The sequence below is a fragment of the Melozone crissalis genome, unplaced genomic scaffold (assembly GCF_028551555.1).
Source record: "Melozone crissalis strain CALT ecotype California unplaced genomic scaffold, PUWL_Pcris_2 ptg000083l_1, whole genome shotgun sequence".
Classification (NCBI taxonomy): Eukaryota; Metazoa; Chordata; class Aves; order Passeriformes; family Passerellidae; genus Melozone; species Melozone crissalis.
Window position 1 is genome coordinate 2,200,165 of NW_026535860.1, and position 72,089 is coordinate 2,272,253.

The window sequence follows — 72,089 nt, forward strand, 5'->3', positions numbered from 1 at the left end:
CTCTGGCCAGCTCCACTGTGCTTATGCACTTTCCGAACATCTTCCTGGGGGCTTGTCAGGAGGTTCTCTTTGTGGTCAGCCTTGCTGTGAACTCTGTCCAAATCTGGATCTTCAGTTCTTCAGCTCCTGGCTAGAATCCACCTCTGTGGTCACTTGTGAAGAAACCATCAATGTCACACATTCAGGGTTTACCCAGTGCAGCAATTGCTCCTCTGGGGTCACCAATTGATGGTTTTGTCCTCCTCATTCACTTGGGGTTCACCAATTGTCACAGGGCTTGCAAGGGTTGCAGGGTGAGAGAGAGGCGAGAATGTTGACCTCATGTTCAGAAGGCTTGATTTATTATTTTATGATATATATTACATTATGACTATACTAATAGGAATAGAAGGAAAAGTTCTCAGAAGACTAGCTAAGCTAAGAATAGAAAAGGAATTAATAACAAGGGGCTGTGTCTCAGCAGGGGGTGAGACCCAGCTCTGCTGTGAGTGGTCAGTAAATCCAAACATCCACATGAGACCAATCACGGATCCACCTGTTGCATTCCACAGCAGCAGATAACCATTGTTTACATTTTGTTGCGAAGGCCACAGCTTCTCAGAAGGGAAAAAAATCCTAAAGAAAGCATTTTTATGAAAAGATGTCGGTGACACATTTAAACCAGCTGAGTTAGATAAACTGAATTAAATTACATAAATTAGAGAAATCAATTAGACAATTCAGCCAGTTAAACCAGTTACCCCAGCTAAAGGTTCCAGGCCCTGGGGGACTTTGCCCCAGATTCACCACCAGGAAGTTGGTTCTATTTAACCACCAGCAAGTTGTAATTTAGGATTTTTCCAGACAGGGGAGGGATTTGCCTGCCCCAGGACATTCCCAGCACCAGTGGAGACCCAGAAGGTGCTCAGAGGGGGAGACCACAGGGAAATTTGGGGGCTGAGCTGGAGATGCTGGATCCAGGGTCTACATGGATCAAAGGAGACCAAGGTGAAGATTCGGGATGCAAGGAGTACTGAGGAGAGCCTGGGACTGAGGAAATCCCAGAGCTGAGGAGAAGATTTCAGTGCTGAGGAGACCTGGATCCAAAGAGACACCGAATCTGAGAGGAATCCAAATCCAATAAATTTCCAGAGACAGGAGCAAGATTGCAGAGCTGAGAAGATTCTGAATTCAAGGAGACCCCAGAGCTGAGGAAAAGATCCTGGATTGAAGAAGAAGATTCTGGAACAAAGAGACTCAGGAGCTGAGGAGGAGACCTTGGAGTGAGAAGATCACGGATTCAAGGAGACTCCAGAGCTGAGAAAATTCTGTCTCCAAGGCCAAGATCCCAGAGCTGAGGAAACCCCAGACTGGAGGAGTAGATTCTGTCCCCCTGGAGCAGCCAATCGCGTGCCAAGCTGTGGAATTTCCTGGAGAGGACCGTGGAGATCCAGATATCCAACAGCATCTGGAATGTCACCCTGGAGAACCCCAGGTGAGGGGAAGGTGCAGGAGGACCCCTGGGGTGCAGGGTGTGTGGTGGTTTTAGTTTGAAATTGGGTGGAAACACCAATTTTGTGTTGTGGTTTAGGTTTGCTAATTTAAGATTTTTTTAATTTGAATTTTTTTTTTTTTGCTGATGTACTAAAGAATGTGGTAAGTTTGGTGTTGGCTGATTCCTGATACACTTACTTTTTGTTGTGAGATAGGATTAGCAGAAAGGTAAAGCAGGTTTAAAACTTCAAGAGGGTATAAAGAAAATGTTATTAAAAGTAATTAGAAGGAAAAAAGTAGTAAGAACTAAAACAAACCTTTTAGAACACTTTTCTTCTTCTCACAACTTTTCTTCCTCACTGATAATGTAAAGAAATTACACTGAAGATTTTTAGTTAGTTTATAATTTTTAAAATAGTTTTTCTTTAGTTTATTGAGGGAGAGAAGTCTTTTTTGTTAAGATTATGGAGATTTTTTTATAAGAGACAAAGTAAACAGGTTTTTTGTGGTTCTTAATTTGTTACAAACAGCAGTTGTTTGGGGAATTTTGCTATGATGAAGTTTTTCTTATTGTTATAAGCATTTTTATAGCTTGTTGATGGGTTATGTTGATTTAGGGGGTATTGTTTTAAAGATGTGTTGTTTCAAGGTGAAAATTCTCTTTATTGTCTATTTTTAAAATTATTTTTGTTTTTAGGAATAGAGATTTTCTTTTTTTTCCCCCCAAAGCATAGGAATATGCTTTTTTTCTGTTTAACTTTTTCTAGGATTACAGCTATTTTAGCATTTGTTTATTTTAGTATGGAGGCTTTTGTTTGCTATCAACTTTATACACTTTTATTTCTTTATAGCTTTGTGTGCTGTAAGGAAAAATAGTCTTTTCTCTATAGCTTATAAGAGGATTTTAGCTCGTAAAAGCCAATAGTTTCTTTTTCTTTCTTATTTGGGACTTCTTCTACACCAACTTTGATGTCTTAATGCTGTTCTTTTACATGTTTGTATTTCGGGGTTTTTTTCTCACTTGAGAGAGGACTGAGGCACTGGAAGGGTTAACATTACATTGAATTTGACTCCATGTCCTCAGAAGGCTGATTTATTATTTTATGATATTATATGATATTATAATATCTCAGAATCTCTGCTGATCACAGTGACCCTAAGATGTGTCAGAAAGTCTCTTTTCCCAGACCGGCATTAGAAGAAGGAGTCAGAACTCTTCTATTCTTATTCTTAGGGTTGTTTATTAGTTTTTTATCTATAATTTTTTTTTTTACTCACGAGGTCTGTCTGGCAGGTCGGGTCGAGGCACATTGCCTGTCCTTGAGGTGGTGTTATCTTTTTATACTAAAAACTACGTGTACAATATTTACAATAACTTCTAAATGCTTATCACCTATGTTAGACAGTGAGTTTTTACTCTAAACTAATCTAAATATGCCAACAACACTTAAAAGATGGAGGAAGAAGGAAAGGAAGGAAAGCAAGGAAAGGAAGGAAAGGAAGGACAAGGCATGCTTAAATTCTTCTATCTTGGGACTTCAAGCCCTCATTCTAAAAATCTCAAAAATCTATTTTTAGCCCCATGACAAACTAACTATTATTCTACCTAAACTCTCTTGACTTGTAATCCTTCCTATAAAGGCTGGTAATTGTTTTTTCTAAGGGCTAAATCAAAGGCACAGGGGTCTTGGGCTCTGTGCCAAGGTCTCTGAGCCCCCCATGCAGGGGCTGGAGCCCTCCAGGGCAGCCAGAGGAATTTCCTGGGTTCCTTCAATATTATATTAAAAGAAATTATATACTAAAACTACACTAAAGAAAGAGAAAGGAGATATCAGAAGGCTGTAAAAGAATGAATAATTAAAACCCGTGACTGACCAGAGTCCCGACCCAGCTGGACTGGGATTGGTCATTAATTAAAAACAATTCATATGCTGGGTAAACAATTCTCCAAATCACATCCCAAATCAGCAAAACAGGGAGAAGCTGAGGCTTCCCAGCTTCCCAGGAGAAGAAATCCTGGCAAAGGGATTTTCCATAAAATATCACAGTGACACTGTTTGGCTTGGTTTGACTGAGATGGGGGTTGAGGTTGGGGGTTGCTGCTTTTTTGTTGATTGGAAATGAAAGAGAGAGTTTTGGAGGTTTTTGGTTTTTAACATGTGTGCTTCACAGAGTTGTGCCCAGCTTCTCAGTGGTTCAGCAGTCCGTCAGTTACACAAAAAGCTTTGCATCACTTCCATGAATTTTCCTCCCATTCCAAACCAGGACAGGGTGGTGTCGCAGACATATTTTATGAAAAATCTTTTCATTAAGATTTTTTCTCTTGAGAAGTTGAGAGACTTCAAAAACTAAATGTAAACAATAATTATTTGCTGCTGTAGAATGCAGCAAGTGCATCTTTGTTTGGTTTCATGTAGTTGTTTTTAATTATTAGCTAATCACAGTCCAGCTGTCTCAGACTCTCTAGTCAGTCACAAGATTTTATTATCATTCTATCCTTTTCTATTCTTTGCTAGCTTTCTGATTAAATCTTTTCTCCTTTTATTTTAGTAAGTTTTAATATATAATTTTCTTTTTATATAATATATATAATAAAATAATAAATTTGCTACTGTAGAATGCAACAAGTGCATCTTTGATTGGTCTCATGTAGTTGTTTTAAATTAATGGCTAATCACAGTCCAGCTATCTCAGACAAGATTTTATTATCATTCTATTCTTTTCTATTTTCTGTCAACTTTCTGATAAAATCTTTTCTCCTATCATTTTAGTAAGTTTTAATATACAATTTTCTTTTAATAAATATCACAAAATAATAAATCAGCCTTCTGAAATATAAAGTCAACATTCTCATGTCTTCCCTTGTCCTGAGACCCCTGTAAACATCACCACAGGGTGGGGTCATCATTCCACGATGGGAGCATCTCCTAGGGCTTGGTCCATCTCCTACTTGTCCACCAGTGCTCCCATCACCTCCCAGTGCTCCCAGCGCCTCCCAGCAGTGCTCCCATCACCTCCCAGTGCTCCCAGCACTTCCCAGTAATGCCCCCATCACCTCCCAGTGCTCCCAGCACCTCCCAGCAGTGCCCCCATCACCTCCCAGTGGCCCCAGCACCTCCCAGCAGTGCCCCCATCACCTCCCAGTGCTCCCAGCACCTCCCAGCAGTGCCCCCATCACCTCCCAGTGGTGGTGAGACTGTCTTCTGCTGGTTCCACCACCCGCCACTTGCTCCACGATGATCTCCTGGTGTGTGACCGTGTTCACAGGGGCCCGAGAATGAGGGAAGAGATGAGGATCTGACTCCATGTTTCACAAGGCTTGATTTATTATTTTATGATATATAATATATTAAAACTATACTAAAAGAATAGAAGAAAGGATTTCATTAGAAGGCTAGCTAAGAATAGAAAAAGAAAGAATGAATAACAAAAGGTTCTGTCTCAGAAAGAGAGTCCGAGCCAGCTGACTGTGATTGGCCATTAATTAGGAACAACCACATGAGACCAATCACAGATGCACCTATTGCATCCCACAGCAGCAGATAACCATTGTTTACATTTTGTTCCTGAGGCCTCTCAGGAACATTTTACATTTTGTTCATTCTCAAGAGGAAAAATCCTAAAGAAAGCGTTTTTCATTTAAAAATGTCTGTGGCACTGGTGGTCTCACCATGCTCCCCTGATGGCACAGCCCTGTTTCTCCTTCCCAGGACCTACTTCTACAGCAGGCACAGCTCCGTCCCCCCCAGCCCTTCTGTGCCCCCAGGCTCCTCTGACACCTGCCAGTTCTCCAGCCCCCTGTTCTGCGGCTGTTGTGGAGTCCTGGTCTATGAGGCCACCACCTTCACCATGGCCATCTTCTTCTCCAACCCCCTGGACTACAACCGCTTTGCCATGGAGCTGGGCCTGGAGCTGTCCCTGGTCAAAGCTCACCTGGGCAGCTTGGAGGACACCTACAGCCGCATGTTCCAGATGAGGACGTCTTTCACCACCAACGGGAGCACTGCGTGCTGCCACGTCACCCTGGACACCTGCCAGGAGCCCGTCCAGGTGAGTATTGGCCACGCCAAGGTGAGGCCACCATGTCCAACACACGGAGGTCCATTATCAGGGTGGTTCTGCAGGAGCAGGAGGGCTCAGGGAAGGAAGCTGGAGAGAGGCTTCCATGCTATGTGACAGCAAAGGAATTAATTTCGTTTTTACTGGGCTTGTGAACAGAGAAACCAGGCACACAAAAACTGCTTTTCCCAGCAAGAACAGTTGGAAGAGAAGAAGAAAACATCTGGCTCAAGAATGTAGGAATAGACAAAACAAACAAAACAAGGACTGATTCTGGGCTTTATGGTAATGGATAAATTGTAATATGTAAATTGCTTACTTGTAAAATCATGTGTACACAAATGGTTAGGAGTTTCCTTTATGTGACTTCAGGCCTGAATAAATTATGCCTTTTTAAAGCAAATCAGTGTTAAGGAGGCTTGTTCCAACAATATGGAGTTTTTGTGGCAGCCAGAAGATCAGCCTAGAGCTTCAATGAATCTACAGCTCTCCAGCCAGCACTGAAGAATTTTCAGGGAGAACCTCAACTTTAGACCTTCAGGGACTCTAGGCAACATCCCTGGTGTAAGTGAAGGCATCATTTAAATTATTTTCCTTTGGGTTATTGACAAGGGATGCAAATCCCCACACAGAGTTACTGCTAAGTGTCAGAACCCAGGAAATTCCTCTGGCTGTCTTGGATGGCTCCAGCCCCTGCCCAGGGGGCTCAGAGACCTTGGCACAGAGTCCAAGACCCCTGTGCCTTTGATTTTGATCCATGGAAAAAAAACTTTTCAACCTTATATGAGGATCTGCAAGCCACGAAATTCTAAGTAGAATAATAGTTTGTCATGGGGTGAAAAATAGATTTTTGGGGTTTTTAGAATGGGGGTTCGGGAGGCAAGATGGAGGAATCTGGGTGTGTCCAGTCTTTCTCCTTCTTCTTCTTCTTCTTGGCCTCCATCTTCTGCTGTGATGATGGCACTTTTGGATTGGTTTAGAGTAGAAGCTCACTGTCTAACATAGGTGATAGGTATTGGGAAGTTCTGACACTGGGGACGCTCCTAGGGCCTCTCCCCAGTGTGGATGCTGTTGGTGCCTGATGAGGGCGGAGTTGTCACTGAAACCCTTCCCACATTTCCCACACACATAGGGCCATTCCCCAGTGTGGATCATCTGGTGCTTGATCAGGGTGCTGCTCTGCCTGAAGCTCTTCCCACACTGCAAGCACTTGTGGGGCTTCTCCCCATCATGAAGCTGCTCATGGACCACCAGCTCCGAGCACTGGAAGGAGCTCTCTCCACCTTCCTGGCACGAGGTGGTTCTTTCTTCCTCAGAGCACACTGGGCTGGGTTTGCAGCCCCTCCTCCTGTGGGATCTCTGGGGATTTTCCTCCCCATTAGAATTCTGCACTGTGGAGGCACTCAAAATGGCCTTTTCCATGAGGTTCTGCCATGGAGGTTTTTCCTCCATGGTCTCCATTCTCAGCTCCTTCTCTGGGGAAGGAAGGACAAGGAGAGGATGGGATTTGCCTCCGTGCCAGAGGGAAGGGGAAGGAGATCCCCCCAGTGCATCCCCAGCAGGACGGCGTTGGCAGCAGTGTTGTCCTGCAGCCAGGGGCCGTGCTGGGCTGGGAGATGGAGCAGGAGAGAGGGGGAAAGGGGCACTGACTTCCTCCCCACCTGACTAGGTGTCCCAGGGCTGCTTCTTGTTCCTCGCAGTCTCCTCCTCCATCCAATCAAGATTTGGGAATGGGAAATCCTGTTCTGGGAAGAAAACAAAGGGTGTGCACATTCTCTTTTGTTCCGGGGGCTGTGCTGGGCTGGGAGAAGGAGCAGCAGAGAGGGGAAAAGGGGCAATGGCTTCCTCCTCACCTGCCTGGGTATGCAAGGGCTCCTTCCTCTTCCTCACAGCCTCCTCCCCCATCCAATCAAGTTTTGGGAATAGGAAATCCTGGTTTGGGAAGAAGACAAGCGGTGAGTACATTGTCTTTTGTACTGGTTTGAAGGCAAACCTGGGGGAGTGTCTTAAGCACGAATTACAATTTAATAAGAAAATGAAGATCAAGGCAATGATACAGAAACACTGCCTTAAACTGACAGAGTCAGGATATAACCTGACACCCTGTATGTAAGGGTGGTGGCTGAAGTCCCATTAAATGGTGGCTGCAGTCCTGTTGGAGTGATGAACGTGATTCTGTCAAAGCAGTGATCCTGTAGAAGGGTCTGGCCTTCCTCTGGAGGTCCAGTGGTGGTTAGGGAGCTCTTGTCCTCTGGGAATCCAGTAGGCAAGCTGCTCCTGGTTGTAGCAAGGCTCAGCTTATATCCAGGCAGGAATGCTTGGTTCCTCCCCCTGGGCAGAGCATCCCACAAAGGGATAATGGAATTTTATCAGTCCTGCAGTGACACTCAATGGCCCATTAGCCCAAGATATCTCCCCTGGAGGGCGTTGTCAGGGCTGAGTCATGGAAGAGATAAAGAACACTGCCCCACCTGTTTCTAACAGTTTATGGAGATGGTGATTGAAAACATGCATTTGGTTACATCTTGCATTGCAACCTGAAACAGTGGGGTAATCCCTGCTCAGGGGGGTGAACACCACCCCCCTTACCCAAACTGGCTCAGGTGTAAAACCCCCACACACAGGGGACAATATCACACTTGCCCTGCTCCAGGGGAGGTCTCTGTCCCTTGTCACTCATCTTTTCTCTTTCTTTCCATCTCTCTACCTCACATTTACTGTTCAATAAAAACCATTTTGGATTTGGTGTCGTTAGCACCTTAATTGGGGCTGAGGAATCTCTCTAACAATTTGCATAACCAGACTGTGACATTATTTTTGCACAGTGTGTTTAGGCGCTGTTCTCTGAATCCAAGTGCCTTTGACAACACCATGGCTCCCTCCACTGACGAGGTTGTGGTTCTCTCTGGAAGAACTCTTGGAAACTTGGACACAGTCTCTCCTTCCTCCTACGGAGCTTATGGAGCTTATAAAAGTTTTTTTTCTTTATGGGAGAAATGATGAGGAAAATGGCTTTTATGGCTGGCCAGTGTAAAGAAAATAATTTGCTGCCTTTCCTTATCAAGTTGTTAAAATCACTGGAGGAAACGGAGCAAATCTTACCAGTGAGACTGACAAGGTTCAGTCACCCCATGGTGAGGAATGCAAGGCAGCTAAAAGTCCCAGAAGAAGCCCAGCTCAAGTAGATAAATTTCCGAATAAGTCCTGAATTCCCAGGCTTGGGGGCTTTACCAAATGTGACAATCATTTTTCTCTTTATCCCTATCACCTTTGTTACTGCTACACACAGCTTTCCATTCCTTTTAATAATCTGTATTGGGCCAAATTTCCACTTTCCTTTTATTGAAACCTGCCAGCAGCTTAGCTGGAGCTGTGCAGGAAGCAATGAATATTGGAATTGCCACTTCACTGCTTGGATTGTCAGTTTATTCATGTTTGGGATTTGTTTGCACTTTCATCACAAGTTACTTGTGGGAAGACTATATATTCTTCACAGTGATTTTGCAGAGTCAAATTTGATCTCTGCCAAGTTTATTTTGTCCAGTGCCCAGAGGATGCTCAAGGGGTCTCTGTGCCTCTCGCACTGGGGGATGCTTGGGAGGGGTTTGGCGGGGGGGGGGGGGGGGTGGTTTCCTCTCCCTGTCAGCCCAGACTGTTCCCCAGGGGGTTTCCCTGTCCCTGTCACCCCAGGCCATTCCCCGGGGGGTCTCCGTAATTTTCACCCAGGAAATGCCTGGGGGTCTCCCTCCCTCTCACCCCTGTGCCAGGGGGTGCTCGGTGCAGTCTCTGTCTCTCTCAGCCCAGGGGATGCTCAGGGGTCTCTGTCCCTTTCAGCCCAGGGGATACTCGGGGGGTCCCCATCCCTCTGGCCCCAGGCAATGCCCGTGCAGGGCTGGGGACCAGGGGCTCTGTGTCCCTCTCACCGCTGAGGGTGCTCGGGGCTGGGGGGGCTCTCCGACCTTCTCACCCCTGGGGAGGCCGGGGGGGTCTCTGTCCCTCTCAGCCTTGGTGTGACCCCACCCAAACATCATCGGGGTCACAGGAACAGAGACACCCCCAAACCCCCAGAAGGGCTGAACCTGGGATTTGGTTTGGGGCTGAGGATTTTGGAAGGGGCTGGAATTGGGGCTGGGCTTGGAGTTGGGGCTGAGATTGGATTAGAGCTTAGATGGGGGTTAAAGCTAGACATGGGATTAACTTTAGGGCTGGGGCTGGGATTGGGTCTGGGGATAGATGAGTTTGGGACTGGGATGAGAATAAATACAAAACTGTGAGTGTGTCTAAACATGGAGTGAGACTGAGACCAGGATCAGGGTCAGGTTTGGGATTGAGCTCACCCAGAGCGGGACAGGGGGGATGTCACAGTTGGAAGGTTTGGGGAAAATCCTGGTTTGGGGAAAAACAAGGTGTGAATGCCTTGGGCTGCAGACTCCTCCAACCCATGTCCATTTCTAGAAGTCACCTGATGTCCAAAAATCAAGAGTGAATAAAAAAAAGCCACCAGGAGTTTCCCATTTCCAGTCTCATCCCTCTTGGGTTATGGTTGCTCCCCCATCTCAGGGCTGCTGGGGATTCCATCGGTCCTGGGGATCCCTCCTCTCCAGGGTCCTGCTTTTGGATTCTGGAAGGTTCTGGGGTCCCAAGGTCCCCCTCTCCAGCCTCCCCTCAGTCCAGCCACTTGGGGTTCCTCTTTCTTTCCACCACCCTGTTCTAGTTTAAGGCAAAATCGGTTGAAACCCTCCAAAAGGAGTTTCCTCTAGAATGCCGATTCAGCAGCCCCACCCTCAGCCAGTCCGGGAAAATATTTCCGGGGAGAAAAGTGGAAAAAAACTTTATTCTACAGGCAAAGCATTCACCAGCACAAAAATTGAACAATATTAAGCAATGAAAACTCCTGCTGCTCCAAAATAGATGACAAACTCTGAAAGTCCCTCCTTGAGTTGTAGCTCTGTGCACTCAGTGTCTTATCAGTGCCTTATCAGTCTCTTATCAGTCTATTACCAGCCTCTTATCAGTCCATCCAGCGCTGGAAATGCCTCAGCCCAGCCCCGTCCCAGTGGGCTTCACGGAGGAGCTGCCGGTGGTGTTCTGGGTGTTCAATCCAGGGCAGATTTAAACAGCTCCAAAGAAAAAGAAAAACCACAGTCCAGGGAACTTCTCTGCCTCAGCGAGCTAAAAACTAACTAAAAGCAAAGGAGAGCTCTGTCCTGCTCTCTGTCCATCCAGCAGCCGGAATGTAGAGGAGTGAGTACAGTTTCTGAAAACAAACTGCTGCTTCTTCCTCCTCCCCTTCGCTCTCAGAACCAGCCTTAAAGGTGCAGAACTCATTTCTGGGCTAAACAGACCGATGGGGGTACGAGCATCATGAAGTCACCCCAGGACACGCCCCTGTCAGGGTCAGGGGGTCCCGTCCCCGCCTCATCTCCGGGCTGCCGGGGGTGCCCCAGCTCCGGTATCGCCCCTTCCCCTCTCTCCGCCCCGGGGGTCCCCCGTTCCACAGCCCCGGCTCGCACGGGGATCCCCAAAGCCAATGTCCCGCCCCGTCGGTACCGGGCCATCCCCACGTGGACCCCCCGGGACCCTCCCGAGGGGCGATCGCAGCTCCTCTCCCCCCGAAAAAGCTCCTCTTGGGGAGCCCGGAGATACCCGGGGCTCGAGTCCGGGATCTGCCGGCTCCGAACACTCTCCAAAAAATCCTCCTGGAGACCCCTGGCTGGAGCCGGGTCGAGCTCGGCCTCCGCCCTCACCTGCGGCTCGGGGCTGGGGGCGATGCTCCCGGGGCAGGGGGCGCTGCAGGCTCGGCGTGCGGGCGCTGCGAGCGCCGCGATTCTCCCGCTCCCGCTTCTGCTCCTCCTCTCCCTCCTCTTCCTCCCGCATTTCCTCCGCTACCAGCCCGGACCCCCCTTTCCCACCGCTCTGCCCCGCGGCCCCGCAGCACCGGCTGCTGGGTGGGGGAGCCCCCGATCGGCCCCAGGGCTGGGCAGGGAGCTCGGGGACCCCCCCGGGGCGGATCCGTCCCCCCGGCCCGAGCCCCAAATTCCGCTCCGCGGCCGCCGGGCTCTGCGGATCCGCCTGGCAACCGGTGAGTCATCGGCAGGAAAAGCTCTGGTTGGCTGGAAATTGTTTACCGCGTCCTCTGATTGGCTGGAATTGTAAAAGGCGCTACGCCCGGCGGGTGTCCCTGGGAGCTGCGGAATCCAGGCGGGAACCTTTTCCCATTTCTTTCTGTTCTCTGAGACCTCTTCCGGATTTCTTTCTCTCCCTTTCTCCTCCCCATTTCTTGTTCCGTTCAGTCCACGTTCAATAATCGTCGGTTGCGTTCCCACGCTCTCATTCGCTCCTTCACTGGGGCAGAGGCGTCTGTCCCTCGCGGGGTCGTAATCCATGGACAGGGTCCCTTCCCACCCCAGTCCCTGGAAAATTTCCATCAAAGCCACCTTTGCTGTGTGCTCTGGGAGCCCACAGAGCTGCTGGATCTTCTCCCCTTGGGAGAGAAGCTCCTTGGGAGGAGCAGCACCCTGGGAGCCTCGGGAATGCCCCTCTGGGATCCACGGCACACACTGCCAGGGTCTGGAATTCCAGTTCTCAGCTATGAAAAGATGTTCCTGCCCTTGAGGGCAAAGCTGTCAAAAAGGAGCCAAAAGCCAAGTGGAGCAAGATCTTACAGTGGCATTTCACTGCGAGCCTTCATAACTTCCCCCATGGTTGTTGTAGCTTCTGAATTGGGAATTAAATCCGGGCACGGTCTTTGGTGTGAGCTGCCCTGGGTCAAGGGAGACACTGAGAGAGAAACAGAGCAGACAAAGAGAGGCAGGAGAGAAAGGAGGGCACAAACACAATCAGCTGAGAAGGTGGCACTCTGAAAACAGACCAGAACTGACTGAAAAGGAATATAACAGAAAGGAATAATTTTGCACCTTTTATTTACTATCAAAATACAATTTCTTCCCCTTCTCACAAACCTCTTGCCAGTGTCATTCAGCAGGGCTGTCAGAAAGTCCTTCATTCTGGGTGGATGTTCCAGGCTGCAGCCACAAGGAAAGAGGGAATGGGGATTTTCCTGCTCCTGGAGAGTTTGACATCCTCAGCTGAGGAGAGGAGGAGGCACCAGAAGAAAAGTGCAGCTGGACTTCACCCTTCCACAGGAAAAACGGGGCGAGTGAATGTCTCATCCTGTCTGCCGCTGCTCCCACAGGGATGTGAGGGCTGATCCCAGAGCCCCAAGGGTCACAGTCAGGTCTGCCCTCAGGGAATGCTCGCCTGGTATTGAGGGGCAGCGTGGGAGCACCTGGATCTTGGGGCACCCAGCTGCTCCTCATGTTTGGAGGTGCCTGAGGAGGGCTGGGATGATGCCAGGGACATCCTGCAGTGACATCCTCCCTGTCCTGCTCTGGGTGAGCTCAGTCCCAAACCTCACCCTGATCCTGGTCTCAGTCTCACTCCATGTTTAGACACACTCACAGTTCTGTATTTAATCACATCCCAATTCCAAACATGTCTAGCCCCAGACCCAATCCCAACCCCAGCCCTAAAGCCAATCCCATGTCTAGCATTTACCCCAATCCCAGCTCTAATCCAAATCTCTGCCCCAATACCAACCCCAGCCCCAATTCCAGCCCCTCCCTAAATCCTCAGCCCCAAACCAAATCCCAGGTTCAGCCCTTCTGGGGGTTTGGGGGTGTCTCTGTCCCTCTGACCCCGATGATGTTTGGGTGGGGTCACAGCAGGGCTGAGAGGGACAGAGATCCCCCCGGCCTCCCCAGGTGTGAGAAGGTCGGAGAGCCCCCCCAGCCCTGAGCACCCTCAGCGGTGAGAGGGACACAGAGCCCCTGGTCCCCAGCCCTGCACAGGCATTGCCTGAGGCCAGAGGGATGGAGACCCCCCGAGCATCCCCCAGGGTGAGGGGACAGAGACCCCTGAGCATCCCCAGGGAACTGGGCAAAATAAACTAGGCAGAAATCAAACTTAATCCTACATAAAATACTTTGATGAATATTTGATTTTCCTGAGAGTCACATGTGATGGAAATGCAAATAAATCCCAAACAGGAATAAACTGACAATAGAAGAAATTCTGTGGCAATTCCAAGTTTCATTGGTTCCAGCACAGCTCCAGCTCAGCTGCTGGCAGGTTCCAATAAAAGAAAAGTGGAAATTAGGCCCAATACAGATTATTAAAAGGAAGGGGAAACTCTGTGTAGCTGTCACAAAGGTGACAGGGATGAAGAGAATAATGATTCTCACATTTGGCAAAGAACCCAAGCCTGTGAATTCCAGAGTTATTTGGGAATTTAGCTACTTGAATTGTGCTTTTTGTTGGACTTTTAGGAGCCTTGTGTTCCTCACCATGGGGTGAATGAATCTTGTCAGTCTTGCTGGTAACATTTGCTCCCTTTCCTCCAGTGATTTTAACAAACTTTTCAAGGAAGGACAACAAAATATTTTCTTTTTCACTGGCCACCTCTAACAGCCATTTTCCTCATCAGTTCTCCCATAAGGTGCTCAGAGGAAGCTGTGTCCAAGTTTCCAAGAGTTCCTCCAGAGAGAACCACAACCTCCTCAGAGGAGGGAACCATGCTGTTGTCAAAGGCACTTGGGGTCAGACAACGGTGCCCTGAACCCACTATGGCAAAATAATGTTGCAATCTGCTTAAGAAAATTGTTGGAGAGATTCCTCTGCCCCAATTAAGATACTAACAAGACCAAATTCAAGGTGGATTGTACTGAACAGTAAATGTGAGGTAGAGAGAGAGTTGGAAAGAAAGAGAAAAGCGGGGAGAGTAAGGGCATGACAAGGGACAGAGACCTCACCTGGGGCAGGGCAAGTGTGACATTGTCCCCTGTGTGTGTGTGGCCTTCCCGGGGTGCGGGTTTTACCCCTGAGCCAGTTTGGGTAAGGGGGGTGGTGTTCACCCCCTGAGCAGGGATTACCCCGCTGTTTCAGGTTGCAATGCAAGATGTAACCAAATGCATGTTTTCAATCCCCACCTTCAGCAACTGCTATAAACAGCTGGGGCAGTGTTCTTTATCTCTTCCATGACTCAGCGCTGATAACGCCCTCCAGGGGAGATATCTTCTGCTAATGGGCCATTGAGTGTCCCTGAAGGACTGATAAAATTCCATCATCCCATTGTGGGGTGCTCCGCCCAGGGGGAGGAGCCAAGAATTCCTACCTGGATATAAGCTGAGGCTGGCAACACCAGCAGCACCTTGCGTACTGTGTTCCCAGAGGACAAGAGCTCCCTAACCACCAGTGGACCTTAAGAGGAAGACCAGACCCTTCTACAGCATCACTTCTTGGACAGAATCACATTGATCACTCCAACAGGACTGCAGCCACCATTTAATGGGACTGCAGCCACCACCCTGACCAACATGGTGTCAGGTTATATCCTGACTCTGTCAGTTTAAGGCAGTTTTTCTGTATCATTGCCTTGATCTTCATTTTCCTCTTAAATTGTGATTCTGGCTTAGACCCTTTCCCAGGTTTGCCTTCAAACCAGTAAAAAAACCAATGTCCTCATCTGTTGTTTTCTGCCGAAAACAGGATTTCCCATTCCCAAACATTTGCCAGATGGAAGAGGAGGCTGTGAGGAAGATGAGGATGCCCCAGGACACCCAGGAGTGAGGAGGAAGTCAGTGCCCCTTTCCTCCTCTATCCTGCTCCATCTCCCAGCCCAGCATGGCCCCCAGCTGCAGGACAACCCTGTTGCCAACACCATCCTACCGGGGATGCACTGGGGGGATCTCCTTCCCCTTCCCTCTGGCACAGAGGCAAATCCCATCCTCTCCTTGTCCTTCCTCCCCCAGACAAGAAGCTGAGGATGGAGACCAGGGAGAAAAAATCCCTGCGGAATAACCTGGAGGAAGAGGCTGTCATGAGTGACTCCAGGGCACAGGAATTCAACGGGGAGGAAAATCCCCAGAGATCCCACAGGAGGAGGGGCTGCAAACCAAGCCCAGTGTGCTCTGAGTAGGAAAGATCCTCCCTTAGCCAGGAAGGTGGACAGAGCTTCAGCCAGAGCTCAGAGCTGGTGGTCCATGAGCAGCTTAATGATGGGGAGAAGCACTACAAGTACTTGGAGTGTGGGAAGAGCTTCAGGCACAGCAGCACCCTGATCAGCCACCAGATGATCCACACCGGGGAATGGGCCTGTGAGTGTGGGGAATGTGGGAAGGGCTTCAGCTATAGGTCAGAACTCATCAGGCACCAACACATCCACACTGGGGAGAGGCCCTACGAGCGTCCCCAGTGTCAGAAGAGGTTTTGGACCAGCTCCAGTCTCCTCCAGCACCAGCAGATTCACACAGAGCAGAGGCCCTTCCGCTGCCCCGACTGTGGGAAGGGCTTCAAGCAAAACTCCAACCTCATCAGGCACCGGCGCATCCACACTGAGGAGAGGCCCTACAAGTGTCCTCAGTGTGGGAAGAGCTTCACCCAGAGCTCTCACTTGACCAGTCACCAATGGAGGCACTGGTAAGGGAAGGCCTCCAATGCCCCAAGTGCAGGAGGATTTTGTGCACTGCCCCAACTCCAGTAATAGGAGTATCCATGTTGGGAAGAGCCCTGATGATCCATGTTCCCCAGGATCCATGCTGGGAAGACACCTGTACCTTTTCCTGTCCCTGCCAATGACATGATGTAGGATAGAAAAACATGAAGGTCTGGCCATGGCCCTGTCATTACATTCACTCCCCCCTCAGGTCATTGCCAGGGGCAGGAAATGGACTCTCTCTCTCCCTGAGGAGAAGGGTGAAATTTCCAGGAAGGGGAAATTGTGGCCAGGAAGACCCAGTGAGTTTTGTTGAGTTTTCCCTGTAAACAGTCCCTTCTGCTATCAATATTGTTTCTGTTTTTGGTTGTGCCTTATCTCGTTGCTGTTCCCAATAAATTGTTCTTATCCCAGCCCATGATCTTTGCCTTCTGTTCTTTCCATGGGAGGCGGGAGGGCAGCTAGGGCAGCACGGTTTTAGTGGGAGCAGGAAATTCAGGTATCCCATTCCTGAACCCCGGCCTGTGGAAACCGAGCATGCCAGCTGGTCCCAGCCCTGGTGGCCATGGCAACAGCCTTGGGAGCGGGTCCCTGGCTGGGGCTGTGGGAACCTCTTCCCTCTGGTGCCCAGGGACAGGAGTGGAGGGAACGGCTGCAGCTGAGTCGGGGCAGGCTCAGGTTGGATGTCAGGAAAAGGTTTTTGCCCAGAGGCTGCTGGGGCCCTGCCCAGGCTCCCCAGGGAAGGGTCCCAGCTCCAGGGCTCTCTGAGCTGCAGCAGCGTTTGAACAGCGCTGCCAGGCCCAGGCTGGCATTGTTGGGGTGTCCTGTGCAGGGCCAGCAGCTGGACTGGAGGATCCTGATGGGTCCCTCCCAGCTCAGCCAATTCTGTGGTTCTGGGATCCCATGAGCCTGGGGATGGGGGCTGCCAATGGTTGCCATGGCAACGGGCTGTGGCTGCAGGCCTGAGCTGGTGTCCATGGCAACCACCCCTGGCATGGGGTCTCTGTGGAGCTGCCAAGGGACTGACCATAGCAACAGGGGGCTGGGGATGGTTGCCATGGAAACTGACCATAGCAACAGGGTCCTGGCGATGGTTGCCTGCTAAGAATCAGATTTGTCACAGGCCCTCGGAGGGGTTCCATGGGGACTTTCCAGGAGTCTCCAGGCTGTTCCAGAGCTGGAATGTCACAGGCACAGACAGGGGCTCCATGGAGACCTCCCAGGGCTTTCTGGGGATGGTAAAGAACCCTGTGGTCAGAGGCAGTCACAGCCATTCCATGGTGACATCCCAGGGGACCTTGGGCTGCAAAGGCACCGATCTGTCACAGGCACTCACGGGGGCTCCACGATGACATCCCAGGAGTCCCCAGGCTGCCAAAGAGCCCTGATGTCCCAGACACTCCCAGGGGTTCCTGTCATGGGCACAGTGGGAGCATCAGGCAAAAGTTTTATTTCTTTATTGGAGAAACTCCTGCTGAGACCTGAGATGCACAAAGTACACCCAACAGCCACCATGGATCCTCAAACCCTTGCAGGGCTCCTAGACTGCTAAAATTTCTTCTAAGAGAGGAGACTGGGAACAGCTGGATCCAATCCCAGCCCAAGAATTTGTCAAAGGTTTATGTGTAAAAGATTGGACAGGTGGAATTGAACTTTAACCCAATTTGTCCCACAGGATTAATGATGGAATACCAGATATATTTATATAAATACAGCTCTGATTGATTCTGATCATGATCGGACAGAAAGATTTTAACTCGACTTATTTACTCCACAGTTCAGGAGCTTTATCAATTATTAGAATATAGTGCTCTAGGATGCAATTTTGAAGTCAACAGATTGGTCTATGACATCAGAGAGTTTGTTGTGGAAGTCACTGAGCAGCTACAGCATCATAGAGGGGATTCTGTGACATCACAGAGCAGGCTGTGGCACCATGGCATGGCTGGATGACATCATAGAGCTGGCTGTGAGGTTCAAAGTATGTGCTGTGACATTAAAGAGTGCCAGTATGACATCACAGAAAAGGTCTCGTGGCATCACTGAGGGGTTTGTGACATCACAAAGCTGTCTGTGACATCATAGTGTGAGGCAATAGAGCAGACTCTGCCATCATCGAGGGTGGCTCTGTGACATCAGAGAGTGGGTTGTGAAATCACTGGGTGGCTGTGTAACATTATAGAGATGGTTGTGACATAACAGAGACTTCTGTGACATCACAGAGCAGATGTAGCATATCGTAGGGTGACATCTCATAGTTAGCTGTGTGAGATCACAGGGGCTGTGTGACAACCCAGAGTGGGCTGTGACATCACTGGTGGCTGTGTGACATTGCAAAAGAGCTGTGTGGCATCATAGGGGCTGTGACATCACAGGGGCAGTGTGACATCATGGGGGCTGTGTGAGGTCACTGGGGAGGTCACTCTGCCCCAGCCCCCCTCACAGCTCCCCCCAAAGCAGTCCAACCCTGCTCGTGCACAGCAGGGTCCCCTGTCCCCCCAGGTCCCCCCGCCCCCAGCCCCGCAGCCTCCCCCAGAGGATGTTCCATGAGATCGACCCCCGAGCCTGACACGGGGATGGGGGGCCGGGGCCCTGGGGGTGGCACAGGGAAACAGGGACCCGCCGGCAGCGTCCCCGTGTGCCCCAGGGCCAGAGCCTGGGCCAGGGCTCCTTCACCCTGTTACCAACGAGGGCTTGAGAGCACTGAAAAATCCCTGGCAAGGGAGCAGCAAAAACCAGATTGAATATTAAGGGACAGCAGCACAAAGTTCCTTGCCAAGAGTCACTCTGCTCCTGACTGGACACTTCAGGCACACCAAAGAAACAAAGCAGCAACAAAACCAAACAGAATCCAGGCAATCAAACAGAAATGAGCTGAGAACTGTCCCAGTGTGTGTGAGACACAAGGACAGTGAGGGCAAGGATAAAATGAATAAAGAAATAAAAGCTTGACAGAGGTCAAACTTAACAGGACTTCACTGATACCTTAACCTTAACTGATACCTTCAACTTCACAATTTAGGAAAAGAACAGAGCTTAACAGCATTTAACCTCACTTACAACCAATGACTTAAGGATTTTATAGTGGAATAACATTAAACAATATTAAACTTAGCTTATAACATAGTAAACTTTGCAAAAAAAGAAACAATACCCTTTTTAACTTAACTTATTTGTCATGATGTAACCTTACTTACAGGCCTGACTGACTCAGCTGTCCAAGGCACTCAAGCCCCTCAGAAAGCAACATTTCTGCCACATTTCTCCAGCACAGGCACTCCTGTGTGCACACAGACACAAAGACTCAGTGCAAGGCACCTGTAAGCAATTCCCCTGAGGGCAGGGAATGCTCCCTGTGGATCCTTTGGCATCTCCCCAGCAAAGGGCAAAGGATTGAGCCTGGAGGAGTGGGGGGATTGGCCCAGGCTCCGTCGTTGTTGGGGATCCCCAAGTGCAGCACACGGGAGAGTTCCCGGCTGGGAGAGGCCCCACTCAGAGGGAGTCGCTGGCCCAGGAGAGCTCCAAGGGCTCCTTTTGGAGCGCTGTTTGCAGGGCCCCAAGAGAGGGGCTTCAGTCCCAGCAATGGTTCATCCTGGCCACACTTGGCACCAACAGCTTTCTTTGGCAGTGTGAGAACAGGGATCTTGTGCCACTGAGGGAACAAAAACAGTTCCCAGGCTGCTCCTACAGAAACCAGGAGCTGGTTGGGCAGCAGCAGTGCCTGGAGTAGACAGTGTTTGTGATGAGCTGCAGAGGGGCTGAGCCCAGGGGCTGTTGGCCAAGGCCCAGGCCCAAGGAGCATTTCTCAGCTGGCAGAGTGGCCTGAGAAGGGGAGGGGGGAATGCAGCAGCACAGGGCCATGGAACCAAGGGACCATTGTGACACTGTGGGGCCCTGTGAGACCAAGGGACCACTGTGACACTGTGGGGCCCCATAAAACCTAGGGAGCACAGAACAGCTCTGGCTGGTTTGGCCTCCCATGGACTGCCTGACTGGTCCGGCTGACCTGTGCATGTTGAGGGTCACTTCTCATCTGCTGCTGAAACACTGAGGCTCTGTGCTTTCCTTCCCAATGGAAAAGAACTGTCCTTCTGCTCCAGGCACCCATGGCCAGAATTGGGATTTCACCTCCAAATTTCCTTATATCCAGGGATTGTTCCCATAGGAATATTGCCAGGACAAATCGGGCTGACAGTGGTTTCACAATAGTCACTTCTCATCTGTCCCCAAAACACTGAGGGAGGCTCCATGCTCTCCTTCCCATGGGAAAGAACTGTCCTGCCTCTCCAGGTGCCCATGGCCGAGATTGGGTTTCCACCTCCAAAATTCCCTAAATTCAAAGACTGCTCCCAAAAAAAATCTGCCATTCCTGACACGTCTGGCTGGCCTAGGCCTACTGAGGCTCTCACCTGAGGTTCAAACCTTGGAGCTCTGTGCTTTCCTTCCTATGGAAAAGAACTGTCCTTCTGAACCAGGTGCCCATGGCCACAAATGGGATTTCACTTCCAGCATTCCCTGTAGTGACAGACTGGAGGAGATTGTTGGCTCGAAACATTTTGTGTGTGGGGGAAGAAGGGGCAGGTCCAGCCTTGCCCTGCCCTGGAACCCCAGCCCAGCCCTGCCCTGGAATCCCAATTCCCCCAGAGCCTCCCTCCCAGCCCAGCAGTGTCTGCCAGTCCCTGGCACAGCACAGGCAATGCTCCACAGCCACCTCTGCAGCCCCCAGCCCAGCTCCTGAGGGACCCAATGAGCCCAAGTCCCACCTGGGGGAAGGGCCCAGGGAGACCAAGGGGTATTAAAGGCTGACCACAAAGCAAGCGCACATCTTGACCCTACCTCCTCTTGGAATTTCTATCTGAACACTGCAGGAATCCAGGAGTTGGTAGCTGTGTGTGTGCTCCTCTGTATCTTTTTTGTCTTTCTCTCTTTTTAATTCACGCTTCTTGTAAAATTTGAGTAACTTAAAATTGATGAAGCTAAGAGTTTGTGAAGGTGAATGGGCCAAGTCAGTGCTTTGAGAATTGGTTTTTGTTGATTGAACGTCATACTAAACCTTTTGCAAAAGTTTCTCTGATTTTTCTAAAGTTCCCAGTAAAGGCTGTTTTGTTCTTTTGAGCTCCCAGCCACATTCCACACTCCATTTCCCAGCTGCAGCCCCTGGTGCCTCTGAGTTGTGCTGCCCCAGCCCCAGGGACGCTCTCCTTGTCTGCCCATTCTCCCACGGTCTCTGGGCAGGGATGGCCTCAGTGGGGGCTGCTGACATCCTCAGCAACTTGGAGGCTGCTGCTGAATTTTCCTGCTCCAGAGGCTTGTTCAGCCTTCAGCTCTTCAGTGCAGGAATTCAGTGTCCCAGGGCTCAGTAACATTCAGAACACCTGAACAAGCCAAGCCTCTGGGGATAATTTGATTTCAGTTTTCAAATCTTGTGTGGTTAATTAGGCAGATTTCAGAAGTGCATTCAAACTGAATATATTCTATTTTAAAAAACAGTGAGAAAAGATTTCTTAGGTCCCGTTTAGGTTTTTTTCCCTGTTAATAAATTGATATGTGCAATCTTCAATTGACACTGAATCCAAGTACATCCTCATGCAGTTTGAATGGATATGAAAATCAAGATCCTTCATGGCTGACAATCAATCAGACTCTGTCCCTACCCCCACCCCACCATTTCCCCCATCCAAGCCCTGGCACTCAGAGCAGCCTTGTGCAGATCTGAGCTCCCTCCAGCCCAGGCTGCACCTGCAGCTTTCAGCTCCTTGGTTCCAGCTCCCACCTGCTTTCCTTGGAGAAGGAGCTGCCCGAGACACAGAGGGATGTTCATTCATTGTCATCTAACAAACCCAAGGGAAGACACAGCTCCATCAAATGCAAAAGTCATTTCTCTGCTGGATATTAAATCCACTTTCCACAGCAGACAGTCTCAGAGCAATGGAAAACACCTTCTGTGCCCAGCACAGATCCCAAGGTCTCCCCAAACCCTCCCTGCCCCGATTCTGCCCAGATTTGCTCTTTGCACACACAAGTCACACGCTGAAGTCAGGAGCTCCCTCCATGCCCAGAGGGAGGAAAAGAGAGAAAGGGGATGAAGAGCTCTCCTGTGCAGAGCCAAGGTCCAAGTGCTCTGGGATGTCCCAGCAGCATCTGACATGTCCACCATCACCCAGAGATTTCTGTACAGCAACAGTTTCAGACAAAAACAAAAGAAAAGGCAATTCTGTGAGATATAAACACAATTAAGATGTTTACTAATATGCTATTTATTTGAGCTTCAGAAATATTAGGCAATTCTCTGAAGCTCAAAGCATGAAACCAGTCAGCTGAAGGGCACTTGAATGACCAGAAAGCATTGGGAGGAGTGCTGAGGGTTTTTTGCAGCACAATGGACATATGCAACATATGCACAATGCAGCCTTCATAGAAACTGAGTAAGGTCTCTGTGCCCTTGAAGGACACAAAAGAAGGAGAACACGCTCACCAGCAGACGGTTCAGGATGCAAAGGCAGACAAGAAAACCACAGCGAGATGCATGAAGATGAAAGATTAACTAAAATTAACTGAAATATCAAAATGCGTGCGTAAAAAGGATTTAACCAATCATGTATTAGCTTGAGGTGTGAACAATAGAGAACAGTATAAAGATGGCTTGCTTTTTGTAATAAATTGGCTTCACTTGATCATATTGATCATGCTGTGATGTCCCGTTAATGATCCTCTGCACCTGGGGACCAGAAATGCATGCAAGTCTCCACCCCAAAAGACATTATGAATTCAGAAAACATGGCCATTAACTGCTTGATACCAACACAGAGTAATGGCAACCAAAATGCAGTCAGCCAAGGGTTTTTTCCACTCTCTCTCAAGCCCCATGCATTGGGCACCAAATTTTGTCCTGGTTTAGGGCAAATTTGGGAGAAAACCTCCAAAGGGGCTCCTCCAGAAAGGAAACACACACAGCCCCTCTCCCCAACCGGGTCGGGAAGGATTCCTTGGAGAGAAGTGGAAAGAACCTGTTCATTTAACAGGCAAAGCACCCCCAGCACACAAAATGAACAATACCAGGTGACAACACTCTTTCACCACTCTGAAAAGGATGACAAATTCAGAAAGTCTCTCTTGGGAGTGGTCGCTCTGTTATCAGTCCCTCTGGTGCTGGGGCAGCTGCTGCAGCCACAAGGTGCAAACTCTCGGTGTTTCCCAGGTCCCAGTCTGGAGCAGGTTTGAGTGGTTCCAAAAAAGGGAAAGGAAAACAGTCCAGGGAAAAATTCAGACTGCTTAGCTAAACTAACTAATGAGCAGAAACAAAAGCAAGAGCAAAGCAAAAAGCCAAGCAAAAAGCAAAAGCAGCACCATGTACTGCCCCGTCTCTGTGTCCTCCCAGCCATGGGGGAGCGGCTGATAACAAAACCAAAACAAAACTTCACTCTTCAGAGCGAGTCTTGAAGGCAAAGAACATAATATCCAGCATAAACAGAACAGACAGCTGGGGATACAAGCATCCTAATGTCACCCTAGGACAGCACAGTTATTCCAAACTGCCCCCCAGCAGCCCCCTCCTCACCGATGCCATCTGCTGGGGCTGTGCCAGCTTCAGGAGATGCCTCCAGGGCCTGCATTACCTGTGTGAAAAATGCATATTGTATGACTGGCTTTTGACAAATATTAAAATGAATATTATATGTGTTGTGTTAGAAAGTTATGTTGTACTAATTTCCTTAAGTAGTGTGTTAAATCTAGTTTTAGGTTATACCATAATGTTGAAATAGAAACTATGCTATGTAAGATACTTTTATAATTAGAGTATTAATAATTTGGACAATTTGAATTAGGACAATATGAGATAATAGAAACAAAGAATTACAGACATCTGGGTAACTTCTTCTGGGCAGCATAAGCCTGAAAAAGGACACACTTTAACAGAGGATTAACCCTTAAAAACAATAGCCTGTTGCATATTCATACCCCTCATACACGATGCATAAATTCTATTCAAACACAGGATTCTGTTTTCTTCCTCTGAATCCTGACGGCGTCTTCATAGCTGAGCAGGCAGGAAGAAGTTCGTTTCTTCTGATAAGAGAGCAATAAATTCTCTTTCTCTGAAAGATTTAGGTGTCCTGTGGCCGCTATCTCGTTGCGAGTCCTTTCTTTAAAAAAAGTATTTTACATAGCATAGTTTTTATTTTAACATTATGTTATACCCTAAAACTAGATTTAACATACTACTTAAGAAAATTAATACAGCATAACTTTCTGACACAACACATATAATATTCATTTTAATATTTGCGAAAAGGCAATCATAAAATACGCATTTTTCCCACGGGAGGACTGGTCCCCCCCAGTTATTCCCTGTACCGGCGGGACACCCCCACTTCCCCTCAGAGCTCTCCCGCGCTGAGGGGCCGCTGCCGCTTCCCGCCCTTCGCGCCCGCCCTCAGCGGCCGCTGGGAACTGGGGCCGCCCCGCCCGCCCTTTTATCGGAGCCATGGAGAAGGAAAACCGCTTTAAATTGTTCATGCCGCCGCGCCTGAGCGCTGGGCAGGTGTCTGCGGGCAGATCCCAGGTGGGCGCTCGGCCGCGGGGCCGCTGAGGGCGGCCCATACCACACCCGCCCCCGACTCCGGCCGCCTCCTCGGGCTGCGCTGCTCTGGAGGCCGCGGCTGAGGAGGGGACGGGGGGAAAGCGCAGGGGCCCTTCCCGGGGACACGGGGACAGTGCTGGGCCCGGGGAGTGCCCCGGCAGAGCCCCCAGCTGGAGCACACACACACCTGCCCCTTGTCCCGGCAGAGCTGGAGCACACACCCACCTGCCCCTGCATAGGCCGGGACGGCTCCTGCACTGGACTCATTTCTGTGCGTATGCCTAGAGTGGCACATGCACAGACATCTTCAGTTTGAATTTCAAAGACTTTTGTTGTTGTGTTCTCTCAAAACTGAAGGGAGTCATCTTCTGGAGCATCCGCTCTGTGTTGTAAGTCCGCGTTTGCTGTGGGTAATTCAGCCCAGAGAGCGAGCAGGGATCTATCGCTGGCCGGGCTCTGTGTACAAATCACCAACGGGACGGGACTGCTGAGGAACTGCCTTGAGCTGTTTTATTTTCCAGCATCAGTCTCATTACGTGGTTATGATAATGGGAAGATGCCAGCAGCTCACATCCCAGGCAGCAGACAAAGAACTTCATGTGACAACTTACTTTAAAAGTTTTTTGACCAATCACACCAAGCAAAAGCATATTGACAGCAGTTCTATCCAACCACTATAAGCACAGGTACCTTTGGTTAAAACAATGCTTGCCTTTTTTGAATACAATACCTGCTTGTAAGCCTTGAAACACAATGCACAGAGCTCCATTATTAAGCTTAGAACTTTCTAATATCTTGCTAGATAAACTTTTCTGTAGCTTAGGGAGTTATTCTAGCCAAGCATTAATACACAGACCATTGTTCTATTTGTCATTACTTTTCTACTTTTTGCCTAATTTTTCTGCTGACCTATGTCATGGCTACTGCTTGGCACTAATCACAGTTCTGCTGTCTCTGAGGCCTGCCTTTTGCAGCTTTCTGAAACCCCTCTGATTTTATGGATTCCCACAGGCCCCACTCAGATGCTCGCACTGGCATTGGCGTCTTGGTCTCACCAGATCAGGTGTGCAGTGAAAATGTTCTGTCCCCACACTGAGTTATGAGAATTCAACAAGTTATTTTTTCATGTCAAAGCTCCTTATGAAATATGTTGAGATTCAAACAGGATATTCTGACAGCAGATGAGTTTGCTGTTTACAGGATGAACTTCTGTGACTTAAAAAACTTGTAAAAGGGAATTTTCATACTGAAACATAATCAGATATCGTTTAGAAGTGCCCTTGGAAGTAAAGCAAAAAAGAAATATCAACTACTGAAAAGTCTTCAGAAAAGTAATTTGTCTCCTTGAGTCCTTTGCCATGCACCAGTGCCCAGACAGGCAGGAGCTGCTGAGTTCCCTGCATTGAAAGCTCCCCTTTGGCCACAGTCTATAAATCAAACTGCAGAACACCAACAGTTTGATCAACCACTGGGAAGTAAGAAGTGAGTTCCAAAGCCATTACCAATACCTTGGGCTTTGAAAATTGTAGGCAGCTGTTTAATTAATGACACATTCTATTTTCACATCATCTGTAGGGATTTTTTCTGCCTTTTATAATTCTTCTTTGCAAATCTACTCTTAAGGAACTAATTTTTAAATTTGTGCAGGATATTAACAGACGCTCAGATGATGACTTTAAGCTGCCATTCGATGTGTTGAGCCATGGAGAAATCACTGATTCAGGTACGATTGGAATATTTGCCATGCACTTTCTTTAGATTTTTATATATTGTCAAGTTTTAATTTTCATGTCTGTAACTGTTAAATACAGTTTCACTGTTACTTTTTTTAGAAATACATCGATCAAAATCTCTTCATGTTTCAGATACAATTTCACAGCAAGTGAAACTTTGCTCTGAAGTAGATGAAGAGGTCAGCTAAGTATCAACTCTGCACATCTAATTCCTTGGGGTCTTTTGAATTTGTTCCCAAACAGTGCCTAAAGCATTTTTCAGAAGATATTTCAGGCCTAAAGGAAGCAGTCAAAAGGGAATAATGTTTTCTGTCTCCTGTTTAAAGCTGAATCACTTAGAGGAGATTTTTGTGATTTAGTGAACACACCTGGAAATTAATCTTTAAAAATTAAGGTGATTGCAATATTGTTGTTGTTTTTTTCTTTGTTTGAAGTGTCTGCAAAATCCATGAGCTTTAATTAGAGTAAGATTTAAACACTTAAGCATCCTTGTCGAACTGCTGCTGAATATTCTGTTGAGGGGCAGAAGGGTTGAAGTCAGAGTGTTCTTTGGAAAACTGAAGTAGATTATCCCAATTGCGTTGTCTGGCATTAATTTATCTGTAAAACAATGAATTCAGTGGTTTCCTCAAGCACTGGATTCCTTTCACAGTGTCTTTACCAGCAGATCTCTGCTTTAGCACAACTCAGTGCAGCTCAGCTTTTTTGCAATAGCTTCTCTACTTTGCAGCTACAAAACACTGTTTGCTACCACAAAATAAAACACATTTCTTGTGCTCTCTCTGCTGTTTTTCATATCCCTGACAACTTTTTAGACTTTTTTAATCCTAAGCTATTAAAGTACCATCAGGACTGTAACAAAACTGTGATGCAGCCAAAACAAGGGTGGTGTTTGGGGGTGTTGTAAATGAACCAAAGGGCCCTTGGGACTCGTGTGTTGCTCTCCCTGCCTCAACCACTGGCCCAGCACTGCTTGTAGGGCACTTTCAAGGTGCTGTAAGGGCACAAGGGTGGTGGTTTTCCTTCCTGCTCTGTGTGTGAGCAGAGAACTGCTGGGACACTTGGATATTTATAAATCCCTGGTTCCAGATGGGATCCATGCCAGGGTGATGAGGGAGCTGGCAGATGAGCTTGCCAAGCCTCTCTCCATCATTTATCAGGAGTTGTGGCTCACTGTGAGGTTCCAGAGGATTGGACACTGGCCAGTGTGACACCCATGTACAAAAAAAATAGGAAGGAGGATCCTGGTAATTCCAGGCCAGTCAGCCTGGCCCCAGTGGCAGGTGAGATAATGGAGCAGTTCACACTGAGTGCTATCACACAGCACTCCCAGCATGGCCAGGCTATCAGACCCAGCCAGCAGGGCTTTACCAAGGATGGGTCATGTCTGACCAACCTGGGCTCCTTCTGTGAGCAGGTGACGGCCTGGTGCATGCAGGAAAGGCTGTGGGTGTTGTGTGTCTGGGCTCCAGCAAGGCCTTTGGCACTGTCTCCCACAGCACACTCCTGGAGAAGCTGCAGCCATGGCTGGGACAGGAGCACTCTGTGCTGGGCTCAGAACTGGCTGCATGGCCGGGCCAGAGAGTGGTGGTGAATGGTGCTGCATCCAGCTGGCAGCCAGGCACCAGTGCCGTCCCTCAGGGCTCTGTACTGGGACCAGTTCTGTTTAATGTTTTTATAGACAACATGGGTGAGGGCATCGAGTCCTTCATCAGTAAATTTGCAGGGGATACTAAGCTGGGAGCTTGTGTTGATCTATTGGGAGGAAGGAGGGCTCTGCAGAGAGACTTAGATCAGTTGGATGGATGGGCAGAGTCCAGCAGCATGAAGTTTAATCAGTCCAAGTGCTGAGTTCCACATTTTGGCCACAAAAATCTCCTACAGCGTTCCAAGCTGGGGACAGTGTGGCTGGACAGTGCTCAGGCAGAAAGGGCCCTGGGGGTGCTGGTGACAGCCGGTTGAACATGAGCCAGCAGTGTGCCCTGGTGGCCAAGAAGGCCAATGGCTCCTGGCCTGGGTCAGGAATGGTGTGGCCAGGGGGAGCAGGGAGCTCATTCTGCCCCTGTATGGGCACTGCTGAGGCTGCACCTTGAGTGCTGTGTCCAGTTCTGGCCCCTCAGTTTAGGAAGGACGTTGAGATGCTGGAACACATCCAGAGGAGGGCAACAAGGCTGGTGAGGGGTTTGGAACACAAGCCCTGTGAGGAACGTTTGAAGGAGCTGGGGCTGTTTAGCCGGGAGAAGAGGAGGCTCAGGAGTGACCTTATTGCTCTCTACAGCTTCCTGCAGGGAGGCTGGAGCCAGGTGGGGTTGGTCTCTTCCACCGGGCAGCACTGACAGAACCAGAGGACACAGTCTCCAGCTACAGCAGGGAAGGGATAGGTTGGATATTAGGGAAAAAAATTTCACTAAAAGAATAATGAAGCACTGGAATGCTCTTCCCAGGGAGGTGGTAGAATCACCATCTCTGGATGTGTTTAAAAAAAGCCTGGACATGGCACTTGGTGCTGCAGTGGAGGTATCAGGGGATAGGTTGGACTCGATGATCTGAGAGGTCTCTTCCAGCCTCATTATTCTGTGATTCTGTGATTCTGTGATTCTGTGATTCTGTGATTCTGTGATTCTGTGATTCTGTGTGTGTCCATGGCAATATCACAGGTACTCCTGGGCAAAGTCTCTGAAGCTGCTTTTACTTAACTCAGCAGTGTCTGTCAGAAGGAGAGGACAGAAATGGGGTGAAGAACCTGCTAGAAGGAAATTTGGCTTCACTGATAATTCTGGCAAAATTTTTGTTGATTTTGGTGGATTGCAGTTATCCGTGTCTTTAAGCCCACCTATTTGGTGATGTCTGAAGGGGGTTTGGGATATTTCATTGTATTTGTTTCTCCTATGTGCCCTGTAATGCCTTTTGATACATACACAGAGGATGCACAAAGATTTAAACTTGGGCTCCTGATCATATATAAGCTTATATCACCATCTGTGGAAAAAATATTACTCTTGTGATGTTTCTAAGAGATAAATACATTATCTACAACAGTATTAATTAGATATTATATACTATTAATTAGATAGTATTTGAGATTAACTTGTGGAACCTATTCTAATAGAATCCAGAAACAACGAATGAATTGTTCTCAAAACTCTACAAAGAGGCTGAGAAGATCAAGCAGTGGAAACTGACTGTGGAAACTGAACTAAACCAGAAAGAAAGAAAACTCCAAGAGAATAGAAAGATTATTGAAGCACAGAATAAAGCCATTCAAGAACTGCAGGCCAGTATTGTATAGTGTACATTGAATAGATGAAGTTCAGTGCTTCGTGATTCAGTACGACACTATTATTGATACAATTAAATATTAAAGACTGTTGCAGTTTGGTTTGTGCCTTGAGAAAATGATTATTTTGAGAAGTTGCAGGCACCTGTCCTGTGTGAGGGTAGGTATGAAGAATATACCTGTAAGTGTCTCATTTGCTAGTAAATTATTGTTCATTAATTATTGTATCTTTCATGCAAGAGATGACTCAGCATGTAATACCAGATAAAACAGACTTCTGTCTACTGATGCCCCAAGTGACTTTTTCATGAGGGATTTGAGAAGTTCAAGTGCATTTCTAATATATTTTTCAATAACAGTGTCTTTTTGCATCTGTTCCCCATGAAATCGGTTTGAAAATGAGAAACTCCATTTGAAACTGGAAGATGAGATATGTGAAAATAAAGATCTCTTGAAAGAGTAAGTAATAGAACCAAGGATATATTTTTGTGGTGGAAATAATCAGTTTCCATGTGGGCAGTTTTATGTAGCTGTTAAAATTTGAAGGTCATTTCCATTGTTACTCCTTAGGTGCACAAAGCACTGTGCACTCCTGTGCAAACATGATATTTTTCCCTCCTTTAGAGCTGCTGCTTCGAGGCATCTGTGTAATCTGCTCAAGGGCACCTGCACTCGCTTCACAGAGAAGACCAGCAAATGTAAATGCTTTTTTAGTTTTTATTTATCAGATAAAGGTACTTCTAGCTTGTCTGAATTCACAAACAGAAGCAAGAAGAAGAAATTTCTCGTGCTGTTCAGAAAAGTTCTCCAGTTGAGATCGACTGGATGTGGCTCTCAGAATGAGAAGTGAATTTTAAGTGGCTCACAAAATTGGAAGTGAAGCCCCAGGTCTAACAGATTTGTGGTTTGTAATGCTGAATGCAGAGGGCTTTTGAAGGCAGTGAGATTGTTTGCTGCAAGGTTGCCAGCCTGGGAGCTCTTTGGGTGCCCAAACAGTGCTCCAGGTTTGAGGCAGTGCCCACAGCCCTGACTGGCACTGGAGCCACTGCAGGGCAGGGCAGGGCTCCCCAAGGCTGCTCAGCCCATTGAAGCTTTGCAGTCCCAGCCACACTCTGGGAATGTATTCAGACATGAGAAGTGACACTTCATGCCTGGTTTTAGGCAGTAGAATCTACTCTGAATTCCCAGCACTCTGTAACAAATTCCCAGAGCTGACCTTTCCTGTTTTCAGCCATCACACATTTGTGGGGAAAAAAGGTCTGAACCCCAAGGTATAATGAGTAACTGGAATTCTTCTCATGAAACTGAACAAGCCAAGACAGTTGGATAACTTAATGAAGTTTAAATTCTTGAGGTTTTAAAATATGTTATTGATTGGGAATTTTGCTTTATATGCAATTTAGAATTGTTATTATAATCATTATAATTTTACTAACTTGATCCTGGATACTTAAGGAGTGTCTATCTCTTTTTAGCCTTAATTCTAGACATCCTTGTATATAGATGTACTGTTCTTTTTTGATAGCTGTTTCTTTTACTGTTCTCTTTTTTATTGTTTTCTTAGGAAAAAATAGTATCAATTACAAAAGTGAAAGGAAAGAAGGAAAATATGGACATGGAGTGTTGCAATTTTATAATGACAGTTCAGATGCTCTATCAGCATCTGCTGATAGGAAGAAATTAAGTGCTAAACCCTAGATTACAGTTTATAAATACTAACAGTTTTGATACATTATTATTCAACAGCATTAATACTATAATAATTAATATGGTCGCATAAACTGATCCAGAATTACACTTTTCACAGAAAAAAAATATCTTGGGAAGGAAATTTAAAAGTTGAGCTTGCTTAATGTTTCAATGAAATACACATTTTCCCTAGATTCTGTAACTTTTGGCACCATGTTTCATAATGACTTATTTAGTAAGAATGGAGCTGATAATTCCTTTGTTAATTCATTATGCTGATTAAAAATTATGACTTGGGCAGCTGGCATTCTTGTCCAAAAGAAAACCTTTCTTATATGTTCTTGCTTTGATAGATGAACAGGAAAAGGAAGCAACAATACAATTGTATGAGGAACTTCACAGCAACGTAGAAGTAAGTGAGCAAGCTTGATGAAAGGAATGCGAGTTATGTGAGCTGAGCTGAGTTCCATGTTTATGGTGGGATACTGTTTGTGTCCATCATGTGTGGGTGTCATGTCATGTGTGATGCATGAAGTTGGGTTTTCAATCCCTTTTCAAGAGTGATTTTTGCGTTCTATAAAGCACATTAAATGGAGAAGGTGCCAGCAGTGTGTGGGATGTAGATCCCTGTGATCTGGGTGATGTGTGCTTAGTGCTGGGTCACTGCCACAGCTTCTGGCTTCTTTCTGGGCTCTGTTTCACCTCCCTGCTGGTTCCTCAGAATGGCTGAGGTGGGCAGCAGCCCCTGGAGAAGTTCCAGGGTTTCCAGTATTGAACTTCAAATATTAAATTTTGTTTTTAGAGAATGACGGTGGCATTTGAAGAGCTTTGTGTGCAAGCAGAGAACGACAGATTGGAAATGAGTTTCAAATGTGAGAATTCTGTTTATTGAGTTTATGCAGCTGGCTCATTTTTGTACTTCATAGCTTGTGTTACACATGAAGTGTCAGGGCAGCCAGATGTGAAGTGCTGGAATGGTGAGCAGCTCACACTGAGACACTGGGACCCTTCTTTTATTCATGCTGACTTTGGTCACTGCCTGGCCCCTTCTGTTGCTGTTCCACTGGGCCAAAGCTGGAACTTTATTTCTCAAACAGTCACTCAAAATTGAAGTTTTGTCTGTGAAGAACAGTCTAGAGATCAGTACTTACTTCCCATAGTTTGTTTATTTAAATGATAATGCACGAGTGTATAGCTACAGAAACTTTAGCTAAATGCTCTCTCTCTCTATGTATAGCCTGCTATGTTCCTGTTTCATTCTCACATGCTCTCTTCTGTTTGTATTTTCATTATAAAATCAAACATTGCCTCAGCAATTACTCTTGGGAAACAAATGGTACAGCTGTACAATTCCAGGCAACCTTAAACTGGAAGTTGTATTGAGCTTGGAGTTTATTTCAGCTAGAATGTTAACTATGGATGTTACTGTATCTCCAAAGTAAAAGAAGAAGCAGAAAAAGTGGAAAAATTTGAAAAAGAATGCAGACTGGAAGTCAGTCAAAAGGAAAAGCAGATTTGCTCATTTTGCCATCTAAGATGTAGAGCTTTATTTGGGACTAATGGGGCAATGCAAGAGCCAAGAAGTGTTTCTGGGTATTAGTAAAAAAGACAAAATAACATCTGAAGCTGCATTTAAGTCAAATTCTTTTAAGTTTAGTGGTGTTTCAGTCTCTTTAGTCTACTGGAATTTATGGTTTGATTTTGAATTGGAGAACTTTTTTGTTTAGAGTAATGTGACTTGATCAATATTTGGCTAAGATTATATCTAGCCAAATATTATCTATCTATCTATCTATCTATCTATCTATCTATCTAATCTTATCTATCTATCTAATCTAATCTAATCTATCTAATCTAACTTGAATGACAGCAAAATGTCTGCTTATCATACCTGGGTACAAATGAAAATTAATATCTGTCCCTTCTCCAGACTTCATGATGATATTTCTTGCATTTTTCTAGATTTCAGCTCTTACCATACAGAGAGATGAAAAAGATGATGTCATAAAAGACATCAAGGCTCAGCTGCAGACGTCACAAAATAAGATTGCTGACTTAATGGAAGCAAAATGTAAGAATGTTCTGCCTGCTGTGTTTAAATGTAATTGTTTATAGAATTGAAATGTAATTGTTTATGAATCTTTATTTATTATATGTAATTGTTTATAGAAGCATAGGAAACAGGGCCATGATAGTCTTATTCTGTTGCTGGTTGGCAGCAGAATTTTGGGGCCTTGAGGGCCTTATTTTTGTTTGGAACAGGAGCTGCTCATGTGGGAGCAGGACTGGCAGGGCAGTTTTAAGGGTGAGTCAAGCAGTGAGAGCTTTTGAAAATTACAAGGGAAAAATATGTTGCTTCAGTTTTGCAAATTTACAGTCAGGCAGATGTCACTGAGGAAACTTACTTTTCAGGACTTGATTGCCAATACTTTTAAGCCATCCATATTCAAATTTTATATATTATTTTATAGTATATGATGTCAGTACCATTAGTCTTTGTTACATTCTTTAAATGTATGTAATTTTCCATTTTTAGCAGCATTTTTTAGTAAATAATCCTATTTTTAAAAATATAAACATCTTTTTTTGCTTAGTACATAATGAAGAAATGTTAAAGGAATCCCAGGGCAGTAAAGAACATTTGAGGGCAGAGCTGGAAGAGGCTAAAATTTCATTGCAAAAGGCAGAGGTACCCCTTGCTTATAGTTTTACAGTAGAAATAGACTAGATGAGTATTTGCATAAGTAATTATGGATACTTTAGACATGAAACAGCTGTAGATCTTTGTTGCAAAACATGTTTAGAAATGATATCATGTCTTGAAGGTTACTCAGAAGAACTTGGAAACTGAATTCCAGACTACAGTGAAAACATTAATTCAGGTCACTGGAGAAAAGGAAGAGCAGGAGGAAGAATGTAAAAAAATGAAGGCTTTGCTTGCAGCCCTGACAGAGGAGTTTGAGACTTCTGTTGCCAATTTGAAAAGCTTGCTGCAAGAAGAACAAAATAGGTAAATTAATGAGTTTAAATTCCAAGAGTGATCTTACAGGTTGCAGTCTATGACGAAATCAATAACAATTGGAAATGAAGCTGAAATTTTTTTCACGCAGTGGTCTAAATGCAGAGAATTTAATGTATTTTTTTTGTTTGTGATAGTTGATACTGTATAAAAAGTAATCTTTTGCCCCCTCCAACTTTCATAATTCTGTCTTTAAGAAATACAGATTTCTGTAGGTATATATTTGTTTACTTTTATGTCTACTGTTCTGAGGTTTTAAAAGTGAAATTTGATGTGTGTTGCAGGCAGATCTATCACCTGCCTGTTGAAAGATAAATGTTCTTAAAGTGCTTGTGCTAAGACTTTGTCTTATTGTCCTGTAAGTTTCAAATGCAGTGCTTTGTACCCTACATTTGGGATTTTTCATTTACCATTTCCTTAGATTAAAGAAATCTGAAGATGATTCAAAGCTGCTTATCTTGGAGCTCCAGAATAAATCTGCTGAACTGGGTAAGGCTTGTAGAAAGGCAGAAAATGAGCTGGGCAGTAATAAAAATGTTTTCTGCTCTTTTCTGGAAATGGACTGTCTCTGGTAGCTGGAGAAATGATTTTACAGTGCCTGTACCTGTCAGGAATGCCTGGATTTATTTTTACTCAGCTGATCCCTTTTCTTTGGGGGTCATTGGTGCTGGCAGCAGCCACAGGGCAGTGCTGTGCACAGCTCCAATAGTCAGACCATTCATGCATGAATTCTTCTGGAGGTAATTTTGGTTTGCAGCTCAGAGCAGCAGCACTGCAGGTGCCAGGAGTGACTTGTGCAGCAGAGACAAAACCTCCCATGGAGGTTTCTGTGACCCTCCCCATGCTGGAAGTGCAATGATGCTGGCAGGGGTTGGTTTTAAATATCATCAATTTGACATCCTGTGGTTTCTAGGATGTGCTCCTTAGTCCCCAGAGTAAGAGCTCTGCCTTGCTGTTGAGAACTTGCAAAAAATCCCAGAATTGTGAATGTGCACATAGAAACCATTTAGAAGTTAGTAACAACTGGTTTCCTTTCCCAGCATATTTATGTGATACCTTCAGCAGTTCATATTTTTTTTCTGGAACAATGCAGGTGCATCAATACTTGGAGAATGATCTAGTCTTACAGTCCATGGTTTACTTGAAGCTATATTTGTGGAAAACATAATAGGCTCTAAATTTTATTTAAGATAAATATTCAGTTTCTCTTCAGATATAGATTTGCTAATGTCTGAATCATTTTCTCAAGTCTACATTTAGATTAAGTCATAAATGAGCTTTTCAGTTTCTTAACTTAATCCAACAAGTTTTGAGAACTGGGTATTGCAAAAGGGGAAATGTTTTATACTGCCTGCTAAATATGAAAAATCATTTATGTTCCATTCATTTTACATTCCATGTGCTGTAGAAGAGATGACTAAAGTGAAATGTGATAAAGAAGTGCAACTTGAAGAGCTGTCAGAAACTCTGGTAAATGTTCATTTTATTAATCTCATGGCATTTGCTCTTCATATGAAATTCCTCTTGCTTTGTAAGTATCTTAAATGTCATAAGTAAACTCCATCCAGTCTACCTTAACATTTCTACTAAACTTTCTCACACACAATTTCAGTGTTTTCTTTGAAGAATTCTTTATTGCCTCTGTTTTTCTTGTCTCCTGTGCTTTTGATTTTTCTTGTCTCCTGTGCTTTTGGTTTTTCTTGTCTCCCATGTTTTTGGTTTTCCTTCTCAAGGTTTTTGGTTATTTCCTTCTTTGTTCATGCCCATTCAAATGCCACTCCCTCTGGATATAAAGTTTTCCCATTTTTTCTTCCTTCCAGGAAGGTAATTAGCTCTGGCCTCTGTGAACCCTGCTGTGCTGTGACATAGGCCCATTTTCTGTCACAGCTATATGAAGCTATAAGAAAGCTTCATAAGCTTTATGAAATACACTCTTAACAGAGGTTTATTTTCATTATGATTTTATATTTACAAGCCTAACAAGAATTCATATCAACTAAAGTTAGGATAGTGTGAAATCAGGTGTGCATTTTACTGTGTCTGCTTGTTGTTATAATCTGTGCATTGAGTGTTCTGAACTAAGTTTCACTCATTTTCTAAAATGGGTAAATTGGAGCACTTTTACTGAAGAAGAATCTTGAGGCTAGTACAGAAAATTTGCAGAGAGAGAAACATTTGGAGAGAGAAATGAAAATACTCTCCAAATGAGAGAGGTCTGAAGAAAGGCAACAGTTACATGTTTTTAGAAATAGTGAAGTTGCACATCATGACTTGGATACAAGTTTATACATAAGAAACAGCACCCAGAGCAGGGTCCCACCCGAATTTTGCAGCCCAGGTAATGAAACTCACAGCAGAGGACAGACATGAACAGCACTGGTATCACAGTTCACTATCTCACACCACTTCCAGATCCCAGCAGAGACTGGAAAGATCCAATCTGGATAATCCATGGCATGGATGTTGTTGGGTTCTTCTGAAAGCCTTGTGCTCTTAGTTCATGTCTGATGACCTCCAGCAGTTGGAGTTTGCACATGGGAACTCAAAACTCTTCCTTTTCATTTTGCAGAAAGAATTCCACGGTTTGAAAGCACAGCTGACAAGAACAGCTAAGAAGGAACAAGATTATTTAAAGCAGCTTGTGACTCTAAAAACAGATCTTGAACAAGAGGCGTATGACCGTTTTGAAAATGGGATATTTCATTAGTTTTGGTGTAATATAGAAGTTGCTTTAATCCACAGTGAAATGAACTATGATTGTTTTCTAATGGAAATTTTGAACCACATATATGCCATTAATTATATACTTACATTTCTAAATTCCACTTATCTATTTATGTGTATTCTATGGCATATGTAGTTGTTCTTTCACTTATTTAACAAGAAGAGAAAGTTTCTGAATTCATTGTTAATCTTGCTTTAAAATACATAATCTTCACTAACCATTATATATATATAAAAGTTGGCTCTGATTTTCTTTCCTTCTTCTGGCACCTTCGTACATCTCTCTGACTCTGCTGCAAAGCTTATATTTGTAGATAAAGGCCTGGACTTCTTTCAGCATGGAATAACACTTGATAATGGGTATTTTTAATTTAAAAGGAGATTTCAAAATGCATCTTCTTATTCCTCTTGGCCATTTGTTTTAAATTAGGTTAAAGAATGAACAGCTAACAGTGTATCTCAGTAAGCTTTCACTAGAGAAAGAACAAACAGCACAAGAGAAAAATGCTGTGGCTGCAGAACTCCAGAAGCTGCAAGAACAACAAGAGGCAAGTTGTAAACTTCCAGCTTTCTTGAAAGGACAATACTCAATTTGGCAAATGACTCAGTTTTACAAATTAGATGATGAGCTGCAACATGACTTGGATCTGTAGAGTGCCTGAGCAAATTTTTTTGTGTTTGAATTGGAAAGGAAGTGTATTTACACTTGTGAACAAGGCAGGTCTGTGTGCTTTGGATGGCTTTGAATTTTTTAAGAAGTCACTTTGAATTTTATTTCTTTGCTGACACAAGGGTCTTTATTTAGGATAGTAAGAAAAAAGAAGACAATACAAAGCAGTTAGTTGAAAATCTAGAAGAGGCAAATAGCCAGCTAAGGCAAGTAAAACCAAATATTAATAACTGATATTGTTAAAGGAAGTAGACTCAAATAGTTAGTTGTGTTCAAATGTTGCTTTCTGGGATTTTTTGATTAATGTTTTTTTAGATTACACGGCTAAACAGAAACTATTCAGAATTGCTGTTGGCCAAGTAGAAATTTTCTCAGATAGAAATACCAATTGCTGCAGGAACAATGTTTGCCATCATTTTGTATTCCATAGTAGGAGCTGTCTTGTTTTGCATTAGACATCTCAGGTGTGAAGGAAATTCAAATGGAAGCTGAAGGTTATGGATGAAATGTGACAAGGCAAAACTGGATCAGAGTTACTCTCTGTATCCCCAGTTCAACAGACAGGCAGCTCCCATGTTTCACAGCTGCATTGCAATAGTCCAGGTCAGGATGTATTTTCCTTGGGTTCCTGGAACATCTTTTCCTACTTACAAGAAGTATGGACAGTTCACATATTGACTTACTGGGCCTGTTGCTGCATTTTAAGAACATTTTCATTGAGCAGCTTATGTGAAGTTCCCATCAACATTAGCAGCTCTTTTCAGAAAATAAAATATGGGTTTGTTAGAAGTACTGAAAATAAGTTAAAGGCAATAAGGAAATATTTACTAATGCTTGTTAATTTGGCACTTAGAAATGAACTGGAGTCTTTGAAGGAGAAAATGGCAAAGACTGGTGAAGAGATGAAAAGTACACTGGATGAAAGAGAAGAAAATGTATGTCCTGTGTCATGAAAATATCTTACAGAACCTGCAGGGCAGCATTGAATGTAAAATCTTTGTTGGGATTTTTTCTGCAAAGCTCTGCCTGGGGGATGTGATCTCTGCCAGAGGTTTCTTCTTTCCCAGCTGCTGCCAGCTGTGCCATGGTGTGTCCCCATGTGAGCCCTGGTATTTCAAAAGACAAGCACAGTCACTGGGATGTTCACTCTGTGCTGGAAGTTTAATATTAAAGATTTATTTGTTTTCAGGCAAACAGAGAACCTGCTTTTCTGTTTTTTCATATACCCACTCAGTGATGGATGGGCTCTGGATTAGCTTTTTATATGTAGTGTGAGTTTGAGCTGAAATAGATTCAAACATTTTTACTTTTCTTTCTATTGGTTCAAAGCAACCTGGGGTTTTTAGCAAATTTCAAAATTTCATTGTAAAAGTCAAAGATTTACAATTTAATTTCAGGTTAAGAGAACTGAAAATGAAATTTCAAGAAAGGAAAAGCCATTGAAGATTCTAGAAAATAATTGGGAAAATTCATTTTTTCATGGATGTAGGGAACTTCATACAAGTGCATTTTTTAAATTGTGAAGATCTTGGGGTTTTTTTCTTCTTCTTTCTTAACTCCATAACCACTAAGGAACTGGTTCACTGCTATTAATTAACATCTTGTGGTACTTTATGGCTAAAACTCTGATTATTCTAACATGGCAGCTGGTGTTTCAGTCCCATTGGAACAAACCAGACTGGTGCAAGGGCAGGTTTGAGAACATCTACAGGAATTGCTCACATAGGGAGTCATTTGTAGAACTTACTAACTCATGTCTGAAATATCTCTTTCAGATGAATAATTTAAAGAAACAGATGGAAAATAAAACCAAATGCATTGAAGAGTTGCAGCAGGAGGTGTGTAGAGATTTTAAATGTCACAAATACATAAACACATTATACTTTGGGTTGCCTTTCCAGCAGGTTTTTGTCTGCTGTGATGCCTTTAGATACACCTATGTAACTTATACATTTTCTTTTCTTATCCTAACCCTGAGCAAATTAGAGAGTCATCTTAGGGATCACTTGATTTGTTAAATGAGCCTTAATTTGAAAAGAGCAATTACAAAAATAATATCTTTAATAAACTTCTACTCTTTTTCATTTAGTGCATAGTGTTATTTATGTACGTGTATGAGTATCTCAGTTACCACTAGTAGAAAAGAATTCTGCACTGGCACAAACTGTAGTAACTTCACTGTAAAAATAAATAACTTGTATTTTTGGTCATGACATCTTGACACCTTCTGTCAGCAGCATCTCAGTTTTAATTTCCATTCTGCACCTCATTTGTTATTCCCTGCTGCTGCTCAGGAGGAGCCTTTCTTAAGGTCGTGAAGAAACAGTAATTATCACAGAAATTAGCTGAACATTCATTTGTTTGAAGAATTGTTCTGGAACCTGAGCTGCACAACAAAGAGTTATTTGCCTGATGAAAGCTGGAATATCTTGATGCAGTTAAACCATGACATAATTCTATTAACTTATTGAGGTACAGTGCTTGTTTTGTTTTATTTCAACAGAATAAGGTGCTGAAAAAGAAAATTACTGCAGAAAGCAAGAAAAGCAATACTTATGAAGGGAAGGTAGGTTTAAATAACACCGTGTAGAAGATGAGGTGAGTGTTTTTAACTTCCAGTGTAGGTAATGATAATACTTGTTATACATTCTGAGCTGGTTTATGGATCTAGGATCCAGACTTTGCAGGAATGAGCTCATAGTTTTTAGAAGATGCTTCCATTTTTAATCATTGGGCACTGACTATTGGACATTTAAGAGATGGATTCACATTGCAATTAATGATGTTTCCAATCTGTTCCTTTTTGTTTTCTTTTGTTGATAGTGGACTGAACAGGGTTCAGCAACCTCATTGTAACAGAAAAGCATTTAATAGAAATATATATATAAACATATTACTCTTTTTAGGCTGTTCTTTAAATGTGTTCTTCAGTGGCAATCCCTCTGATGGGAATATTGTGTCCAGCTTTGGGTAATGCACTTGAAGAAAAGTGGACTTTTTTGAGGATATTCATATGAAAAACTTAAAAAGAAAAAACTGTAGTGAAAATGCACAGCTGGGAGAAAATGTACCATAAAACCTGTGAAAATCTGATACAGATTTACAAGAGAGGGAATAAAATCTCCATCTCCATTTGTTTTTTTTTCCAAGGCATTCACAGCATTTAGGGTGACTGCTTAGGGCAGTCTTCCCCATTGTGCTGTTGCCATTGTTCCTTTGAGTATTTTCTAACTCACTTCAGGCCAAAGTTCAACTCTTTATTAAAAAAAACCCTGAACTTTTAAATAGGAAACACTTGAATCATATACCTGAAAAGTAACAGTGTTTGTGCTCAAAAATAAGAGGTAAGAAAAAATAATCAACATAGTCATTCCTAAACAAATAACAGCAGCAATTCTGCTTTCTCCAAAGGTGAATAAATTGCAGTTAGAGATGGAAAATATGAACAAGCAACATAAGGAAGAAGTTGACATCTATCAAAAAGACATAGAAACAAGAAAAGTAAATGAAAATAAACTTCGTGAAGAGGTGAGAGGTGTTAATTTTTACTGCAATTTATTTTTTTTAGTTTAAAATGTTGTTCTGAAGCTTTAATATCCAGAGTCCTTGCTCATATTTCAGTCTTATCAACATAAATGGAACTTGTTTTGTATGCCTGTGAGCAAAGCTTTAGTACATTAGGTGCTTAGGTTGAAATATTTGAATATGTCTTTTACAATGAGAACTCCATTAAAAATTCCTTCTTTCAAGATATAGTTTAAAGAAATTCCACCCTTGGTATAAAGTCAGCCCAGTTAAATTAGATTATAACTTCTCCCATATTAGGATTTTTCCGCCCACACTTTTTTTATGGCAATGCTAAGAAATGTTAGGGCAGAGTGCTTGAAATGGCCTTTTGGTTTGCAGTGAGCTTGCCTGCCATGGCTGTACCTTTGATCTTGCCCATTTTAACAATCTGCAGAAAAGATGAGGGATTTGAAAGGGATCTTAAAAGCAAATAAAGCCCAAGTGGGACTGCAAACTTTGCACCCACAGGGGGAAGAAGAAATTGAGATTTAAAAGAAATATATTGTTATCTTGATGAATGAAATGCAATTTATTACTGACAGGTAGAAAAGATGAGGTTGCTTTGTGATGAAACTGCAATGATACAGAGAGAAACTGATGCCAGATGTCAGCACAAGATAACTGAGATGATAGCACTGATGGAAAAGCACAAGGTCGGAGATTTTCCTGCTTGCTGTGATTTGCAATGGGTGATACCATGTCAATACCATGTTTATAACTTGTGACACCACGTTAATGACCTTTCCAAAGCAGAAACAGGCCTGAGTCTGGGAAAAGGAAGATGAACACATGCTGGACTTTGCATCATCTAAAATCAAATTCATTTGAAGAATATGAACACATTCCTATGGGCAGATACATTCCATTCATCTAAACTTCTGGGATTTTTAGATTTTTTTTTCAATTCAGGCTTCCTTTGATACCATCTGAATGCAATATTTTTCAGTATCAGTTTGGCCTCTTTCTCAGAGGTTACCTAGTGACTGTCAGCAGTTTAGCCTGACACATTTTAGTTTACCTTTCTATTCCTCATTTTGCAATATCTTTAGCAGCTACATTAATAAAGATGGCACAGCTGGCTCTTAGTGCTGAGCACATATTGCTGCACAGAAATAAAGCACTCTCTGCCAGTCCACAAAATAATACTTGAATTGAGCATTTCCTGTTTTACAGTTTCTGCAGAAGCATCAATGAATCTTTTCTTTATGAATCTTAAGAGCCTGGTTTGAAAAAATGATGTTTTAAGACTGGATAACTCTATATTGCAACATTTAGTCACATGTTTTGAGTTAGTTGTTGGTTTGGGTTTTTTTACCACAGAATGAATATGATAAAATGGTTGAAGAAAAAGATGCAGAGTTAAAAGTATATAAAATGAAACAGCAAAAGCAGTTCTCATCAGAAAGGGCACTGGTAAGGAGCACTTTGCAATGGTCAATAATTCAGTGAAGGGGCTGATGTCCTTGTGTAGTGGTTTTATACTGGCTAAGTGCCAGGCACACACAAAAAAACATTCACTCATTTTTCTCTGCTATTGTTGAGCAGAGGAGGGGAAAGAAAAATTCAAGGACTGAGTTGAGATAACGATTAGGAGAAAAACACTTTGAGGGTAAAGCAGATTCAAACTTAAATAGTGCAAAAAAATTATTATTAATAGAATTAAAAGTGAGTAATGATAATTAAACGCAACCCTTAAAACACCTTTTTTCCCAATCCCTCCCTCTTGCCCACCGACAGCACAGAGAGACAAAAGATGTGATCTTCGGTCAGTTTGTGACTTGTAAAGATCTTTTTTCAATTTGCTTAGAGAGTTTCTTTTTCCTGCTGTGCTCTGGGGTCTTTCCCACCAGAGACATTCTCTGGGAACTCTTCCAGTGTGCTTTTAATTTTTACCCGCAGCAGTCCCACCCAACCTGCTGCAACAGATCTTATTCTGGGCGCTAAAAACTCCAAATGTTTCTAAAAATAAATTGGAGTGGCAGTGTGTTTGTGTCTGCTCCTCCAGGTAGTGGGTCATGTTCTGACTCTGCACTTTGAATAGGAAACTTTTGTTTTAAATATTTAGATTGTGCCCTCTCACCCCTGCTCTATTGTGCCCTCTCACCCCTGCTCTCCCAAGGGTTTTAAGGTATTACCTTGAACACTTCTGATCAAGTACTGGTTTCTTACAGTGCTTCAGTCTTTGTTAAACAAGCTAAAGCAAAGCTTCAAGTATAGGGCTGAAAAGCAAATAGAATTATCTTGTGTATCTAATGAGTGTCCCTGTTAATTACTGCCTCACTTGGGACTGTTTTCCTTTTTCTGGGCTGTGCAGAGTTAACCCTGTCCTTTGTTTAACGGTTTGTAGGAAAATGAGCTGTCATGTTTGAAAAGGGAACTGTCCTCCCTTAAGGAACAGCTGAGAGCAGAAATGGAAGAAAAGGTGGAGTTTTTTATTCCCTGAGCAGTGGGGGTGAGAGGTGTGGCCTGGGCTTGTGCTGTGGGAGGGGTTGGGTAAGAAATGAAACTGAACAGAAAAACAGTGACTTTGGAATGCTGGGGTTGTGCTAAATCTGGTCATAGATTTGTGTGAACTTTGTAACAGTCTGTGATTATAGATTACATATAAATAAACAAACAACAAAACAAAACTCTCCTTTATTTTAGTTAATTTTAACTAGCTAAAGCAAAAAAGTTCCCTAAACTGAAGGGGTTTTTCAGTGACTTTTGAATGCTGGGGTTGTACCAAACCCGGTCATATTTTTATGTGAACTTTGTAGCAGTCTGTGATTATAGACTGTGCTCTGTAATTAGACCAAGAAGATTTTTAACAACTGAATTCAAATCAATATTTCCTTGCTGTCACATAACTCTTTTGTAGGAGAATCTTGTAAAAGAGCACTCTGGCAGTGTGATTCCTGAAAGTGAAAAGAAACACAAGGTAACTTTAACTTTTTAATTGCTTTTAGAATTTGGTAGTATTTATATGTGTAGAATCAATTGAAGTGCCATGATAATTTATTTCCATTCAACAAAAGACGGTAGAATGCTTTAGACTTAAAATTTTAAATTATAGAAAATACAAATTGATGTTCCTGGGACTCCTAAACCTTGTTTAGATCTATGCAGTGAATCTATTCATGTAAAAAATAGAAACTCTCCAAATTATATTCCTAAAAAAAAAAAAAAAAAAAAGTCTTCTTCAGTACAGGAAGCCCCTTGGGCAGTCCAACATTGAAGTTTTGTAACTCCTAACAGTGAATTTTTCTTGTTGCATTTTTCTGCCTGTATTTCTTACTTCTCTGTAGATTATTTTTTTTTTCCCCCTGGGATAAGAAGGGATTTTAAAGGGTCACACCATTCCATGGAGATATGAGACAGCAGTTTCTGGAAGGGCTCCCAGTGTGTAATTTTTCTTGCTCAGTTGTTGATTTTTTTATGTCTCTAGAACTGATTTACTTAGTCTTAAAAGTGTCCATTTGTAAAGGCACTTTTCCTCTATGGAAGAGAAAAAAGCTGATACAGCTGTAAAAATGGTCAAAGTATCAAAGTAGTCCTGACTGCAGAACTGACCCTTCTTCCCTGTCAGGAGTTCACTTGTGGTTTTCACATTGGAACAATGGAATCCAGCACCATTTTGATGTTTTCTGTCTAAAAAAGGACTGCACTGGACCATTCAATGCTTCTCAGTTTCACTTCTAGTGAAAAGACTATTTTAAGAAACACCAATCTTGATGTAGCTACCAATCTTTCTTTGAAAGCCTTTTCCTGCAGTTTTGTTTGTTCCCATTTTCTTTGATGTTTATCAGAGTCCAATGTAGTGGCTGCAGTTCAGAATAACCTGGATTTCTGCAGATAGGCATGGAGAACTTAAATACAATGTGCCATGAAACTCAGCTCTTCCATAGCTTCCCCTTCATTCTCCTCATTTGGCAACAAAAATAATATAAAAAATTATATTTCCACCCCACTTTGTTTGGGTCTTTGCTCCATCTTTGGATGGAAAGATCAGAGTTCCACCATTTCTCTCAGGTGAATTCTTGGACACTCAGACTGTAAACTGGGTCCTGAGTTTGGCTTTAGATTCCATACTTACCCCATAAAATGTAATCTAAAAATAGAAACATTTTCTTTCCCAGACATGTGTTATAAAGACTCCTCCAAGGGATAAAATGCAGAGTGGAAGAAGCACAAACCTGCCTGCAGGGCAGAGCAGCAGGAAAAAGCAGAAAGTGCTTGTGCAGCTGGACACTCAGTCAGACAGCTCTGAGCACACTGACCTCCTGGTAAGAGCCAGAGAACAAATCGTGGGCTGAGCAGCTCTTTGTGCTCACTGCTGGGGCTGAGAATGGAAATAAAGAGTTTGGGCTTCCACATTCAAGCCAATATTTATGTATATTTTTAATTTATTGGTTCTTTCTGGAATTGTAGTTGTATGTACATAATTAACATTCTTTTTATTGAACTGTTATGCCTCATAATGACAACTTTTCTTTTTCATAATTTAATATCCTTAGGCAGAAAGAAAAAGTAATTTTAATGTAGTGTGACTAAGTAACTTTTAATTTAACTTTCAACTTTTAATCATATAGAGCATAGTCTCGGAAGAAGAAACATTTAAAAATCTGTACAAAGATTATCCACAAGCTTCACAGTTACATTCCACAGCACCAAAAAAGGTATGTTAGCCTTTCCTAAGATTAAAGCAAGCAGTTAATCAGATTGTTTACAGAAACGAAAGGATGGCTTTATTTTCCTTCCCAGAGCCCAGCTCCATGCAGTGTGAAATCTCCAGGCTCTGCTCTGAAACTCAAAACCATGAGGAGGATGCGCGAGGCAGGCTGGACTGCACTCTCCAAAATGGACAGGAAAAGGAAAATTAAAGATGCTGTAAAGCTCTTTGCTTAAAATGCAGAAATGCCCAGTGCTGTGGCATTGCTTGCACGGTTGTTCTTCTCTCAGGGTTAGGAATTTGTTGCTTTTTTCTGTCATACTCAGTGTGTTTAATACTTCAAAATGTTGGGACAAAAATGAGCCAATTATAAATTTTGAAATAAATAGAACTACATAGAAAGTTGTTTCAAAGCTGTTTCTGGCATTATAAACTCTGGTTTTATAAACTTCTGTTCTTTTACATTTGCTCTGTTTTTCTTAACACATAAATACTTAGTGGAAGAAATGTAGCTGTTAAATGAATGTTCTTTTACCTGAAGTCCTCTTGCTTTTTCCTGCATTTTAATGGCTGTTAGACCTGTCTTTTTAGACTGTTTTGTTTTCAGAATGTTAAAATGGTTTTGAAACTTCTAAAATTTCAGTAGAATTACTTGTATTTAAAAAGATTTCAGCTTCACAAGGAGTAAAATATGCACATTATAAGATTGTGAAACCAATGTTAAGATGCCATTAAATTCTTCATATGAAATATAAAGTGTGGGACTATTTGTTGTTGCTTTAAATATTTGAACACAGACAGAAATCACCCACCAGCCTTCCTAGGGACCAGCAGAAGTGCAAGGATAGATTAGAACATCTATTTCTGTATTAATCCTTGATTAATCTTTGTCAAGATCTCTGGCTGGTCAGAGTGACCCCGAGAACAGTTCCAAAGTCTCTTTTCCCAGCCCGGCGCTTGAAGAAGGAGTCAGGGCTCTTCATTTCTCAGTCTCAAGGTTGTTTCATTTATCTTATCTGTAAAAAATTTTCTCCTGCCCTGCCAAGGTGAGCTCAGCAAGACAGTTCCAAGCACTCTGCCTCCCCCAGGGCAGTATTATGTCTGTATTCTAAAAATGACAAATACAATGTTTACAATTACTTTCCAATACCTATCACCTATGTTAGACAGTGAGCTTCTACTCTAAACCGATCTGTAAGTGCCACCATCACAGCAGAAGATGGAGGCCAAGAAGAAGAAGGAGAAAGCTGGACACACCCAGTTCCCTCCATCTTCCCTACTGAACCCCCATACCAAAAACCCTAAAATCTACTTTTCCATCCTGTAATAACTTCACCAATATGCTACCTAAAGTGTTGTGGCTTGCTGATCTTCATACCAGATTGGTAATTTGCTCCATGGGTCATAATCAAAACCACAGGGGCATTTTGGGCTCTGTGCCAGGGTCTCTGAGCCCCCTGGCAGGGGTCTGGGCTGCTCAGGACAGCCAGAGGGATGTCCTGGGTCCTGACAAATCTTGGTTTCACAACAATGACAAACCCTGCTTCAGAGCCTAGACATAACAAGAAAACTACAAGTACATCTTAATCCCCGAGCCCCCTGCCCATCGCTGGGGGCTCTGGGGGTTTCTCCCCCTGTCCCGGTGTAGGATTGATGGGGGTAGCACGGTCGGGACGCATGGAGATGAGAGATCTCTGCAGCCAGGTCGTGGAACTTGGGGTTGTGATAAATAGGTGTGATTCATGCTGATAAAAATTGAAACAGTAATCAATATTGATACAGTAATTAATATTTGAGAATAATAAAATAGTTAATAGCTAAAAGTTGTAATGCCAAAGAAGAGAGGGAAAGGAGGGTCTCCACCCACCCCCCCCTTCCCAGCAGATGTTCTCAAGGATCACAGGAAAGAAGCTGAAGATACAGTTGCTAAAAATAACCAAGAACCTGGTTGGGTCCAAGAAAATGCTAATTATAAGGGACTTACTGCTTTAATATGCAGATGCAGTGATACATTAGTCTTGGCTTACATTGTACTGGCTTGGTGCGCATGTATAACCCAAAGGTGAATTAAAGGACAACGAAGAAGACTACAGAGCCTTCATCAGTGACGACCCCCAAAGACTTGTGCGACCACCAAACCGAGTGGTGGCGCATGCGTGAAAAGGGTGGTTATGAGGGCGGAGATAGAGATATGATGAACCGAAAATGGGAGGAGATGGCATTTACACATGGCATATAAGGGGTGACTTTCACTTGGCAAGCTGGTACGTGAAGTGGCAAGGGTCATTGAACTCTGCCCTCCGTACCCTGCGGTTGTTTTTGCTTATGCGCTATTATTTGAACCAAATTATCACTAATTTATATATTTTCTAAACTATTCAATTAAAATTGCTGCTACCTTAAATATTATTTGGTTTTTTTTTTATGATGGATAATTGGGCAAACATAACAGGGTTTATTGCAAAGGGCCTGGGTGCAGGGCCCTGCTGGGATTTGGGGTTTATTGCAAAGGGCCTGGGTGCAGGGCCCTGCTGGGATTTGGGGTTTATTGCAAAGGGCCTGGGTGCAGGGCCCTGCTGGGATTTGGGGTTTATTGCAAAGGGCCTGGGTGCAGGGCCCTGCTGGGATTTGGGGTTTATTGCAAAGGGCCTGGGTGCAGGGCCCTGCTGGGATTTGGGGTTTATTGCAAAGGGCCTGGCTGCAGGGCCCTGCTGGGATTTGGGGTTTATTGCAAAGGGCCTGGGTGCAGGGCCCTGCTGGGATTTGGGGTTTATTGCAAAGGGCCTGGGTGCAGGGCCCTGCTGGGATTTGGGGTTTATTGCAAAGGGCCTGGGTGCAGGGGCCTTTTGGGATTTGGGGTTTATTGCAAAGGGCCTGGGTGCAGGGCCCTGCTGGGATTTTGGGTTCATTGCAAAGGGCCTGGGTGCAGGGACCTTTTGGGATTTGGGGTTTATTGCAAAGGGCCTGGGTGCAGGGCCCTGCTGGGAGCTGCAGCCACACCTGGAGCAGGCCCGAGAGAGGAGAGGGGGAGAGAGGATGAGAAGGTAAGAGAGTAAAAGCGTAAGAGAGTAAAAGGGGTAAGAGCATCTAAGGCAAGAGCTAAGAGACAAGAGGTAAGAGCAAGAGTAAGAGAGGTAAGAGCTAAAACAGCAAAGTTCCCATTAAAATATAATAAATCTTCTGTGTTGAATATTCTGATTCTTACTAAGCAATCTAGTACAAGATACAAATCCTACAGCATTTCCATACCACCTGTAAGAATCATTACATTACCATACTGTGCTACATTTTAAACCTTAAAAACTCCTCTGTGGACCCCTTCAGTAGGGGCTGCTCTGACCCTGGGACCTGCCTGCAAGCAGAGGGAATTGTTTCATCAAAAGGGGATTACTTTCAGCGGCCACACCGTTGTTTTCCCGTTGTTCAGTAACTGAGGGATCTCAAAGCTTGCTTTCATTTCAATCTCGCTTATAGTTTCCATATTCTCAAAATCTTTTGCCAGACAATCATATTTGTAAGGCTTTCCTGTTTCATCTTCCCCAACACCCCAGAGCCGGCGCTGCTGCGGCCGTGGGGCAGAGGGGGTGCGAAAGGGGGATCCGGGCTTGGAGCGGGAGGAAGGGGAGGGAGAGGGGAAGGGGAGGAGCAGGAACAGGAGCAGCACGGAGGGAGCAGCCCGAGGAGGAGCAGCAGCAGGGCAAGGAGCATTGCGGGGTTCCACGGCGAGCCCGCAGCTCGGCTGGGCCCGGCAGCATCGCATTGCCCCGCGTCCCGCAGGTGAGCGCCGAGGGGAAGCGGCAGCTCCGGGAGGGTTTTTGTGGGGGGAAGAGGGGGATTCTGCTGGGGTTTGGACCTTGCCGATTCCGGAGTTATGAAAAGTGCGTATTATATGGCTCTATGCAGATATTTACTGTGGGAATCCATAGAATCAGAGTCTTTTGGGAAAGCTGCAAAAGGCAGGCCTCAGAGACAGCAGAACTGTGAGTAGAGCACAGCCATGAGATAGGTCATCAGAAAAATTATTTAAACTGTAGAAAAAGCAACGGCAAATAGAACAATGCCCTGTGTATTAACGCTTGTCTGAATAGCTCTCTAAGCTGCAGAAAGTTTATTTAGCAAGATATTAGGAAAGTTGAAGCTTAAGAATGGAGCTCAGTGCGTTATGTTTTAAGGCTTACAAGCAGGTATTGTATTCGAAATAAGCAAGCATTGTTTTAAGCAAAGGTATGTGTGCTTATGGTGTGTGAAAAACGGCAATCACTTGTTTTTAAAATTTTAAAAGTTTAATAGTAATAAAATAGTTCTACAAATATTATTACAATTAGAGTAATAATAATTTGGACAATTTGAATTAGGACAATACGAGACAACAAATATAAAGAGTTACGGACGTCTGGGTACCTTTTTCTGGGCAGCACGAGCCCGAAAAAGGACCCCCGCTAACGAAGATTAACCCTTAAAAACAATAGCCCATTGCATATTCATACACCTCATAGATGACGCATAAATTCCATTCAAACATTCAAACACAGGATTCTGTGGTTCTGGTCAGTGTCAGCTTCTTCCTCTGAATCCTAACAGCACCTTCGAGGCGGGAAGAAGTTCGTTTCTTCTGATAAGAGAGCAATAAATTCTTTTTCTCTGAAAGATCTAGGTGTCCTGTGGCTGCTATCTCACTGCAAGTCCTTTCTTTAAAAAAGTATCCTACATAGCATTGTTTCTATGTTAACAATTTTTATAACCTAAAACTATATTTAACACGGTACTTAAGAGAATTAATACAGCATTACTTTCTAACGCAACACATATAATATTCATTTTAATATTTGCAAAAAGCCAATCATAAAATACAGGCATTTTCACATTTACCATATGTATTTTGATGTATTTATTAGTAGTGCTGTATTAACAGTTTAATAATAAATGTAGTCTTGTAATTAAAAGGTAACTTTTGTAGTTAAAAGAAGAACTATGTCAGTGAGGTTTTTTTAAAGAAAGGAAAGAGGCACTTGCATCAGATAGCAGCCACAGGACACCTGAATCTTTCAGAAAAAAGAATTTTTTGCTCTCTTTTCAGAAGAAACGAACTTCTTCCTGCCTCGAAGGGGCTGTTAGGATTAGAAGGAAGAAGTTGATGATGGCCAGACAGAATCCTGTGTTTGAATGGAATTTATGCATCATGTATGAGGGGTATGAATGTGCAACGGGTTATTGTTTTTAAGGGTTAATCTTTGTTAACGGGTGTCCTTTTTCAGTCTCGTGCTGCCCAGAAAAAGGTACCCGGACATCCATAATTCTTTGTATTTGTTGTCTTGCATTGTCCTAATTCAAATTGTCCAAATTATTATTACTCTAATTGTATTACTATTTTTAGAACCATTTTATTACTATTAAACTTTTAAAATTTTAAAAACAAGTGATTGGCATTTTTCACAGGAGTTGAGTCCCAAATATATTTTGGTGTCGCTGAGAGAGGTATTTTTAATTCATTTGATGAGGGGATATTTTTGGATCTCTCAGGAGTGCAAAGGGGAGCAGGGGAAGCGCTGAGTGCCTAGAGTGGGGGGATGCTGGAGAAAGGGGACCCTGGAACACCTGATGTAAAATTTCAATAGCCAATGTGAATTTTACTTCTATACCTTTTATTTTAAAGCAAGCAAGCAGCACTGGGTGGCCGGGGAGTCACTGCTCCACTCACAGCACACACAGTTCAGTAAAGTATATATACTGTTTTTAAGCCTACAAAGCATTTTCCAATGTGCTTGGTTAGTCCAAATTAGCAAATATCAATAAGCTGAGAGCAGTAATTTCATAATATTTCTATGTTGTCCTTGATTCCTATCCTTGTGGTTGTCTGGAGGGAGGCCTTACACTGGTGTCTGCTACATGATTTTGTCAAGTGCATCAAGCTTTTTATTATACATAAGCTTTTAATTGCTTTGTTGCAATATCTCTTAGCTTTACCCCAACTTCCTCTAATTTATTCTAAGCATCAGTCATCTTGCTACCTCATCTCTTTTGCTCTACTATACTTCTTTGATTTTGATGCTTTTTTTGGCTGTTTGGTCAGAAAGTTTCAAAACCTTTCTTTGTGTCTGTTTTGGACACAGCAGATAGAAGCATTTGCTGATTCCATTGCCAATTGGCACAAATCACAAAAACTATTTCCACAGAATCAGGGGAGGGTGAGCCCTGGGACCCCCCAAAACCCCCTCATCATGTCTGAGCAGGACCTGGGAGAGGGGGAATGCCCAGGACCCACAGCCCCCCCAGCAGCTCTGAGAAGAGGGACCCCCATAACCCCAAAGTGAGGACACTGGAAACAGGGAACTCCCGGGAGAGGTTTTTGGACTCCTTGATTTTTGGAGGTATTTCTGGCCACCAGACACCCGGTGACTTCTAGAGATGGACTTGCCCAGTGGGACCATCAAAGGCAGTGCACTCACATCTTGTTTTTCCCCCAAATCAGGATTTCCCATTCCCAAACCTCATCTGGATGGAGAAGGCTGTGAGGAAGAGGAAGATGCCCCAGGGCACTGAGGCAGGTGAGGAGGAAGTCAGTGCCCCCTTTCCCCTCTGTCCTGCTCCATCTCCCAGCCCAGCACGGCCCCAGCTGCAGCTCAGCCCCACTGCTGATGCTGTCCAGCCAGGGATGCACTGGGGGGATCTCCTTCCCCTTTCCCTGTGGCACGGAGGCAAATCCCATCCTGTCCTTGTCCTTCCTCCCCCAGGAAAGGAGCTGAGGATGGAGACCAGGGAGGACAAATCGCCACAGCAGAACCTGGTGGAAGAGGCCGTTTTGAGTGGCTCCAGGGCACAGGAATCCACCGGGGAGGAAAAGCCCCAGAGATTCCTCAGGAGGAGGGGCTGCAAACCCAGCCCAGGGTGCTCCGAGGAGGAAAGACTCACCCTGAGCCAGGAAGGCAGCCAGAGATGTGGCCAGAGCGCTGAGGTGGTGGTCCATGAGCAGCTTGATGATGGCAAGAAGCCCCACCAGTGCTTGGAATGTGGGAAGAGTTTCGGCAGGAGCGACCACCTGCTCATCCACCAGAGGACCCACACCGGGGAACGGCCCTATGAGTGTGGGGAATGTGGGAAGAGCTTCAGGATCAGCTCCCACTTGATCGTCCACCAGAGGATCCACACCAATGAACGGCCCCACAAGTGTGGGGAATGTGGGAAAGGGTTCAGGATCAACTCCAACCTGATCGCCCACCAGAGGATCGACACCAATGAACGGCCCTATAAATGTGGAGAATGTGGGAAAGGGTTCAGGAGGAGCTCCAGCCTGAAACTCCACCAGATGATCCACACTGGGATACGACCCTTTGTGTGTGGGGAGTGTGGGAAGGGCTTCCGTGACAGCTCCCGCCTGATCATCCACCAGACAATGCACACTGGGGAGTGCCCCTACACGTGCTCAGAGTGTGGGAAGAGCTTCATTGAGAACTCCGGCCTGATTCTGCACCAGAGGATCCACACTGGGGAGAGGCCCTACAAGTGCAGGGAATGTGGGAAAAGCTTTAGGCAGAGCTGCCATCTGAATGCCCACCAGAGGATCCACACTGGGGAGAGGCCCTACAAGTGCAGGGAATGTGGGAAAAGCTTCAGTCAGAGCACTAGGCTGATTCTGCACCAGACGATCCACACCAGTGAGAGGCCTTACAGGTGTGGGGAATGTGGGAAATGCTTCAGGCAGAACTCTAAGCTGATTGCCCACCAGAGAATCCACACTGGGGAGAGACCCTATGAGTGTTCTGGGTGTGGGGAGAGGTTTCAGAGCCGATACCATCTCCTCAATCAGCAGATTCACACAGAATAGAGGCCCTTCTGCTGCCCTGACTGCAGGAAGGGCTTTTAGAAAAACTCCACCCTCGTCACCCACCAGTGGATCCACACTGGGGAGAGGCCCTGACAGTGTCCCAAGTGTGGGAAGAGCTTCTCCCAGAACTGTGCCGTGACCCAACACCAAGGGAGGCAGCAGTAAGGGATGCCCAACAAGTGCCCTGTGTGCAGGAAGAGTGTTACCTTGATTTTTAAAGATTTTCTGAGCCTTCTAATGTTTACATTCTTGTAGCAAACTTTCTCAAACACTTTCTGTAAATAACTTCTTGTTTGGCATTCTTTTATAGAAGAAGAAAAATTTGATGGACTGTTGGTTTGTCCAGTGTCATTGGAGAGGTGGCACTTTCACCCTCCAATCCACGGTCGCTTTTAGAAAACTATAAATGTTGGAGTCAGGAAATAAACTTCCCTTTTCTTCCCCTTGAGAGCAGCAGTGTGTGCGCTCATGTTGTTTTGTGTCCTGCAGTGACAGGAAGAGCTTTGAGCGCTGCTTCAACTCCATCCCCCATTGGGGACCCCCACTGGATGGTCCACAGTGACCCTCTCTGTGCAGAGACTTGGTCATCCATGATCCTGGTGATCCATGTTGGGAAGACACCTGGCTGGTGGTCTCCACGTCTTCCTGGCTCCCCTTGGGCACTTGGACACGGCCAGAGAAAAATCCATTGGGATGCAAACAGACATAAGAATTTCATAGTGGACAGCACAGTTTTTTACTTTCGACCCCAAAAAAGTCTCACCTTTTGCATCCAGTCATTGCTTCGAGTGGCATCCAGAATTCCAAATGGTGTTGGAGGTCTTTTCCAACCTGAATCATTCCATGATTCTAATTCTCTCTGGCCCACCAGCATCTTCCACAGCCAAATGGTGTTTGACTGGGGCAAAACCCAGGATTTTGGAGACAATGGAGTGGAAGTCTTTCTAGAAAAGGTCCTTTCTACCCGCCCGGGCACACGGATACTCAGCCAGCATGGACCCGTAAATGCTTTTATTTTGGCCTTTATTTTCTTTCATTTTTCATTATCCTTCACCCAACACTGGGGTAAATATAAAGACATTTAACTCACACACACATGGTGACATTGTGGGACATGGGTGGGGACATGGTAGGGATGGGGACAAGGACATGGGTGGGGATGTGGTGGGGATGGGTACAAGGACCTTGGTGGGGATGTGGTGGGGATGGGGACAAGGACCTTGGTGGGGATATGGTGGGGATGGGGACAAGGACCTGGGTGGGGACATGGTGGGGATGGGGACAAGGACTTGGGTGGGGATATGGTGGGGATATGGTGGGGATGGGGACCAGGACATGGCTGTGGATGGTGATATTGGGCATGGGGGGGTGTCACAGATAGAGATGGTGACATGGGGCTCTATGGCCATGGAGGAGGACATGGGGGACATGGCCATGGATGGTGACACAAGTGGCCTAGAGACAAGTCCATGGGTTGCCATGTCCATGCCATGGGGTGTCCCATGGCCAAGGACAACACATCCCCACCACCACCATGATACTGTCCCTTTCATGCTACCATTTATTCCCTGCTCCTCCCCATTGTCACCCCAGTGTGAACCCAGCCAGGGACAGGGGTGACATTTGGGGACACTCCTGTCCCCACTCCAGCACATACCTGGGGCCAGCAGAGAAGGGGATGAAGGACGACGGGGACCGTTCCTTGCTGTTCTCCAGACTGAACCTCAGAGGACTGAACACCTGGGGTGACACCGACACAGTCACACCGAGGGGACACAGCTGTCACCACCATGGTGACAGGGACACCTCATAGGGTGGCCCTACCTCAGGCTTGGGCCAGAGGTCTGGGTTGTGGTGGGTCCCGTAGATGCTCATCAGGCAGATGACCCCTGGTGGGATGGGAATGGCCACTTTAGGGACAGCAGATGAGGGTGGGTGGTGACACTGGGGACACCCTGGCCATGCCATACCCTTGGGGATGACACGGCCATCACACAGGGGGATGTCCTCGGTGCAGCGCCAGGACACAGCAGTGACAGGAGGGTGCAGCCGCAGGCTCTCCTTGATGCACATGGTGGTGAAGGGCAGCTAGGACAGGTCGTCCCTGGGGACAAGCGGGGGTGGCACCGTGTCCCCGAGCCACATGACCAGGGTGGCCCTGGGGACGTCTCACCATTCAATGTCTGCAGTGTCCCGGCCAGCCAGGAGCTCCTGGACCTGCTGGTGGCATCGCTCCTGGTGCTCAGGATGGCCGGCCAGGTTGTAGAAGGGCCATGCCAGGCCACTGGCCGTGGTGTCATGGCCTGTGGGGACACTGGGTGAGTGAGGGGACACTGGAGTGGCTCCTCCCCAATGGCACCTGTGAGCTCATGCTCACGCTCAAACATGAAGGTGTCAGCCTCAGCCGTGATGTCCTCATCCGACAGGGTGCGGCCATTCTTGTCCTGCAGGGCCAAGATGAGCCACGGGCCACTGGGGCCACCAGTCTGTGGCCACCTGGGGCCAAATCCCATCCACGGCCACCACCCTATGGCACCACCATCCCACTGGCCACCAGCTCTATGGTCAGTGCTGCCCATGGCCACCACTGTTCCCCTGTGGCCACCAGTCTATGTCCAAGCCTCCCATGGCCACCAGCATCCTACTGGCCTCTATGGCCAATCCTTCCATGGCCACCACCACTCTCTTGACCACTTTCATGCCCCATGGCCACCACCCCAGCCCCACCTTGGTGAGCAGCAGGATGTACTCGCTGGTCTGTCTGCACCAGGGACAATGGGGGGACACTGTGGCCACCAGCATGGATGATAGCAGGACCATTGGGGCCACCAGAATGGCCAACAGGGACAGTGATTGGACAGGATGGCCAGTGGGGACCATGGCAGAGCCAGCACAGCCACCAGGATGGCCAACAGGGACAATGGTAGGGTCACCGGGGCCACCAGGATGGTGTCATGATCCGCTCGTACAAGCAGGGGTCATGATGGTTTGTTAACTGATCTCAGAGTGCAAAAGCAACACGGAAGGGGATTTTGGTATTAATCAAAACAAATGCACCTTTAATTGAGTGCCCACAGCAGATGTGATGGAAGGATTAGAAAGGAGAATAAAGGATAGAGAGAGAGAGAGAGAGAGAAAGAGGGGAGGAATAGCTGCCAATGGAGAGATGAAACCCTCGTGGTCCAGCCAATAGATCCGTCTTGTCACGTCAGGAAGAATCTCAAAGTCTTGGTTCTATTGTAGTCCTCCACCAAGGGGGGGAACAGGTAAGTCTATTGAAACCACCGAGAGGGAACAGGTAAGTTTACAGACAGTCCATGTTCTCAGCAGTGAGCGAGACCAATTGTTTTCTCGGTCCAGGGAGCACACCTGCAGGCAACACTTGGCAAACATCTCGCTTCAGTCCGGCCAGCCCCTGTGTTAGAGTTATAGGGGTGTCAGTCTCAGCCCTTGGGAGGGGGCTTCAGTCTCCGTCCATCACAGTGGTCGTGAGGCAGCTGAGGGAAACCTCAGAGTGTCTCTTACAGATGATCAGTGGGGACAGGTGACACTCACTCCTGGCCGTGGCTCTCGTGGCTGAAGATGCACTTCTGGAGCGTGTCCAGGGTGAGGAGGCTCAGGGGCTGCAGCACCTCCAACTCCACCGGCCCCCACCAGCTGCCACTGCTGCTGCTGCCCACTTATGGGGAAGGACTGGGTTGGGGAGGGAACAGGGAGGGGATCAGGGACAGGGGATAAATTTGGGGGTGGGACAGGGGTGGGAGAGGGGGAGGAGTTGAAGAGAGGGTGTAGAACAGGAATGTGGTGATGAATGAGGGGTGGGGTTGGGGTTTGGGGGCAGCTTTGTGTTTGGGGTATGGGGCAGTACAGAATTTGGGTACAGGACGGGGCTCGGGGTGCAGGACAGGACTCAGGATGAAGCAGTGGCTGCAGGACAGAATTTTGGGTGCAGGACTGTCCTACGGTGACGTTATGATGCTTGTATCCCCATCCATGTGTTCTGTTTATGCTGGATATTATGTTCTGTGCCTTCAAGACTGGCTCTAAAGAGTGAATGTTTTGTTTTGGTTTTGTTATCAGCCGCTCCCCCATGGCTGGCAGGACACAGAGACGGGGCAGTACATGCTGCTGCTTTTGCTTTTTGCTTGGCTTTTTGCTTTGCTCTTGCTTTTGCTTCTGCTCATTAGTTAGTTTAGCTAAGCACTCCGAATTTTTGCCTGGACTGTTTTCCTTTCCCTTTTTTGGAACCACTCAAACCTGCTCTGGACTGGGCCCTGGGAAACACCGAGAGTTTGCACCTTGTGGCTGCAGCAGCTGCCCCTGCACCGGAGGGACTGATAACAGAGCGACCACTCCCAAGAGAGACTTTCTGAATTTGTCATCTTTTTCAGAGTGGTGAAAGAGTGTTGTCACCTGGTATTGTTCATTTTGTGTGCTGGGGGTGCCTTACCTGTTAAATGAACAGGTTCTTTCCACTTCTCTCCAAGGAATCCTTCCCGACCCGGTTAGGGAGAGGGGCTGTGTGTGTTTCCTTTCTGGAGGGGCCCCTTTGGAGGTTTTCTCCCAAATTTGCCCTAAACCAGGACAAAATTTGGTGCCCAATGCATGGGGCTTGAGAGAGAGTGGAAAAAACCCTTGGCTGACTGCATTTTGGTTGCCATTACTCTTGTGTTTGTATCAAGCAGTTAATGGCCATGTTTTCTGAATTCATAATGTCTCTTGGGGTGGAGGCTTGCATGCATTTCTGGTCCCTAAGTGCAGAGGATCATTAACGGGATATCACAGCATGATCAATATGATCAAGTGAAGCCAATTTATTACAAAAAGCAAGCCATTTTTACACTGTTCTCTATTGTTCACACCTCAAGCTAATATGTGATTGATTGGTTAAATCCTTTTTACCCATGCATTTTGACATTTCAGTTAATTTTAGTTAGTCTTTCTTCTTCATGCATCTTGCTGCAGGTTTTCTTGTGTTCCTTTGCATCCTGAACCATCTGCTGCTAAACATGTTCTTCTCCTTTTGTGTCCTTCAAGGGCATAGAGACCTTACTCAGTTTCTATGAAGGCTGGATTGTGCATATGTTGCATATGTCCATTGTGCTGCAAAAAACCCTCAGCACTCCTCCCAAGTTTTTCTGGTCATTCAAGTGCCCTTCAGCTGACTGGTTCCATGCTTTGAGCTTCAGGGAATTGCCCAATCTTTCTGAAGCTCAAATAAATATCATATTAGTCAACATCTTAATTGTGTTTATATCTCACAGAATTACCTTTTCTTTTGTGTTTGTCTGAAACTGTTGCTGTACAGAAATCTCTGGGGGATGGTGGACATGTCAGATGGTGCTGGGACATCCCAGAGCACGTGGACCTTGGCTCTGCACAGGAGAGCTCTTCATCCCCTTTCTCTCTTTTCCTCCCTCTGGGCATGGAGGGAGCTCCTGACTTCAGCATGTGACTCGTGTGTGCAAAGAGCAAATCTGGGCAGAACTGGGGCAGGGAGGGTTTGGGGAGACCTTGGATCTGTGCTGGGCACAGAAGATGTTTTCCATTGCTCTGAGACTGTCTGCTGTGGAAAGTGGATTTATTATCCCACAGAGGAATGACTGTTGCATTGATGGAGATTTGCCTTCCCTTGGCTTTGTTGGCTGACAATAAATAAACATCCCTCTGTGTCTCGGGCAGCTCCTTCTCCAAGGAAAGCAGGTAGGAGCTGGAACCAAGGAGCTGAAAGCTGCAGGTTCAGCCTGGGCTGGAGGGAGCTCAGATTTGCACAAGGCTGCTCTGAATGCCAGGCCTTGGATGGGGGCAATGGTGGGGTGGGGGTAGGGACAGAGTCTGATTGATTGTCAGCCATGAAGGGTCTTGATTTTCATATCTATTCAAACGGCATGAGGAGGTTCTTGGATTTAGTGTCAATTGGAGATTGCAGATATCAATTTATGAACAGGGAAAAAAACCTAAACGGGACCTAAGAAATCTTTTCTCACTGTTTTTAAAAAAAGAATATATTCAGTTTGAATGCACTTCTGAAATCTGCCTAATTAACCACACACAAGATTTGAAAACTGAAATCAAATTATCCCCAGAGGCTTGTCTTGTTAAAGTGTTCTGAATGTTAATGAGACCTGGGACACTGAATTCCTGCACTGAAGAGCTGAAGGCTCTAGAGCAAGCCTCTGGAGCAGGAAAATTCAGCAGCAGCCTCCAAGTTGCTGAGGATGTCAGCAGCCCCCACTGAGGCCATCCCTGCCCAGAGACCGTGGGGGAATGGGCAGACAAGGAGAGCGTCCCTGGGGCTGGGGCAGCACAACTCAGAGGCACCAGGGGCTCCAGCTGGGCAATGGAGTGTGGAATGTGGCTGGGAGCTCAAAAGAACAAAACAGCCTTTACTGGGAACTTTAGAAAAATCAGAGAAACTTTGGCAAAAGGTTTAGTATGACGTTCAATCAACAAAAACCAATTCTCAAAGCACTGACTTGGCCCATTCACCTTCACAAACTCTTAGCTTCATCAATTTTAAGTTGCTCAAATTCTACAAGAAGCGTGAATTAAAAAGAGAGAAAGACAAAGAAGATACAGAGGAGCACACACACAGCTACCAGCTCCTGGATTCCAGCAGTGTTCAGATAGAAGTTCCAAGAGGAGGTAGGGTCAAGATGTGTGCTTGCCTTGTGGTCAGCCTTAAATACCCCTTGGTCTCCCTGGGCCCTTCCCCAGGTGGGCCTTGGGCTCATTTGGTCCCTCAGGAGCTGGGCTGGGGGCTGCAGAGGTGGCTGTGGAGCATTGCCTGTGCTGTACCAGGGACTGGCAGACACTGCTGGGCTGGGATAGAGGCTCTGGGGGGATTGGGGTTCCAGGGCAGGGCAGGGGTTCCAGGGAAGGGCAAGGCTGGACCTGCCCCTTCTTCCCCCACACACAAAATGTTTCGAGCCAACAGTCTCCTCCAGTCTGTCACTACAGGGAATGCTGGAAGTGAAATCCCATTTGTGGCCATGGGCACCTGGATTAGAAGGAGAGTTCTTTTCCATAGGAAGGAAAGCACAGAGCTCCAAGGTTTGGAAGGCAGGTGAGAGCCTCAGTAGGCCAAGGCCAGCCAGACGTGTCAGGAATGGCAGATTTTTTTTGGAAGCAGTCTTTGAATTTAGGGAATTTTGGAGGTGGAAACCCAATCTCGGCCATGGGCACCTGGAGAGGCAGGACAGTTCTTTCCCATGGGAAGGAGAGCATGGACCCTTCCTCAGTGTTTTGGGGACAGATGAGAAGTGACTATTGTGAAACCACTGCCAGCCAGACTTGTTCTGGCAATATTCCTATGGGAACAATCTCAGGATATATGGAAATCTGGAGGTGAAATCCCAATTCTGGCCATGGGTGCCTGGAGCAGAAGGACAGTTCTTTTCCATTGGGAAGGAAAGCACAGAGCACCAGTGTTTCAGCAGCAGATGAGAAGTGACCCTCAACATGCACAGGTCAGCTGGACCAGTCAGGCAGTCCATGGGAGGCCAAACCAGCCAGAGCTGTTCTGTGTTCCCTTGGTTTTGTGGGGCTCCATAGTGTCACAATGGTGCCTTGGATCCATGGAGCCCCGCAGTCTCATCATGGTGACTTGATTCCATGGATTCCAGCAGTGTCACAATGGCCCCTTGATTACAAGAAGACCTGCAGTGTCACACTGGCCCCTAGGTTCCATTGGGTCCCACAATGTCACAGTGGCCCCCAGGTGTCATAAGGCCCCACAGTGTCACAATGGTCCCAAGGATTCCATGAGCCCTTGCAGTGTCACAATGGTCTCCATAGTTCCCCAGGCCCCACAATGTCATGGGACTCCTCTGTTCCATGAGGTCTGCAATGTCACAATGGACCTTTGGACCCTGGGGCTTTGCTGTGTCACAATGGTCTCCTTTAGTTGCCCAGTGTCACAATGGACCATTGATTACAGGAGGCACTTTGTGTTGCCCTGGAGCTTTGGTTCCATGCAGCCCTGCAGTGTCACAAAGGCCTCTTGATTTCATGAGGCCCCACAGTATCACAATGGTCCTCCCAGGGCCACCATGAGGAGGTCCATAGTATCACAATGGACTTCCTCATGGTCTCACTTGTTCCATGAGGCCTCCAGTGTCCCAATGGTTTGCTTATTCCACGGGGCCTCTTAGTGTCACAATGGTCTCCATGTTTCCATGAGGCCCAGCAATGTCACAGTGCTCTCCATGATTCCATGGTGCCCCACAGTGTCACAATGGTCCCTTGATGTCACAGGGCCCCACAGTGTCACACTGGCTCTTTGGTCTGACAGGGCCCCACAGTGTCACAATGTTCCCTTGGTCTCAAAGGGGCCCACAGTGTCACAATGCTCCCTTGGTCTCACAGGGCCTCACAGTGTCACAGTGGTCCCTTGGTCTCACAGGGCCCCACAGTGTCACAATGGTCCCTTGGTTCCATGGGCCCTGTGCTGCTGCATTCCCCCCTCCCCTTCTCAGGCTGCCCTGCCAACTGAGAAATGCTCCTTGGGCCTGGGCCTTGGCCAACAGCCCCTGGGCTCAGCCCCTCTGCAGCTCATCACAAACACTGTCTGCTCCAGCCACTGCTGCTGCCCAACCAGCTCCTGGTTTCTGTAGGAGCAGCCCTGGGAGCTGTTTCTGTTCCCTCTGTGGCACAACATCCCTGTTCTCACACTGCCAATGAAAGCTGTTGATGCCAAGTGCGGCCAGGATGAACCATTGCTGGGACTGAAGCCCCTCTCTTGGGGCCCTGCAAACAGCGCTCCAAAAGGAGCCCTTGGAGCTCTCCTGGGCCAGCGACTCCCTCTGGGTGGAGCCTCTCCCAGCCGGGAACTCTCCCGTTTGCTGCACTCGGGGATCCCGAACAACGACGGAGCCTGGGCCGATCCCCCCACTCCTCCAGGCTCAGCCCTTCACCCACAGGGGAGATGCCAAAGGATCCACAGGGAGCATTTCCTGCCCTCAGGGGAATTTCTCACAGGTGCCTTGCCCTGACTCTTTGTGTCTGTGTGCACACAGGAGTGCCTGTGCTGGGGAAATGGGGCAGAAATGCTGCTCTCTGAGGGGCTGGAGTGCCTTGGATGGCTGAGTCAATCAGGCCTGTAGGTAAGGCTAAATCACAAGGTCTAAGCTATGTTAAATGCTGCTAAGAGTTATTCTTTTGCTAAGTCGTTATGTTTAATATAAGTTATAAGTTAAGTTGAATATTGTTAAGTGGTATTCCTCTGTTAAATTGTTAAGTCATAGTTTTTAAGTTACATTAAATACTGTTAAGTGCTGTTCTTTTGTTAATTTGTGAAGCCGAAGCTTAAGGTGTAAGTTAAGTCCTCTTAAGTTTGAACTCTGTAAGCTTTTGGGCCATATTCCTTTTTTCCTTGCCCTTGCTGTCCTTGTGTCACACACACACACACACACACACACACACACACACAGGGACAGTTCTCAGTTCATTTCTGGTTTGATTGCCTGGATTCTGTTTGGTTTTGCTGTTGCTTTGTTTCCTTGCTGTGCCTGAAATATTCCAGTCAGGAGCAAAGTGACTCTTGCCAAGGAATTTCGTGGTGCTGTCGCCTAATATTAAATCTGGTTTTTGCTGCTCCCTTGCTGGGGATTTTTTCAGCGCTCTCAAGGCCTCGTTCGTAACAGGGTGAAGGAGCCCTGGCCCAGGCACTGGCCCTGGGGGACACTGGGACTCTGCCGGGGGGTCCCTGTCCCCCTGTCCCACCCCCAGGGCCCTGTCCCCCCGTCCCCAGGTTGGTCTCCTGGAACATCCTCTGAGGGAGGCTGCGGGGCCGGGGGTGGGGGGACCCAGGGGCACAGGGGACCCCGCTGTGCACGAGCAGGGTTGGATTGCTCTGGGGGGAGCTGTGAGGGGGGCCAGGGCAGAGTGACCTCCCCAGTGACCTCACACAACCCCTGTGATGTCACCCAGGCATTGTGATGTCACACAGCCATCTCTGTGACCTCACACAGCCCCTGTAATGACACATCACCATCTCTGATGTCACAGCCCCTGTGATGCCACACAGCTCTTTTGCGATGTCACATATTCATCTGTGATGTAACAGTCCACTCCGGACGTTACAAGGCCCCTTGTGATGTCACAGAGTCAACTCTGGGATGTCACCCTGGAATTTCAGTGACGCAGCTGCACTGTGATGACACAGAAAACACTGTGATATCAGAAAGCCAGTCTGTGATGACACTGTCTGTTCTGTGATGTCATAGCCTGCTCTGTGATGTTACCAGCCGCCCAGTGATGTCACAACCCTCTCTCTGATGTCACAAAACCCTCTCCGTAATGTCATACTCCCACTCTGTAATGTCACAGCACACCTTTTGAACACAAAGCCCACTCCATGATGTCACACAGTCATGCCATGATGTCACAGCCTGCTCTGTGATGTCACAGAATCCCCTCTATGATGCTGTAGCTGCTCAATGACCTCACACAACAAAATCTGTGATGTCATAGCCCAATCTGTGACCTCACACAGCCCACTCTGTGCTGTCATACAGCCCCTTGCTGACATCCCAGCTGCTCTGTGCCTCTGTGAGACAGCCCCAGAGGTGTTGCTGTGACACAGCCCCCTCTGGGCCATCCCACAGCCCCTGCCAGTGCTGAGCCCCTGTGAGCTCTGTCTGTGCCCTGCTGGTGTCCCTGAGGGGCCCGGGCAGTGCCCCAGCCCTGCTGGGCTGTGCACAGGAGCTGCTCCTGGCCAGAGCTGTCTCTCTGCAGCGCTGCCCTTGCCAGGAGCTGCCTCTGGGCCAGGAGCCCGGCCCAGCTCAGCAGCACAGACACAGCACAGGGACTTCAATGATCCTCTGGGACTTTGGTGCTCTTTGCATCAGACTCAGTCCCTCAGAGAGAGCTCAAAGAACTTCTCAGGCCCTCAAAATCAGATTCAAAGTCCAAATTTTCTTTTGCTTTTAATGGGTCCTATTGAGGGACACAACTCATGTGAAAGTGTCCCCAGGTTCCAGGTAGAGCAGAACACTGGAAGCAGTGATGACAGGTGGGGACAAACAAGGCAAAGGTGTCTCCGGTGCTGAGCAAACCTGGATGTGTTTCAGGAATGCAAAGGGCCAAGGCCTGAGCCCCAGCCCCTGGCCAGGCAGATCCTGTCCCTCCCTCCTTGCTCAGGGCTCTTCCCAGGATGGGCACTGGCATGTGGGCATGTGCAATGGCAAGGGCAGGAGCATGGGGTGGCCCCTGCCAGGCTGCTGAGCAGGGACAAGGAGGCAGGGATTACCCCACTGTTTCAGGTTGCAGTGTAAGATGTAACCAAATGCATGTTTTCAATTACCATCTTCATAAACTGTTATAAACAGGTGGGGCAGTGTTCTTTATCTCTTGCATGACTCAGCCCTGATAACGCCTTCCAGGGGAGATATCTTCTGTAAATGGGTCATTGAGTGTCACTGCAGGACTGATAAAATTCCATCATCCCATTGTGGGATGCTCCACCCAGGGGGAGGAGCCAAGCATTCCTACCTGGATATAAGCTGAGGCTTAAAATACCAGGAGCAGCTTGCCTACTGGATTCCCAGAGGACAAGATCTCCATAACCACCCCTGGACCTTCAGAGGAAGACCAGACCCTTCTATAGGATCACTGCTTCGACAGAATCATGTTCATCACTCCAACAGGGCTGCAGCCACCATTTAATGGGACTGCTGCCATCACCCTGACCAACAGGGTGTCAGGTTATATCCTGACTCTGTCAGTTTAGGCAGTGTTTCTGTATCATTGACTTGATCTAAATTTTTCTTATTAAATTGTAATTCTGGTTTAGACCATCTCCAGGTTTGCCTTTAAACCAGTACAAAAAAAAATTTGCTCATCCCTTGTTTTCCTCCCAAAACAGGATTTCCCACCCCCAAATCTTTGCCAGATGGAGGAGGAGGCTGCGAGGAAGAGGAAGGAGCCCTGGGACACCCAGGCAGGTGAGGAGGAAGCCAGTGCTCCTTTCCCCCTCTCTCCTGCTCCATCTCCCAGCCCAGCATGGCCCCTGGCTGCAGGACAACCCTGCTGCCAACGCCATCCTGCTGGAGGGATCTCCTTCCCCTTCCCTGTGGCATTGGGGCAAATTCCATCCTCTCCTTGTCCTTCCTCCCCCAGACAAGGAACTGAGGTTGGAGACTAGGCAGGACAAATCCCCATGGCAGAACCTCAAGGAAGAGGCCATTTTGAGTGACTCCAGGGAACTGGAATCCAACAGGGAAGAAAACTCAAAGAGACCCTGCATGAAGATGGGCTCCAAACGCAGCACAGGATGCTCTTAGGAGGAAAGACCCACCCTGAGCCAGGAAGGTGGACAGAGCTTGAGCCAGAGCTCGGAGCTGGTGGTCCATGAGCAGCTTCATGATGGGGAGAAGCCCTACAAGTACTTGGAGTGTTGGAAGAGCTTCAGGCAGAGCAGCACCCTGATCTGTCACCAGATGATTAAACCAGAGAATGGACCTGTGAGCGTGGGGAATGTGGGAAGGGCTTCAGCTGCAGATCCACCCTCGTCACCCATCAACGCATCTATACTGGGTAGAGGCCCTTCAAGTGTCTCCAGTGTCGGAAGAGGTTTCAGACCAGCTCCGATCTCTACAAGCACCAGCAGATTCACTCAGAGGAGAGGCCGTTCTGCTGCCCTGACTGTGGGAAGGGCTTCAAGCACAACTCCCTCCTCATCAGGCACCAGCAGATCCACACTGGGGAGAGGCCCTCCTAGTGCCCCACCTGTGGGAAGAGGTTTCAGACCAGCTCAAATCTCTGCCTGCATGAGCGCATTCACACCGAGGAGAGGCCCTTCCACTGCCCTGATTGTGGGAAGGGCTTCAAGAAAAAATTCACCCTCATCAGGCACCGGTGCATCCATACTGGGGAGAGGCCCTATGAGTTCTCCACATCATGGGAAGAGCTCCTCCATGAGCTTGGACTTGATCAGACACCAATGGAGTCACCAGTAACGGAAGTTCTGTAAGTGCCCCAACTGCAGGAAGAGCTTCATGCCCAGCTCCAGCTTCTTTCCCCATTGGAAGTCACATGTTGGGAAGAGTTCTGGGGACCCATTTTCCCTCTGGTCCATGCTAGGAAGACACCTGTCCCTTTTCCTGCTCCTGCCAATGACATGATGTGGGGTGGAAGAGCATGAGGGTCTGGCCATGGCCCTGACATTACATTCACTCTCACCTCAGGTCATCGCCAAGGGCTGGAAAGGGACTCTCTCCTGAGGAGAAGGGTGTCCTCTCCAGGAAAGGGAAATTGTGGCCAGGAAGACCCAGTGAGTTGTGTTGTAGTTTTCCCTTATCACTTCTGTTATCAGTATGGTTTCAGTTCTTGTTTGTTCCTAATCTCATTGCTGTTCCTAATAAATTGTTTATATCCCAGCCCAGGATCTTTGCCTTTTTTTGCTTTCCATGGGAGGTGGGAGGGCAGTGAGGGCAGCGCGGTTTTATACCAAGCAGGAAATTGGGGAATCCCATTCCCGAACCCTGGCCTGTGGAAACCGAGCATCTCAGCTGGTCCCAGCCCTGGTGGCCATGGCAACAACCTTGGGAGCAGGTCCCTGGCTTGAGCTGTAGGGACTTCTTCCCTCGGGTGCCCAGGGACAGGAGTGGAGGGAACGGCTACAGCTGAGTTGGGGCAGGCTCAGGTTGGATGTCAGGAAAAGGTTTTTGCCCAGAGGCTGCTGGGACCCTGCCCAGGCTCCCCAGGGAAGGGTCCCAGCTCCAGGGCTCTCAGAGCTCCAGCAGTGTTTGGACAGCGCTGCCAGGCCCAGCCTGGCATTGTTGGGGTGTCCTGTGCAGGGCCAGCAGTTGGACCGGAGGATCCTGATGGGTCCCCCCCAGCTCAGCCAATTCTGTGGTTCTGGGATCCCATGAGCCTGGGGATGGGGCTGCCAATGGTTGCCATGGCAAAAGGATCTGGCTGCAGGCCTGAGCTGGTGTCCATGGCAACCACCCCTGGCATGGGGTCTCCATGGAGCTGCCGAGGGACTGACCATAGCAACAGGGGCTGGGGATGGTTGCCATGGAAACTGACCATAGCAACAGGAGGCTGGTGATGGTTGCCTGCTAAGGATCAGATTGGATACAGGCCCTAAGAGAGGTTCCATGGGGACTTTCCAAGAGTCTCCAGGCTGTTCCAGAGCTGGAATGTCACAGGCACAGACAGGGGCTCCATGGAGACCTCCCAGGTTTTTCTGGGGATGGTAAAGAGCCCTGTGGTCAGAGGCAGTCACAGCCATTCCATGGTGACATCCCAGGTGACCTTGGGCCGCAAAGGCACTGATCTGTCACAGGCATTCACGGGGGCTCCACGGTGACATCCCAGGAGTCCCCAGGCTGCCAAAGGGCCGGAATGTCCCAGACACTCACAGGGGGTCCTGTCATGGGCACAATGTGAGCTTCAGGAAAAATCTTTATTTCTTTATTGGAAAAATTCCTGCTTAATCATGAGGTGGAGAAATGACACTGAACAGCCACCATGGATCCTCAAACCCCTGCAGGGCCCCTAGACTTCTAAAATTCTTTCAAAGAGAGGAGACTGGGAGTGGCTGGATCCAATCCCAGCCCCAGAATTTGTCAAAGGTATAAAAGATTGAACAGGTGGAATTGAACCTTTAACCCAATTTGTCCCACAGAATTAATGATGGAATACCCGATAGATTTTTGTAAATATTTCTCTGATTGATTCTAATCATGATTAGAAGAAAGAACTTAAGCACATTCATTTACTCCACAGTTCAGGAGCTATAACAATTATTAGAATATAGTGCTTTAGGAAGCAGTTTTGAAGTTAACAGGGCCCTGCTGGAGTTGTTGGAGCCCATTGCAGGCAGAGCCTCCTGGTCCAGCAGGAACTGCCTTTCCTGTGCCATGAGCAGGGCAGGTCCCACTGCAGGAAAAGCCCCAGGCCAGCCCCAGCACGGGGAAGGCCTCGGGCACAAGGGCAGAGTGCCGTGCTGGGAGCTGTGCCAGGGAGAGCTTGAGGCACCAAAGGCACCTTGGCAGCAGCAGCTGCTTGCAGGCCATGGCCAGAAGCCTCCCTTGGCAGCCCGGCCTGGTGGCCACCACTGCAGAGCTGCTGCCTCAGGCCTCATTCCTGGCTGGGCTCTGAAAAGCCACTTCTGCTCCAGGAGCCTGACTGGGAAGCCATTGGCCCCAGCACCTCGGGGACAAGATATTAATGACAAAACTCTTCATGCCAGCAGAGCCAAGGCAGGGGCAGAGGAAAGGGCAGAGCCAGGCCCAGGGGACAGGGCTGCCATGGTGATGGCTGTGAAGTCACTGCCCCTGCAGCAGCCTGGCTGCCCTCAGCAGACATTCTGGCCAGAAGCGCTGTGAGGGCACCCAGCACATCAGAGAACTCACAACAGGAATTCTGTCACTGGAGAGGGGAGGGTTTCACTGGGTCAGGTTGCACAATGTTCGTGCTCTTGGACAATTCCTGGGATGGAGAATGCACTTCTCTGGAAAATCAGCTGCAGTTTCGAGCCACCCTCTTACTTGTAAAATATTTCCTCCTTCTAAGATAAATAAATCCACCCTCATTCAGTTTAAAGATATTGGCCCTTGTTCTGTCATTGCAAGATTTGGGAGAAAATAACTTTGATCACTATTTTTCCATTTTCTCAGACCTTGGAGAAGACACAAAAATCTCCCAGGATGGGGTTTGGAGGCCTCATCACAAAACTAGCTGGTAGAGTGTGATGGCTCTGGGCTCAGTGGTGTGGAGACTGAGGGTAGAATAGGAGTAGCCTGGAAGGGATGGAAGGGTGGTTTCAGAGAGGCTGGAGCTTTTTCTTCATAGTGGGAATGAGCCTGAAGAAGACATATTAGCACCAAGGGCAGCTGGGGAGGCCCAGACTGGCACCAGGAGAAAGGAATTTCCCTGCCAGGGCAGGGCTGTGGTGCAGCACGTGCAGGCAGAGGCAGGCAGGAGGCAGAGCTGTCAGCAGAGGAAGGGGCCAGCCAGGTGGGGCAGCCGGGGGATGACGACAGCCTGCAGGGACAGAGGCGCAAGTTTGCTCAGTTTCAGAGACACCTTTCCCTTGCTTGTCCCCACCTGTCATCACTGCCACCTGTGTTCTCCTCTACCTGGAACCTGGGGACACTTTCTCAGTCCTGTCCCTCAGAAGGATCTATTTAAAATATGAGAAACTTCTGTGTTTCAATTTCTTTTTGAGTCCCTGAGAAGTTCTTTGAACACATTCTGAGGGACAGAATCTGATGCAAAGAGCACCAAAGTCCCAGAGGGTCATTGAAGTCCCTGCGCTGTGTCTGTGCTGCTGAGCTGGGCCGGGCTCCTGGCCCAGAGGCAGCTCCTGGCAAGGGCAGCGCTGCAGAGAGACAGCTCTGGCGAGGAGCAGCTCCTGTGCACAGCCCAGCAGGGCTGGGGCACTGCCAGGGCCCCTCAGGGACACCAGCAGGGCACAGACAGAGCTCACAGGGGCTCAGCACTGGCAGGGGCTGTGGGATGGCCCAGGGGGCTGTGACACAGCAGCACCTCTGTGGCTGTGTCATAGAGGCAAAGGGCAGGTGGGATGTCAGCAAGGGGCTGTGTGACAGCACAGAGTGGGCTGTGTGAGGTCACAGGTTGGGCTATGACATCTCAGATTTTGTTGTGTGAGGTCATTGATCAGCTACAGCATCATAGAGGGGATTCTGTGACATCACAGAGCAGGCTGTGACATCATGGCATGACTGTGTGACATCATGGAGTGGGCTTTGTGTTCAAAAGGTGTGCTGTGACATTACAGAGTGGGAGTATGACGTTACGGAGAGGGTTTTGTGACATCACTGAGGGAGTTGTGACATCACAGAGTGGGCTGTGACATCATAGAGTAGGGTGTGAGGCCGTAGAGCAGACTCTGCCATCATAGAGCGTGGCTCTGTGACATCAGAGTGTGGGTTGTGACATCATCAGGTGGTTGTGTAACATAATAGAGCAGGCTGCAGCATCACAGAACAGATTCTGGCATAACAGAATGACTTTGCGACTTCACAGTCTTCAGTGACATTGCAGCACTGCTGTATGGCATCACCGGGTGACATTATAGAGTTGGCACTGTGACATCTCAGATATGGCTGTTTGACATCCCAGACATGGCTGTGTGACATCCCAGGGGCTGTGTGACATCACAGGGGCTGTGTGAGGTCACTGGGGAGGTCACTCTGGCCCGGCCCGCCTCTCAGTTGCCCCCAGAGCAGTCCAACCCTGCTCGTGCACAGCAGGGTCCCCTGTCCCCCCAGGTCCCCCCGCCCCTGGCCCCGCAGCCTCCCGCAGAGGATGTTCCATGAGACCAACCTGGGGACCGGGGGACGGAGCCCTGGGGGTGGTAAAGGGGGACAGGGACTCCCCGGCAGAGTCCCAGTGTCCCCCAGGGCCAGTGCCTGGGCCAGGGCTCCTTCACCCTGTTACGAACGAGGCCTTGAGAGCGCTGAAAAAATCCCCAGCAAGGGAGCAGCAAAAACCAGATTTAATATTAGGCGACAGCACCACGAAATTCCTTGGCAAGAGTCACTTTGCTCCTGACTGGAATATTTCAGGCACAGCAAGGAAACAAAGCAACAGCAAAACCAAACAGAATCCAGGCAATCAATCCAGAAATGAACTGAGAACTGTCCCTGTGTGTGTGTAACACAAGGACAGTGAGGGCAAGGATAAAAGAAATATGGCCGAAAAAGTTAACAGAGCTCAAACTTAACAGGACTTAACTGATACCTTAACCTTAACTGACACCTTAAACTTCACAATTTAGCAAAGAACAGAGCTTAACAGTATTTAACCTAACTTATAACCTATGACTTAGCAATTTACCAGAGGAATAACACTTAACAATGTTCAACTTAACTTTTATTAAACATAACAACTTAGCACAAGAAGAATTCTTAGCAGCATTTAACTTAGCTCAAACCTTGTGACTTAACCTAACTTACAGCTATCCAAGGCACTCCAACCCCTCAGAGAGCAGCATTTCTGCCACATTTCCCCAGCACAGGCACTCCTGTGTGCACACAGACACAAAGAGTCAGGGCAAGGCACCTGTGAGAAATTCCCCTGAGGGCAGGAAATGCTCCCTGTGGATCCTTTGGCATCTCCCCTGTGGGTGAAGGGTTGAGCCTGGAGGAGTGTGGGGATCGGCCCAGGCTCTGTCGTTGTTGGGGATCCCCGAGTGCAGCAAACAGGAGAGTTCCCGGCTGGGAGAGGCTCCACTCAGAGGGAGTCGCTGGCCCAGGAGAGCTCCAAGGGCTCCTTTTGGAGCGCTGTTTGCAGGGCCCCAAGAGAGGGGCTTCAGTCCCAGCAATGGTTCATCCTGGCCACACTTGGCATCAACA

The 72,089-nt window shown here is 46.6% G+C and overlaps 1 long non-coding RNA gene across 1 annotated transcript; it reads left to right on the plus strand.

Moving 5' to 3' along the window:
- The first annotated feature begins 33,280 nt into the window (after positions 1-33,280).
- Positions 33,281-34,240, plus strand: LOC128946692 (uncharacterized). The gene is made up of 3 exons (XR_008483986.1): positions 33,281-33,375; positions 33,899-33,993; positions 34,130-34,240. It is a non-coding gene; the product is annotated as an uncharacterized LOC128946692 (long non-coding RNA).
- Positions 34,241-72,089: the final 37,849 nt, after the last annotated feature.